The sequence below is a fragment of the Nuphar pumila genome, chromosome 17, assembly GCF_984573655.1.
Source record: "Nuphar pumila chromosome 17, dmNupPumi1.hap1.1, whole genome shotgun sequence".
Lineage (NCBI taxonomy): Eukaryota > Viridiplantae > Streptophyta > Magnoliopsida > Nymphaeales > Nymphaeaceae > Nuphar > Nuphar pumila.
Window position 1 is genome coordinate 67889254 of NC_143265.1, and position 72089 is coordinate 67961342.

Consider the following 72089-nt stretch of genomic DNA (forward strand, 5'->3'; position numbering starts at 1 on the left):
CCTATGTATGTAAACACAAAAACATGTATGGAATGCATAAACACTTAGGCTAACATATAACACATAACATTGGTATACTTGTGAACACTTTTAATACATTGGTATATTATTCATCTTTCCTTACCCGTGGATACACTCTCAAGACTTAACTATAACTCAACAATCATATGGGGTGTTTATTATACTATATAATTTAATTTCTTCAAGAATTTCAAGAGTATGTGAACTTTCACTAGAGCGGCCTATGACCATAAGAACCCATAGTGAATCATGCAGAATCATGGTTCCTACTCTACATAGTGATGGACTACCTACTTAGGTCTCTTGGGTAATCTGAGTACCTACGTTCAAGGATAGAAAACTCATGGAGACACCTCTCTGAGAGCATTTACTACACTTTCTTTGATTGTGTGTACCAACTACTCTCTCCAAGGTAGTTGTGGTCTGAATAAGCTACTAGGTGTTCTTTACTTACGGTTGTTTAAGTACTCTCAACACTAAGGCTCTCTTGGCTTAGTTTCAGTTTGAAAACTGCAACACAATATAGGTCGTTTATAGTTATTCAAGATCGAGCTCGCGATCATACCTCATATAGGTACCCTTGAGCTAACAGTGCCTCCTTGAGGCTTAAGTGTGTATGAGCATATTAAATATTTACATTTTTTGGTGTACACTAGCACCCATAGTTTCACTGAACCTGGCTCACTCACAAGCCCAATGTATGCATGTCATACTTGACTTACAATATATTACATGTTGCATATCACACCACATGATGCATGAGACTCATTTCAACATAGCATAAACCATAAATAATATAAATAACACATCTATGCCAATAGACACTATATGGTCTATCTATAATGCCCAAAATTCTAAGGCTAACATGCAGTCTCATATGTCATTATGTATAAATCATAAGCATGCTTGCAAATAGCAAAAACATATAACATCACTTGTTGTAAAACACATGTGTAACATTTCATATCATAAGCAAGCATAATTATTCAAAACAAGGCAAGTTCACAAGACATAACGTCTCAAATTAGGGACTGTATACAGCAAAATTTTGGTGTTGTTCTCAGCTCTATAAACTTTAACACATAGCACTTCCGAACCCACAAAAATTCAAAGTCAAACCCGAGGGTGTTAGCTTTCATATCCAAGTGACAACTTAGAAAAACCTATTTTCATTCATTTGTAGTAATTTATAGACTAGAAGCTACTTTTTGTTCTATCATAATAGGACAGAATTCTGTTTCGCAAAGAAACAGTCACCAGCTCAAATCTAGGAGTAATCTCAACCTCTTGAACTTTGTAGTGATAGCTATATCAATAGCTTTTAAATGAATCTATTTTCATTAAAAAAACTCCTTAATATGATTTTTTTGAATTTTCTGGACTGGACCCTATCTAAGACAGTCTAGATCCAGGTTCTCTATAGAACCCTGAATTTTACCCAACTTGTGTGAAATTTTGATATTCACAGGTAAGGAATATGACTTTTTTATTATTTCTCTTAGATTTATACACATGATAACCATGACACATCAAATAATAAGTGGCAAATATTAAATCTCTGATTTATTTAATTTTCTATATCAGCCCTACACTCGCAACAAAAATTCTCTCTGGTATTGCAGCAGCTATAACCATTCTTTAGAGGGTTTTCGGACCAAGATAAAATTATTGGGATACCATGTACATGTCTACATGGTCCACCTAAAAGGGTTTTGCCAAAAACTAACCCATTTGAGCAGTACAGTTCTTCTACCGAAATTGTTCAGTTAGGAAAAGTCAAGATAGCATGTATAACATAAACCAAAACATGCCTCAATGTGTAAAACCAATTTACAAACATGCATCAACCATATACACAATACCTACGCACCATGTATGCTCATAGCATGCATCGCATGATCATAAAATATGCGTTGGATCCAAAACAATCCATGTATCTTATGACTCGTACATAAGAATACGTAGCTTACAAGTCTAGCATGATAAATCATCATAAAACACATAAAATAAATTGCAGATCCACGGTCCATGCTATAAACACATAAAATATAGTAGATATTCATTTGATCATGCTTAACCAAAACAAAATCTAGTATCATACACAAAGATATAATTTACACTAGGCATGAAATATGCAGTTTGCATGAAAAACATGTAATTTTCAATCTTAATCATACAAGAACACCGTAAATCATGGAAGATAAATTTTCAGCCATAATACATGATAAATACATTGATGTTTATACAAATACCAATCTAGAATTGCATAGGAACACGAAACTACATTATGCGTTCTATAGTACCCAATTTCCCAATTTGGGCATTCGGGCATAGTCTTGCCAGAAACGTGTTTTCCAATCCTTTTTAGAGCATGATATCAATTAAAAACATTTTAAACACACTTTTGTAATTTGTTTTAGGTCTAATCCAACACGAACCATCCCGTAGAATTGGCAAGGTGCATGATCTATGTGCTTGCACTCGATCTACGACTGAGTAAGGAGTATCCTACCTTCATCGCTTTCCCAAATAGGTTCCCGCCTTCGTCAATCATCGCAAGTCCGTGTTGCAGCAACAAAGGTTGATATACACCCCCACCTAAGCGTGTGGGAAGAGTAAGCAGATACAAAAAGAAGGAGAAAGGGGTGTTGGGATAGGAGAGAGAAGAGAGAGATTAGAGGGAAGACCCCTCTTATCATCTCTCTCTAATATGGGCCCCACTTTGAAAATTTCCTCTCTAAAAATTTCTTAAAAACTTCTCTAATTAATTTTGTTTCTTAATTAATTTTATTTAGATAATTATCCATATTTTCAAGTATCATAAGTCTCACTTGTAGAATATCTACGCATTCTGAAACAACCACATGGCGTAGAGAAGGTGTGAATGACTAAAACATCCCTGGCCACCTCCACGCTCCTTGTGAGCGCCCCACACTGACACCTGTTGCCACAAAGGGTTGGGTGTGACCCTTTGAGTCCCAAATGTCAATAGTGGCATCCTACAGGAACTCTAGGTTGGGTCTCAAATATGTTTCGGCCCATTTTGAAAAATGCATTTTCTGATCCAACAAAACCCAAAATCACCAAATCAGATCTTCTACGAGATCTGTGGCCCATTTCGTACTAACAAGAGTCCTCGTTCAATCATAACTCTCGAATTTAACCTCAATTTTGCTTGAATTTAAAGGTTAAAAACACAAAAAAAAACTATAGGTATTATAGGAGGATTGTATCAACAACTTTGCAATCATGTGGCTGAATTTTCTTAGCCCACACCAAGTCCAAATTTGTTCTCTTGTAGCATCGACACTTTTGGGCGGGTCTAACCAACCCAAGTGTTTATACGTTGTTCTGCAATATGTCTTCCTTGAGTGTAGGAGCCCCATGCCTATCTAATTATGTACGTGTTCGACATGATAGGTATTGTTACCGCACATCTTTCTTGCATACCCATCGAGTTTGTGTTACCCTAGGATTGGTCCCAATGACTAGGCCAGCCTCCTTAATCCGAACCTAGACAACCAGGTTTCAAGCCCTTCTTGAATCGGTAAACCTGGAGACTTGCAAGATGACGAGTGCTCAGGAGATGGTGGGGGAACTACGTACCATGTTTGAGACCCAAACAAATAAAGTGGAATGCCAAATTACTGAATTGAGTCAAACTATGAGTGGTCTACAAGAGACTGTGGCAGCCCTCAACAAAAAACTAGATGAGTGTTTTTTACAGTTTGTCACAGCTGTAAATGGAATCCATAACCAGTTGGATGGATGACACAATCATCATGGGGAGTCCAACTCAGGCGGTCATTCTTCAGGTTCCTCAAACGGACCCTATCAGGGTCAGGAACCTAGGCTAGAGTTTTTGAATTTTGCTAGAGTAGACCCTGTGAGTTGGTTGTTCTGAGTCAAGCAGTACTTCTACATCGTAAAAATGGTCGACGAAGATCGGGTAGCCTTTCCCTCAATCTATTTAGAGTAAGGCTATCCAATGGTACAACTTTTTGGAGACCTAGTTGGGGACACCAACTTAGGAGGGTTTCTAGAGCCTTGGCGATTCATTTTGAATTGTCAACATATGTCAATCACCATGTTACATTGTCCAAGATACACCAATAGGGCAATGTCACTGAGTACCAAGCAAAACTCAAGAGGTTGAGTAACCTCGTTACCGAGTGGTCCCAGGGATCGTTGATTGGGATATTTGTTGTGGGCCTCAATTCAGACCTACAAGTCAAGGTTTATGCTGTGAGACTCATCACCCTGATATAGGGCTTCAAATTGGCACGTGTGGTCGAAGATAAGCTCTCCATAAGGAGCTCATGCTAGACTCACTCTAGTGGGACATACAACCAGTAGTTCATGCCCCAGGTGAACCCTTCCCTTAGTAGGGTAGTGTCCCATCCTTCTCGGGAAATTGTCCCTCAAAGGCCTGTGATCGGGCCACAGTTTCTCTTGTACAGTTAGGGCATGCACATGAGTCTCACCCTAAGATAGAAGTGAAGTGCCTCTATCGTGAGCACATGGAAAAGCATCACAAGAAGAGAATTTGTTATCATTGCGATAAGGTATGGACAAGGGACCACAAGTATAAGGTCTTGATTTGTACCTATGCAATAGTGAGGTCGAAGATGGTGAGACTAGCAATGTCGAGTTGACTAATACAGTCGATGATACTTCGGAGAAAGTTTTAGAGGTACCACGTAGGATTGGTCAGATGCCTATCTCAATGTTGATAGACAGGGGTTTGATGCACAACTTTATGTGTGTAGACGACTAAGCGAGCATGTGTGACTGTCCTTCAGTAGCCTTTTGAGGTAATGGTCGAGAACGATAACAAACTCAGATACACAACTCTCTGCCTTGAAGTTCAACTAGAGATCTAGAGGATAACATGTTTGTACTATCGATTAAGGGTACGAACATGGTATTAGGGATGTAGTGGCTTCAACCCTTGGGTTATGTTTGGTGGAACTTCAAGGATATGATTTTGGAGTTCGATTACGGAGGTCATTAGGTGACAATCTGAGCCCCTTCAAAGACCCCCACTTCTTTGATCGAGTCTAAACAACTCACTAATGTGGTTCAGAAGGGTGTGTCCCAGATGTTTTTGATAATGGTTGTAGGTGGGGTACCCACGAGCCCAACAGAGACGAGCGATGATTTGGAGGCTTTGCTCTAGGAGTTTGTCATGTTGTTTGATGAGCCAAAAGGCCTTTACCCTTCTGGTCGCACGATCATGTGATCTCTATTGAGCCGAGGGTCAAGTCGGCTAATGTTTCACCCTACAGATATGCACACACTCAGAAGTTAGATATTAAGCGGCTAGTGAGAAAGATGCTCCTGGATGGGATCATCAGAGCTAGCAAGAGTCTATAATCTTCTTCAGTTCTGTTGGTGAAGAAGCTGGATGAATCTTTGTGGTTCTGTATAAATTAACAAGCTCTTAATCATATCACAATTAAGGACAAGTACTTGATCCCAATAATCGATGAGATGCAGGATAAACTGCATGGGGTGTATTACTTTTCAAAGTTGGATATCTGATCTGGCTACTACGAGATCTGCATGGCCCTAGACATTATGCATAAGACCAAGTTTTGAACTCATAATGGTCACTACAAGTTTCTGGTGAGGCCTTTTAATCTCACCAATGCACCAACAAACTTCTAGGGCCTGATGAATAATGTGTTTTGACCATACTTTCGACAGTCTTGTTCTTTAACTACATCATGATCTAAAGTTCCTCTCGGAAAGACCATATGCGTCACTTGCATATTGCCCTAGAGACCCTCACTCCGCTTAGGTTGTATGCTAAGCAGACCAAATGTATCTTTGGTCAATCCTATGTCTACTATTTGGGATACATTATCTCAGCTCAACGTGTAGAAGAGGACCTCGAGAAAATTGAGGGGATGCAAAGCTGACCAATACCCAACTCACTTAAGAGAGTGTAGGGATTTCTTGACCTTATCGGGTACTATAAAAAAAAGGGACTATGCAAAGCTGACCAGTGTCCAAGCATTCAGGGTCTGAGGAAATGGAGAGAATGCCTCCTCATGTTTCCCTTCCTCTGTTAAAAAAAATTATAAAACACTTTCGACACAAGCTAGGTGGGGACAGGCCATCAGTGGCCGTTATGGTTTGGGTATTCAACGACTGTGGCATCCTGGTCTTACATATCGTCAACAAGGCGACCATCAAAGGAGGTAGGGCTTCCATCACCGACGAAGCTGTCAACTTCACCTTCACCGCTAATGGCTTCTGATCATTCGAGTCCTCAGGGTCGGTGGTGTTGAGGCCCTCTTGTTCTCCTCCAACAATAACCCGTTCAGTATCCCGCCCAACTTAAAGATCATCTACGTTTATCGGTTCGACGTCCCCACCTCCGATACGATCACCACGATTTAGAAGATGAGTGGCGATGGTGCCCCCAACCATCATCGTGAAAGCTTAGAGTGAGAGGTTTGTTGCCCAAATACTCAACTTGTTGTCTGAACATGACAAAAATTTAGAAACGAGAAAGTGTTTTAAAAAAAACAACGAGAGAAAGGAAAATAAGTAGGGATGGCAATAGACGGGGGAAATGGGGCCCTGTTATCATTGCAAAATTTTACTTTTGCAAGTCAAACTGACCTTTGAAAAAGTTTTGAAAATAATTCACCTTCATTTTTTAAAATGCAAAAAAATTCTGCAAAATGGGACTCGCTTGTCGGTACGAGGTTCAACAATTTCTAGCGCCATAACCAGGAGTAATTGAACCAAGGATCAAGCCTATTTTTTACTTTGCTCAAATGTCTAAATCGTTGTTCTATTCCTCAGTACACAAAGAAGCGGGCATGTGCTATGAACTTTGTAAAATGCAGGTTGAAAACATGATGTATGCTTTAAATTTAAAAAATACTTGGAAAAGGAGATGCTTTGAAAATCGTGAACCACACTTGGGAAATGTTTTTGAAGAAAAGGAAACTTGGAAAATTGTGATTTGGAGTTAGAAAATATTTGAAAAACTTCTTGAAAATTGAAGATTTTAAGAAAATCGATTTTGAGGAAAGAACTTAGAAAATGATGCTGACTAACCTATATGATGAATGAAATTTGGTTTTGTAAAATCATATTTGGAAAAAGGAAATTAAAAAATCTATGAGAAATCCTCTTTCTTTTAGAAATCGAATTTGTATAAGGTAAATGGGTTTTTATGTGCCTTATAGAATTTGAACGAAATAAATTCGCTACATATCCCTTACTATGGCCATGAATATGCTTTGAATATATCTCATTTGATTCTAAAAGGAGGGTTTTGAAAAACTTTTGAAAATATGCAATAATTTCTGAAGATAGCCTAAGAGTGTAGGTTGTTTGTAACTTAAAAGAAGATGATAAATCTGAGTTTCATTCGTATTCTAACTATGATCACAAATACGAACTCCATTGAGTTTATCAACTCCTTAGAAGCAGGTGCATGTGCAATTCATGTTAACCATTGTGAATTTAAAATATGCATAAGAATGACAAGCAATAGCAGTTATATATCAAAATTAAACAGTGTGAATGCATCCTAAGCTAAGTAAAAAAGTAAAATGTTCTTATTTCAATATTACAATTACAATTTACATCAATAATTGAAGAAAGAATTAAAAAAAATAAAAATAAAAAATGCAATCTTGAGCTTTTCTGCAAAATTAGCAAACTTGTTAGTAGACAAATGTCGGTTTTTCTGGATTTATCCAACAATATCTAGAAATTAAGAGATTTATCCAGATATAAGCCTTTTCTCATTATTTTATGAAATAAATAAATAAAGAATGATGCAAAACTAAATGAATAATAAAAGCAAACAACTTGAAAATTCAGAATTTAAGAGAAAATGACTAAAATACCCATAAAAATTGACATTATTTGCAAAATAGAGTTAAAATCATGGTTTTGAGAAAAAAATTTGTAATACGCTTAATTCGAAGATCCAACGGATTCAAAACAATGCGAAGTCGATTGAAGAGCACCCTGATATGAATATAAACATGATCAAGCTCAAAAATCACAAAAACAATGTATAAAAACAATAAAACATGCAAAAAAGATAAAATTTGTCAGTGTTTTGGTTGATTGAGAACTCTGTGGGCATCCTGTTTTTATGAAATAACTAAATAACATATTAAATGACTTCCAAAAATCATGAAAATCAACATTGACACTTTTAATAACCCTAAAAATAATATGCAATCAAAAAATAAAATTTTGGGATTATTTTGGATATACATATTTTAAAAAAAAAGAAAATATACTATTTTACCTATTATTTTGTACCTATCATGGTGTCAGACTAAAATGACATATCAAACAGCAATGAAAGTTTATGAAATTTAACAAGGAGAAACTAGACAGGTTATTAAAAAAAAAACTTTTTATAAATTAGGATTACAAACTCCAGTTAGGGAGAAATCATTCTGACAAGATGCACTTGATTCTGGCCAACATATAACGGTTCAAGAAAAGTAAGTTATGATTTTGGGTTAAAGAAAAACAACAAACAAACTTTAAAAATTACCAAAATCACATTGGAGAAACTAGACACACATACAAACATAACACTTTTTACGGATCAGAGAGATCATCTTCGGTTAGGGAGAAATCACTCCGGCAAAGTGACCCAAGGCTTGAACAGTGCTTAACGATTTCAGAGAAATAGGTTTTGATTTTAGATTAAATAAAAATAACAATAGACTATAGAAAATTATAAAAAAATCAAAGAATAAACTAGACACACTGACGAGCATGCTGCTTTTTACGTATCTGAAATACAATCTTTGACGAGGGAGATATGACCTCAGAAAGATGCTCTTAGATTTGCACAACATTTTTCCAGTTCAGAAAACAGATTCTGACTTGGATTTTTGAAAACAGGGTTACATAACTCAAAATTAATTTGATTTTTTTATTAAAAGCTGTAGACAGCTGCATGATTTTAGCATTAAAAAATCATATTTAATTAATAAAAAAATGCACATGAAATAATGCCGTTACCGCATAGCCAGAATCAAGATTAGCATAGGAATGTCAAAGAAGATAAAGAACCCTAACCTATGCATGCAAAAATCATAAAAATGTGGATCAAGGGTTCTTGATCGTGATTTGACATGTATATGATGAAAATAATGTAAATACAACATAAAAAAACAGCAAAATTCAATGGATCATGAATTTGCATTGATTTAGTCATTAAAAGTGGGATTCGACCCATAGAGGGATTGAATCGTGTTTTTTAGGCATTCATGAAATAAACATGATCTAAGCATTGTTAATGGATAAAAAACCTGTAAGGGTTATTAAACACGCAGCTGATCATCTTCTTGGAGCTCTCACATGGTTATTTGAATGAAAAAAAAAAAGAGAAAAGGCATGCACAGGGGGGCGGCAATGGTGGATTCAATGGGAAATAATAAAAGAATACAAAAAAATTAAAAAAAGAAGAAGAGGAGGAAGCTCACCTTGGGATTAATGGAGGTTGCTGGAGGTTGAAGAAGATTGAGAGAGAGAGAGGCAATGAAAGAGAGCATGGGTCGACCCCTCTATAGGTCCCTTATTTATAGATTTTCAAAGGAATTAATTAAGGTTAATTAGAGAGTTCCACTTTGGTTGGAACTTCTCTTAATTAAAAGGGATAAACAATAGAAAAGGGAGACGATTTTTCTTGGTGAGTTCTAACATAAAAAGACTCTAACTAATTAAACCTAATTGATTCCTAAATAAATTCTGAAAACTCTCAAATGTGGCGCCACCTGAGTGTGCCCCACATTTGGTTTTAAAAGAATTTTAAAGCAAAGTTAAAAACGTTAAAAATAAAAAACAAACTCAAAGATTAAAATTGATGTTCTAAACTGACTAAAAGGCCTAAATAAATTAAGAACTTTTCAAATATGTTGCCACCTAAGTGGGCCCCATTTGGTTTTTAAAAAAAATGATTTTAAAATGCTAAAATAAAGGGGTTAAAAACAAGATTTTCAAAAAGCTTGAAAAAGACACATAGATTTGTGGAATTTTTTGTATTTTGAAATAAGCAAAACATGGAAATGAGATGAAATTGAATAAAGATGGAAAAATTAGGGTTTGGCACCCCTGCAGGATGGACCCCACTTAAAAATATTTTGTAAAATTGGAAATCGATTTAGGAATCAGATTTAAAATAAATCCAGATCATTTTTATAGGAAAAATGCTTTGAAATGAGGAATGTAAAGCCCTAGAGGTTGGCCAAATGGTGCAAATATCGATTTAAAACCCAGGTTTTTGAAATTAATTTCGAAAGAAAGGTTTCAAATTCGAGTCTGGATTTGATATCTTGAAAACAAGAGTGTTGGATCTCGAAAATGATATGCAATGACATGGAATAAGATAAAATGATATGAAATAACATTCAATGACACGAAATGATATGAAATAACAAGAAATGACATGTGAACTACAAACCCTAGATGTGGGATTTGAAATCCCAAACCCCTGGCAGAGACAAGGAATTGAAAATTCATGTCTGAGGATGAAAATTGGTATTTGGATATCGGATATGATATTAGATCCGATCCAAATGTGGATTGGATCTTGGACATAGCCAAAATTTCAGAAAAGGAATTGATCTGAGCCTAGATTGGCAATGATACCTGCTTGAAAAATGATAGAATTGATGTTTTAAAGGAAAATTACCTAAGAAATGATTTTGCCCCTGCAGGGCAAAGAGTGACACTCGAAAGTAAGGTTTGAACTAGTTTAAACTGAATTGAACTGGGTTCAAGTGTTTCTAAATTCAGATGAACTAAAAAGACACTGACTCAACTAAACTCCTAAAATAGATGACTGAAAAATGACATATTTTTTAGTGAAATGGTGAGAAATGGACATTGGAGCGAAGTAAATTACGAAAATGTACTGAGGGTGAGCTGAAATGAAGGTCAGTTGTACTAAGGTGAACTAAATCTGGAGCTCAAACACTAGCTGGATTGACTGAACTTAGCTCAATTTCAGTTGAAATGAGCCAGAATAGGCTAAAATGAGCTAAAGTAAACTCTAACAGTAAGGGAAACGAATTTGAACTGGAACTGGACTACTTGAACCCTTGGTGAGCTCAAATTAAATACAAGAGAACATGATTGACTAAAATTAACTGGCTCGGGAACAATTGGCTAGAATTCGAGCTAGAAATGAGTTCATTTCTCAAGAAATAAACCAGATTCGGCCGAAATGGTCAGAAATGAATAGTATTCGCTCATTGTGAGCTCAAGGGAACTAGAAATGACTAGCATTCTAACTCTTCTGAACTTAAAAGAAGTTTGACTGGGTTTAACTGACGAGGATCTAGGCTGACCTATGGGTAAAATGATAATTTCACTGACAAAAGAGGCAAAATAATACCTAAACTGAGACCTAACGGTAGACTAACCTAAGAGGATTGGCATCTATTGAAAGGGGGTGTCTGAGAACGAATGAGAAAAATTTGGGGTGTTTATAGATGCCCTTCTTTGCTACTAAGTCGGTTGAAATCCGAGCTTAGTGGGGAAAAAATACACCAAATTTGGGCTATAAAAATGCCCCAGTTAGAAAGATCTGACTGGGCATGAAAGAATTTGCTCGGGTGATAATGGTAGATACGAAATAGAGAATGGAGAAAAAGATTCACCTCATCGGAATGAGGCACAGGCTTGACCCTTAACCTGAATAGAAAAATACCTCATAGAAGAACGAGGTTCAATCTTGACCCTTAACCTGAACGGGAAGGCAAATACCTCATAAAATGAGGCTCAAGTGTAACCCTTAACCTGAACAGGCATGAAAAATACCTCACAAAGTAAGGCTCAGGTGTAACCCTTAACCTGAACGGGTATGGATATATGGAATCCAAGAATGAAGAAATCATGATGGAACTTTCGAATTTCACATAATAAATCCGAGAGGGGTTTGCAAAAGGAATAAAACAGGGTGCCCTAAAGCTTCAAAAAGGGATTGACCTTCGGCATCTCATTACTGAGACTAAACAGCTTTTATGGTGACCTTTTATTGAAAATATAGATGTTGGCTCGACCTTGAACCAAAAATGAACTATCTATGGCGGGACAGTGGAGAACACTGAGAAGTGTGCAAATGTGAGACCCTAGGTGCTCATATTAAGAAGAAGGAAAGGATCTTGAAAACACATGTTATCAAGTACTAATGAGGGATAAAAACAATGCCAGCATATATCAAAGATGGACATCAAGCTCTCACTTCACGTCGGGTTAGCCAAAAAATATTGTCCAAATGATAAAAGTTGTTGATTCAAAATGATTGAAAATATGCATGCCTGTGCGAAAATATATTCCCTCTTTTACCTAGAGTATTACCTCCAACTGGGCCAACTCCGTAAAATCTAGAATCAAAATCAAATTATTGTTGTTAGGTTTCTTCAAGGAAGCTATCCATTTCTTTGATATGAAAATAAAGAAATTTGCTCTCAATAACATAAAAGCGATTTTTGAAAGAATATTGATAAATGAATTTTACATGAATAAAGGTAATTCTTGACAGATTTGGCAGTTTGATATCTCGGGTTTACCCATGATGATCTTTTTGCACTCTTTTGAGACATAGAGATTGAGCTTTCTTGGGGTTTGGCGAGAATTTCATCGCATCAGCCTTCAACTTGGTGATATTCTGATTTTCTTTAGAAGGACACGTCCCATACTCCTTCAACTTGGAGATGATCCGAGTCTTCTTTGGTCCCAGGAATTATATTAATAATATTGTCTCTTTGATTGAAATATCTTGATGATAATAGTGATCAAATATCTTTTAGGGATTGGCGGGCGGTTAATTGCATTGACCTTCAACTTCATGATGATTTGAATTTTCCCTGGAAGGACATGTCACATACTCCTTCAACTTGGAGATGATCTGAGTCTCCTTTGGCCCCGGGGGTCTAACTCATCCATCAGTCTTCAATTTGATGATGATTGAGAGATCCCTTTTGTAGATAGTTAATTATAGCTTGATTGATTGAGGAGATTGAGTGGATTCTTTTTATTGCGCGTGATATTTCTACTGCCTTATTACTAAAAGAATAGTCTTTAAAAATGTGTCATAGCTATGATCAATATCAATTCACTTATGGCTTTTCAACATCATTGAATTTTTTATCGCAAGAGCTTTGTCCTTTTGAAAAGAATACTGAAGGTAATTTGAGGTAAAAATTTATGCAATAAGAGTTCGAGATCAACAACTGTTTTTTATAACAAATTGGCAAAATCTTCTTGAAATCCTTGATGAAAAAAAGTGTTTGACATCTAATTGACATATCCGTGACTAGATTCTCCTCTCCTTTCCTGAAAGAAGAGACTCAGGCTTGACCCTTACCTGAACGGGTAATAAAAAGATACTCGCATCTTTCCTCAAGAGGAGGTGTTTACAAAATGAGACTTTCAAAGAGAAATTACGTTTTTGTCAAAACTCTCTAACTTTAGGCTTCTCTTATGGAAAGGCAATCAATTGGATAAGGTTGATAAATTATCATCGAGGAACGAGTCCTTCACACACTCCCTAGAAAAAGGGTCCTCAATGATGGGGGTGACCTAAAAAGACATTAGGGAGGGGGGGGGGGGGGCACAAGAAAAATGAGCTTTCATCAAAAGTCTTCCTATAGAAAGGGTTCCTTGTGTAACAATAAAGATTTTATCGCAAACTGTTCGCAAAAAAATGAGTCCCTTCAAACTCACCTTGTAAAAAAAAGGTTATTGCGAACAATAGTGAATTGCATGCAAAAGGAATGAGCTCCCTTGAACTCTCCCTGTAAGAAAGGGTCACTCGCAAAGAAGATGATTGATAATTGAGATAGTGAGCCAATTGAAAATGAGTTTGATGCAAAGGTTGAATCTTGAAAGACCATGATTGGCAAAATATGACCTGTAGGCTGGAAAATGATTGACTTTGGTAATATTGATGACCTGAAGGTTTGTTTGATAAATTGGCGTCAAAAATTGGCGTTGAGCATGAATCTTGATGCGAAATCAGTATAAAGACTGGATCTGAAAGTGCAACCAGTACGAGCACCAAATTTTGATGAAGCACCAACACAAACACTAGATTTTAAAAGAGCACGAGCACTGGATTTTAAAAGAGCACCAACACAAGCACTGGATTTTGATGAGACACCAGCATGAGCACTAGATTTGAAAAATCAACCAGTACGAGCACTGGTTTTGATAAAAAAACACCAGCACTGGATTTGAAAAGCACCAGTACGAGCACTGGTTTTGATAAAAAGCACTGGATTTGAAAAAATCCCCAGCACAAGCACTGGATTTTGATGAAATAACAGTCGAAACTTGATTTTTCAAAGGAAAACTAGACCAACTCGAAAGTTAGATTTTGAAAGAAAGTTCAAGTTAGAACTCAGATCTTTAAAGGAAAACTAGAGAGTTTGAGTCAGAACTCGAATCTTGAAAGGAAAATTAGAAAGTTTGAGTCTGAACTCGAATCTTCAAAGGAAATTTGGGCCAACTCGAAAGTTGGATTTGAAAGAAAGTTCGAGTCGGAACTCAAATCTTTAAAGAAAAATTAGAAAGTTCGAGTCGAAACTCAAATTTTTAAAGAAAAATTGGGTCAACTCGAAAGTTGGATTTGAAAAAAAGTTTGAGTTGAAACTCGAATCTTCAAAAAAAACTAGAGAGTTCAAGTCAGAACTCGAATCTTCAAAGGAAAATTAGAACATTCAAGTTAGAACTCGAATCTTCAAAGGAAAATTAGAAAGTTTGAGTCAGAACTCAAATCTTCAAAGAAAAACTAGAGAATTCGAGTTGAAACTTGAATCTTTAAAGAAAAATTAGAAAGTTCAAGCCAAAACTTGAATCTTTAGAGGAAAATTGGATCAACTCGGAAGTTGAATTTGAAAGAAAGTTCGAGTCGGAACTCGAAACTTCAAAGGAAAACTAGACCAACTCGAAAGTTGGATTTTTTGAGAAAGGGGTCAGTTTGAAAACTAGATTTTTTGAAAGGACTCAGTCCAAAATAGTCTTGAAAATAAAAGGATCCTAAGGATCGAACTTTGAAATAGAATTGCTTTTAATAAAATGATTGGTCCGGGAATTGAATTTTGAAAAGGAAATTACCTTGAAGGTTGAATTTTGAAAAAGGACCGATTGAAACAATTTTGGAAATAGGCTCAACTCGAAGGTTGATTGTGACCTGATTGGCAAAAATGGCTTCGATAAAAGACTTGACCCGAAGGTTGAATTTGAAAAGGACTTATGCTTTGAAAGCGCTTGATGATTGTGATGGAAAATTTTTAATCTTCGCCCTCATGATGACTTGGACAACTGTCAGGAGTTTCAAGATATTCCCTTATCCTGAATAGGTAATGAATCAATGCAAAATGATGCAAATCAATACAAATTGATGATAAAAGACAATAAAAGATAATGCTTGATGATAATTCTTGATGATGAAAGAGTTTGCTTGATCCTGCCTGCATACAGGACATTTAAAATAAAAGACAAGTTTTCATAACTAAAGATGCCTCAGTATAGCCTGGGTGAAAAATGTTAGATGAAAGAATAATTGATCATTATTGAAGAAAGCTCTTTTAAGAATACAAGAGATAGAATAGATGTTCCCAGGGTAGAATTTTTCAGATGTAGAACATTGATGGGATCAGGCAATTCTACCTCATCTGCATTGATCAGACGATATGAGTTACGTGATAATGCTTCTTTGACCACATAGGGACCTTCCCAATTTGGTGACTATTTGCCAGGCAAGCAGTGCCTGAGATGAGTCATTGATCTAAGGACCAGATTGTTAATTCGAAATCTTCTTTCAATAACCGAGTTGGCATATTGCCTGGCTATCTTCTCACGATAAGATTGAGCGTGCTCCACAGCTTTGAGTCTTTTCTCGTCAAGTAGATCAAATTGTACCAATCTCTGTTGCTGAAACTAATCGAGTGGTAGCTCTAGAAGTGATGCAAACTTGAGGGTGGGCTTTTGAACATGAAGAGGTAATACCTACTCGATTTCATAAACAAGTTCTGATAGAGTGGCATTGATTGGGGTTCGAATGGTAGTTTGATATGCTCAGAGTGTATCATGGATTTTCTCATGCCAATCACGACCCATCTTAACGGTTCTTTCCAAGATGCGAATCAAAATTTTGTTGGTGGCTTCCGCTTGGTCGTTCCCTTGAGGGTAATAGAGAGCTGAAAAATGATGATGAATCCTGAATCTTAAACAAAAAGTCTTCATTCTCTCATTCTTGAAATGACTGCCAATATCTCAAAACAATGTCGTGTAGTATGCCAAAATGATAAAGAATATTCTTGTGGATGAATAAGACCACATGTTGGCCTTCCATTATACGCAAAGTAACAACTTTAACCCATTTGGTAAAATATTTCATTGCGACAAGAAAATACTTATGGCCATTGAAAGCAGAAGGAGTAATTGGGCCTACAACGTCGAAAGCCCACATGAATAATGGCCATGGAGATATGATCGATTGAAAATACGTGGTTGACGCATGAATGGAAGGTGTGTGCATCTGACATTGGACGCATTTCTACGTAAAATGATAGCAGTGTTGTTGCATGGTTTTCCAATAGTATCCAGTTCGAATGATCTGCTTAACAAGGATCTGATTACCGATGTGGCCACCATAAATGCCTTCGTGCGCTTCTCGAACGACTTCTCTGGCTTCATCTTTGTCTAAGCATCTGAAATACTCAGCACTAAACCCACATCGATAAAGGACATCAGCGAGAATGAAATATCGGGCAGACATGCGCTGAATCGCTCATTGTTCACTCTTTGGAAATTCTGGTGGAATCTCGCCACTTTAAATGAAATTTTTGATATCTTGGTACTAAGGCTTCTTTTTTTGCTCCATCTGGTTGATTTGCATAACTGAAATGAAGGCAGGTTGATCGATTCTGTCAATTTTAAAAGAATGACAGGATTTGTTGTCTTTAAAGGGCATAATGGAGCCTAGGCTAGCTAAGCTGTCAGCTATTTGATTGAAATTTCTTTTGATATGATAAAGCTGGAATTCTTCGAAACTATCGATGAGAGCTAAAATAATCTTTTGATAAGCAAGTAGCTTATGATATTTCACCTATCATTCAGCCTTGACCTGGTTGATGACGAGCAATGAGTCGCCAAAGGCGTGCACTCTCTTAACGTTGAAGTCTTGCAGAATTCTTAGACCTCGTATTAAAGCTTCATACTCGACCCTGTTATGAGTACATTGAAAATCAAGTTTGAGGGGAAAATGGACCATCTCCTTCTCAGGCGTGATCAATAAGAACCCGATCCCTATGTCAGTCATATTCTTGGAGCCATCGAAAAATAAACTCCAAACTAGAGACTGCTGGACATTATGAATGCATTCATCAAGGAAATCCTCCTTGGCTTTCACATCTTTTGTCAAAGGAAAATCTACTAATTGGTCGGCTATGGCCTGGCCTTTGATTGACTTCTGAGAGACATACTCTAAGTCATACTACATCAACAAAACTTGTCACTTGGCAATCCGTCCACTGAGAAACAATTGTTCGAGAATATACTTGAGAGGATTAAGCTTTGATAGAATCTTGACTTATTATGCTAGTAAGTACTGTCTCAATTTTTGACACATTCAGACCAGAGCTATGCATGTATTCTCTAATTGAGAATATTTCTTCTCATAATCGATGAAGGTCTTGCTCACGTAGTAGAAGGCATGCTCCACTCGACTGCCTTCTTCATATTGTGCCAAGAATCTGCCACAAGCGGTTTGATTTACTAAGACATATAACAAAAGAGGATTTCCCAATTATGGCAGCTTCAAAATAGGTGCATTGAGAAGATATTTCTTGATGCGCTTGAACGACTGTTGACACTTTGGTTCTCATTCAAACTTCAGTTCTTTTCTGAGTAGATGATTGAAAGGTTCACATCTCATGGTCAAATTGGATATTAATCATTAAATTGACTGAATGCATCCCTAAAGACTACGCAACTCTATGCGATTGGTCGGAGGTAGCATATCAATAATGGCATTTGATTTAGTGGGATCTACTTTTATCCCCTTTTTACTGACCATGAATCCAAGAAGCTTACCTGACTCTACTCCGAAAACACAATTTTGAGGATTGAGTCTCAGCTTGTATAGAATGAGTCGCTTGAAGAATTAACCAAGAGCTTCAATATGGTCCGCTTCTTTCTTAGATTTGACCAGGATGTCATCGACATATGCATCCATAATTTTATGCATTTGGTCATGAAAAATAACAGTCATTGCATGCTGATAGGTTGCTCCAGCATTCTTAAACCCAAATAGCATGACTGTGTAACAAAATGTGCCTCAAGGCATGGTGAAGGATGTCTTGGACTAGTCACGAACTAGCTTGATCTGATTATATCTGGAATATCCATCCATAAAAGAGAACATGGCATGATCTACCATGTTGTCGATCAGGAGATCAATGTTGGGAAGTGGGTAATCATCCTTTGGAGTAGCTTTGTTGAGATCTTAAAAGTTGAAGCAAATTCAAACTTTGTCATTCTTCTTAGGAACCGTCATGATATTTGCTAGCCAGTCCGGATAGTCTATGGCTGGAACGAATCTGGCTTTGAGTAAATTCTCAAGTCCTTCTTTGACTTGTTGCTCAATTCGATGATCCATTTTTCTCAACTTCTGCTTGACCGACTTAATATTTGCCTTCAAAATAAGGCGATGCTCAACCAATTTGTGATCCAAACCTGGCATATCTTCATAAGTCCATGCAAACAATTCTTGGTGTTGCTTGAGAAAATCGATGAGTCTTTCCTTCTCATCTGTGCTCAGACTCGTGTCAATCTTGAGAATCTTTGAACTGCCCTCTGAACCAATATTAATATCTTTGATCAGTTTTTAAACTAGAGACGATGGCTTATTTTTCTTCTAAAATGACGTGAACTCCGACAATTTTTGGAGAGATGAGTCAAACTCTATAGACTCTTCTAACTGCTTCGCGACTTTACTGTCCTCTGCTCTTTCTTTGACCCAATGGATCTTTGTGGGCTTCAGAACGATTGAAGGAATATTCAAATTAGCGATGAGCTTCCTTATCGATTTGGAAGACATTCTAAAAATCTTGGAAAAGAATAGTATTCAGAGAAATCGACCATCATAAGACAGATTGCAAAAATAAAAGGAAATAACGGTGAATTACAGAGGCAAATTGTAAAGAGAGAAAGAAGGATGGCATCCAGACATATGAGATAAATTGATAACTTTATTGAAGACTTGAATAAAATGATGGCAATGAAGAAAAGAAATGAAATGGGACATCGTTCCTAAAGAGTGCAAAAAACAAAGGAATAAAGTGAAAAAGGGTGATGGTAGATGCTCTTAATGTGTCCCCTTTCCAAAGATGGTGCTTCTATGAGATCTTATGCCTGTGAATTCCAATCCTACTTTATGTGGATGAAGGATAGGAATTACTGGCTCTAGCCCACCATCTTCGCTCTTACCCAAGCCCCTAAAAGGCTGGTAGTCGTGCTTTAGTAAAAGATCAAATCTCTTTTTTAGTTTTGCGAACTGAAGGAATAAGGGGTGATCTTTAAAGGTATTTCAATCAAGATGACCTCCAATGTTGAATAAGTGTGGTCCTTGCCATCGAACCATTGTTGCAATATTCTTAATGGGTCAGGCCTTCTCTAGCTTCAGCAATTGCAAGCTTTTACTGAGAATGACTTCATCACTTTCTTTGATGCTAGGGACTTCTGTTATGAAAGTTGGTGGGGAATCATTGGTTGCGACAACTTTTCTTCTGGATCTTCACCCAAGATCATAGTGATCATGCCACCTTTGGACCACTTGATGCACTGGTGAAGGGTAGACGGTACTGCATTCACATTGTCAATCCATGTACATCCCAATAGAAGGTTGTATGTTGGTGGCACATTGACGGCGTAGAAGAGAACCATATGCACAGAGTAGTTGATAAAGATTTCGAGAAAAATCTTTCCCTTTGTTGTTTGTCCGTGGTTATAAAAACCATAGATGGTGATAGGGTCTAGCAAGTACTTTTCTTCCTTCAGTCCCAGGGCCTTCGCAGTTACTTCGGACAGATATTGAGGTTGTTGCCTCCATCAATGAGCACGTGGGGTACGGACATTCCTCTGGTCCGTACTACAATATATAAGGCATTATTGTGAAATGTATGAGGCTTTGGCAGATCTTCATCTGAGAAGGTGATAGGGGCATTGGTCATAACCTGATTGACGATTTGGGCCATGTTTTCAAGAGTTGCACATGGCTTTACCTTGATCTTCCATAGTAAATTGTCCGGGACTTGTTGGTGCTTGGGGGAGGCATGCGCCAACTCAAGAATTGAAACGTTTGAAAGGGCGGTAATTGGCCTTTGGACCAAATTGGCATTTTCATCAAGCGCCTTGTCCTTTTCTTGAGCAATCTTCTAAAACCGCTTAGGAAACCCAAGGATTTTTTCGTCAACTTCGGCGGATGCCTTTGCAGTCTCACTTGATAAATTTAACTTGCTGAGAGTTTAGATGAGGTTCATCTTTTAGGCGCTGGACTGGGCCTGATGCAGCACTAGGACCTGATGTTGGACACGGATGTCTTCACTGGAGCATGGTTGAATGTGATCCTGTGGCTAAAATGGATGGTCTGAGATTACTGTTGCTGAATGTGGATAAATGGTTGGTTGATTATGGTCATTTTCTCATCATTGCCACCTTCTACCAGAAGGTTTTTGTTAATATAGTCCTGGATGATATTTTTTAGAATAAAGCAGTTCTCTGTGTCATGTCTCACTGTCTGGTGGAACTTGCATAATCAGTTCTTCATCTTTTCCATGATGATAGGTGGATCAACCAACTTCGGGAGCTTCACCATATCTTTAGCAAGCATATACTCGAGCACAGTCTTGAGTGATTGGTCTAGGGGAGTGAACTTGCGGTCATAGCTCCACCCATCACGCTTTGGCCTTCCCTGTAGTCTCGGCTCCTGGTGGACAGCCTGTTGAGGTGGTTTGTCATTCTACTAGAACGACTTGCCTTTCTACTCATTTTTGTCGGAATTCGAGCTTCCTAAACCATAACTGTAAGCTTCTCTATTGCCCTTGCGATGGTTCTTGTTGTTATTGCTGCCTGAATTGGCAAAGTAAGTGAAATGGGATTTCTTCTTCGAATCCTACTGATTACTGCTTTTGGCGAGGGTGATGCCCTCGTAAACCCTGCTTTCCATACCTATCTCGAGTCATTCGGCTCATTTTGTTAGCTTAATGAAGGTTCTTGACGGTAAAGTTGAGATAAGACTTCTCAATGGTTGTGAAAAGTTGTTCAGGATAATCTGGAGTGTATGCTCCTCTGAGATGGGGTTGTTCATTTTATCGCAGATGCTCCTCCACCTGCAGATGAAGTCTCTGGATTTCTCATTATCCTTCTACTTTAGGTTGCAGAGGTGATTCAATGTTGGCAGTGCTTGGGTGTTGAACAGGAATCGCTCAATAAAAAGATTAATCACCTTATTGAATTCCTTTAATTCGATGGAGTTAATGTGTTCTGAGTACCATTTGGTTGTTATACCCTCCAAACTGTGCAGAAAGCACCTAAAAAGAGAGCAGTTGTCTCTTTTGAACTAAATGCATTCAACAAAAAACATGGTGAAATGTACTTTAGGGTCACCAGAACCATCGAATTTGATAAATTTTTGGGGGAGGTCTTCGAGACTGTCATCCCCTTCCAAGGCATCGTAGAAGTCCTCACTTATATAGACTTTTTTGCTCTTGTCACGGGCCTGCAGATCCTTGACCATCCTGGTCATCTCCTTGAGTTGTGCTTGAACTGGGTCTTTCATAGACTGATCCTTTAGCTTATTGGTTGACTCGTGCCCCTAAGTCAATTTCTGAAATGCCTGCTAAGTCCTGATCAAAGCTTTCCGCTCTTCATCGGAGTCACCCATTGATTCGGCTTCATCAGAGGTATCCTCGTACTGAACCTGCTTCTTTGAGATCTTTAGGTGCTTTTTCATGGTGCGACCCTTGACCGTCTTCTTAGTGGAGATTTTGCCTGGACTGGCCCCTGCTTGCTCAGTCATCATCTTACTCATCATTTTCTGGAACAATGAGTGCATGTGTAGATCAATGTCATCGTTAGCTTGCTGACTTTGGTCCCTGGCAGATCACGGAGAACCCATTGCTTGCTCAGATGCAGAAGAGTAACTGATATGCTGGATGGGTGTGGTCTTCTTGCTGGACCTTATCTGAACCATGCAGATGATTAGATTTGGATGAAAATGAATAGAGAGAAAATATTTGGTGAGAATCAGGTCGATAATTTGAAAGACATCCTATTACCAGAGATTTGGTCATTGCTGAAATTGCGATAATTGTGTTGCCATTCTTAATGAAAGAAGTGAGCAACTAAGATGTGCCTTGTTACCTAGGCGAGGTCGTCAAACCATGACAGAGTAAAAAATTTTGAAAGGAAATGATTTTATTGATAATAAACTTGACAAAGAGGGGGTGGACAAACAATCTGCCACCACTCAAGATAATCATGGGATACTCGAGGACCTGGGAAAACAGTAAGGATGACAAAAGACCCTAACTATATTTAGCAAAGTGGTATATTCTAGACCACTGAGCAGACTTTAGATTAAATTTTGGTACAATGTCCGATAATAATCGAGCATCCATACACTTTTGCCTCTGTGAGAACTGTGGGACGCATCGCTCTAGCTGGTAATAGATGGAGAAGAACGGTCTGAGTAACTTGAGTCACTCATCATGCGCATAAGTGTATCGAGGGGCTGACTCTCGACGATCGAAGTAGTCTCATATAATTTCTTCTCCATGGAGGTTCTCGATCAAGAATCTGTACCGAGGAGTGGGTAGTGGCTCCTTGTCGTTATATCTAAAAGAACTTATCTGAGTTGGTACATGCCTGAAGAACCATGACTGCAATGCGTAGATGCACCCTTCTACTAAGATCAAATCTCTAAGCATGAAGTGGGTCAATCCATGTTACAAGAAGGCAAGTACGACCATGGCGATCGAGAGATGATTGGTCTGCCAACTTCCCCACCTTCGCAAAAGCTGCACCATTTTGATGTCGACGTAGTTTGTCTGTCCTAAAAGAAGGTTAGTCCTATTGTGTAGAGAATTATGGCGTGTTGAATCCTTTCTTGCGTTGCTCGGGATAAGGAATCAACTTCTTCAAATGCCCCATACTGTCGGTATAGCTCAAACAAGTTGACACATTGACTCTCATAAGCTGCTATCAGTGGACAGGATTTGCATCCAGTCATCCGAGCTAAAGCATCTCGGAAGTCGAGTTCCTTGACGTTGATAAAAAATTGTTGCTCTAATGGATCTTCTGGTTGACCAGCTGGCTCAAGTAGACCCATAATCTCTGAAAATTCGTTAGTAGAGTCATTTCTCCCCACGAAACTAGAAGATACAAGTGTGCAGATTTCACTGCTCTGCCAGTGATTGAATCAAATTGCCATTGACAATCTGTTTGCCAATTTTCAATGTCCGCTCTAATTCGCAGTCGTTTAGATGGTCCGAGAACAAAAGAGAGAAGTTTCTGAGCCCGAAATAATACCATCGGGGAAGGAAAGGTTCGGTGTTCAAAGTTTGATGTTCAGAGAGACCTTGTCGCACCTTATAAGCGATATGGCCCTCAGGAAAGACAGAATCAAGGTGATTGAATGCCATTAAAATAGACTGAAAAAGAAATAAGAAATAAAGGCAAGACTATACACGATTTTTTTAAAAATTGCAGGCACGATAAAAAAAAGACTAGAAATTCAATATCTAGAGGAACGAAAGGAAAAGAAAAATTGCCTGGAGTTTTGAAGAAAAATAGAGAATTTTTTGAAAAATTGTTCAAGATTTTATAAAATCATTGAAAAATATAAGAAAAAAAAAAATAATTGAAAATGACTAAGATACACTCACATCACATCTTACACAAACAAGTATGCGCATACAACACTCTCTAAAAGGCTGACTCTAAATACACAAATTTTGAAATAGTTGTAGGACCCTAACTCTAACTCTAAGGCTCATATCATCTATGTTTAATCATGTTATGTTGATATACTTGAGCCTAAGCCAGATATACGGGGCATATAAATAATTTCTTTGGTTTTAGGTTCATGTTTTTTAACATCCTTGAGTGCATGCCGATATACTTTGGACTATGGCCCTCGGTACGTGGCAGGGGAGGTCGAGCCAAATAGGTGGCCCAGATGTGAGGCTTTGTCCCGAACTATGGTTCTAGAAGGAAGCCCAGCAACATGGTGGCAAGGTAAAAATAGGTCGGGTTATTTTTTTTTTTTGAAAAAATGATCATGCAAGAAAACAGAAGCCTCAAATGACCTAAAGAGATAGAGTTTTGAAAAATTATGAGAAGCGAAAAATTATGAGATAGATTGAGGAGGATTGTATGAGACCTAACTCTATGTGAGCATGAATAATCGAACCAAGGATCAATCTTGTGCTTTGCTTTGCTCAACTGTCTAAATCGTTGTTTTATTCTTAAATGCAAAAAGAAGTAGGCATGTGCTATGAACTTTGAAAATTGTAGGTTGAAAACATGATGTATGCTTCGAATTTGAAAAATACTTGGAAAGAAGATGCTTTGAAAATCATGAACCACACTTGGGAAATGATTTTAAAGAAAAGGAAACTTAGAAAAACGTGAATTGGACTTAGAAAATATTTGGTTAACTTCTTAAAATTTGAAGAATTTGAGAAAATCGATTTTGAAGAAAGAACTTAGAAAATGATGTTGACTAACCTATATGATGAATGAATTCTAGTTTTGTAAAATCATATTTGGAAAAAGAAAAATCAAAAATCTTTGAGAAATACTTTTTCTTTCAGAAATCGAATTTGTATAAGGTAAAGGGGTTTTTATGTACCTTATAAAATTTGAACAAAATAAATTCGCTACATATCCCTAGTTATCTTCGGGAATATGTTTTGAATATATCTCATTTGATTCTAAAAGGAGGGTTTTGAAAAGCTTTTGAAAATATGCAATAATTTATGGAGATAGCCTAAGAGTGTAGGTTGTTTGTAACTTAAAAGAAAATAATAAATCTGAGTTTCATTCGCATTCTAACTATGGTCACACATACAAACTTCACTGAGTTTATCAATATTATAATTACAAGTAAAATGTTCTTATTCCAATATTATAATTACAATTTACATTAATAATTGAAGAAAGAATTAATTAAATAAAAAGAAAGATACAATCTTATGCTTTCCTGCAAAATTAGCAAACTTGTTACTAGACAAATGTCAGCTTTTTGGATTTATTCAACAATATCTGGAAATTGAGGGATTTATCCAAATATAAGCTTTTTCTCATGCTTTTGTGAAATAAATAAAATAAAAGATGATGCAGATATAAATAAATAATAAAAATAAACAAATTAGAAATTTAGAATTGGGGTAAAATAACTAAAATGCCCTTAAAATTGACATTATTTGCAAAACAAGGTTAAAAACAGGGTTTTTGAGAAAAGATTTTTATAATACGTTTAATCTGAGAATCAAACGAATTCAAAATAATGCCAAATCGGATGCAAAGCACCCTGATATGATTATAAAAATGTTCAAACTCAAAAATCAAAAAAATAATGTCTGAAAATAATAAAATATACAAAAAAAAAAGAAATGTGCCTGTGTTTCTATTGAATTAGAACTCCGTAAGCATTCTGTTTTTTATGAAATAACTAAATAACATACCAAATGACTTAGAAAAATCATGAAAATTGCCATGAACATTTTTAATAACTCTAAAAATAATATGCAATTGAAAAATAAAATTTTGGGATTATTTTAGATATAAATAATAAATAAAAAAAGGGAAAATATAGTAGTTTACCTTCTGTTGCATACCTATCACGGTGTTAGACCAAAACAACATATCAAACAGTAATAAAAAATTATAAAATTTAATAGAAACAAACTAGAGAAATTAATGAAAATAACTCTTTTTACAGATTGAGAATATAATCTCCGGTTAGGAAAAAATCCTTTCGACAAGATGTGCTTGATTCTGACCAACATATAACAGTTCAAGAAAAGCAAGTTCTGAATGCTGGTTAAAGAAAAATAGCAAACAGACTTCAAAAATCACCAAAATCACTCTGGAGAAACTAAGCATGCAAACAAACATGACACTTTTTATGGATCAGAGAGATCATCTCCGGTTAGTGAGAAATTACTTCGGCAAAATAACCAAGGGCTTGAACAATGCTTAATTGTTCCAGAGAAATATATTTTAATTTTAAATTAAAGAAAAATAGCAATCAACTGTAGAAAATTATAAACATTTTACAGAATAAACTAGGCACACAGATGAGTATGCTCTTTTTTACGGATCTGAAATACGATCTTCAACGAGGGAGATATGACATCGGAAAGATGCTCCTAAAATTGCATAGCATTTTCTTGGTTCAAAAAATAGATTACGACTTAGATTTTTGAAAACAAAGTTACAGAACTAAAAAAAATCCTTTTTTTTACTGCAAATCATAGACAGCTGCATGATTACAGCATAAAAAATTCAGATTTAATCGATGAAAAAATGCACATAAAATAATGTCGTTACTGCGTGGCCAGAATAAAGATTTGCACAGGGATGTCAAAGCAGATAAAGGACACTAACCTATGCATGCAAAAATCATAAAAACGTGGGATCAAGGGTTCTTGATTGTGCTTGAACATGTAGATGATGAAAATAATGTAAATACAACATAAAGAAATAGAAAAGTTCAATGAAGCATGGATTCGCATCGATCTAACTGTTAAAAGAAGGATCGAATCTTGTTCTTTTTTTAGACATTCATGAAATAAACATGATCTAAGCATTGTTAATGGATCAAAAATGTGTAAGGGGCATTAAAGACTCAGCTGAACATCTTATTGAAGCTCTCACATGGTTTCTTGAATGGAAAAGAAAGAGAAAAGGCATGCACAGGGGGCGGCAATGGCAGATTCAATGAAAAATAATAAAATAATATAAAAAATTAATAAAAGAAGAAGAGGAAGCTCACCCTAGGTTTAATAGAGGTTATTGGAGGTTGAAGAAGCTTGAGAGAGATCATGGGTCAACCCCCCTATAGGTCCCCTATTTATAGATTTTCAAAGGCATTAATTAGGGCTAATTAGAGAGTTCCACCTTGGTTGGAACTTCTCTTAATTAAAAGGGATAAACAATAGAAAGGGGGGCGATTTGTCTTGAAGAGTTCTAACCTAAAAGGACTCTAACTAATTAAACCTAATTGAATCCTAAATAAATTCTAAAAACTCTCAAATGTGGTGCTACCTAAGTGGGCACCACATTTGGTTTTAAAAAAAAATTAAAGCAAATTTAAAAACGTCAAAAGTAAAAGACAAGCTCAAAGATTAAAATTGAAGTCCTAAACTGACTAAAAGACATAAATAAATTAAGAACTTTTCATATATGGCACTACCTAAGTGGGCCCCATTTGGTTTTTCAAAAAAATGATTTTAAAAGGGTAAAATAAAGGGGTTAAAAATTAAATTTTCAAAAAACTTGAAAAAGACACAGATTTATGAAATTTTTTGTATTTTGAGATAAGCAAAACATGGAAATGAGATGAAATTGAATAAAGATAGAAAAATTAGGGTTTGGCGCCCCTTGCAGGGTGAACCCACTTGAAAAAATTTGGTAAAATTGAAAATCGATTTAGGAATCAGATTTAAAACAAATCCAAATCATTTTAAAGGGGAAAATGCTTTGAAATAAGGAATGTAAAGCCCTAGGGGTTGGCCAAATGTTAAAAAGTATCGATTTAAACCTCAGATTTTTAAAATTAATTTTGAAAGAAAAGTTTCAAATTCGATTTTGGATTTGATATTTTGAAAACAAGACTATTGGATCTCAAAAATTATATGAAATGACATGCAATGACACGAAACAATATGAAATGATATGTGAACTGCAAACCCTGGATGAGGGATTTGAAATTCCAGACCCTTGGCAGAGATAAGGAATTGAAAATTCTTGACTGAGGATGAAAAATGGAAATTGGATATCAGATCTGATCCAAATATGAATTGGATCTCGGACATAGCTAAAATTTCAGAAATGGAATTGATCTAAGCCAAGATTGGCAATGGTACCAGATTGGAAAATGATAGAATTGATGTTTTAAAGGAAAATGACCTGAGAAATGATTTTTCCCCTGCAAGGCAAAGAGTGACACTGGAAAGTGAGGTTTGAAATGGTTTAAACTGAATTGCACTGGGTTCTAGTGTTTTTAAACTCAAATGAAGTAAAAAAACGCTGACTCAACTAAACTCCTAGACTGGATGATCGAGAAATGACACAATTTTCACTGAAATGGTGAGAAATAAACACTGGAGTGAAGTGAATTACGAAAATATACTGAGGGTGAGATGAAATGAAGGTCAATTATATTGAGATGAAATAAATATGGAGCTTAAACACTAGATGGGCTGACTGGACTTAGCTTAATTTCAGCTGAAATGAGCTGGAATGGGCTAAAATGGGTTAAAGTGAACTCCAACAGTATGAAAAACGGATTTGAACTAGAACTGAATGTCTGATGAGCTCAGGTTAAATACAGAAGAACATGTTTGACTGAAATTGACTGACTCGAGAACAATTGACTAGAATTCGAGCTAGAAATGAGCTCATTTCTCAAGAAATGAACCAGATTCAGTTGAAATGGTCAGAAATGAATAGGATTCGCTCATTGTGAGCTCATGGAAGCTAGAAATGACTGACATTTTAACTCTTCTAAACTTAAAAGGAGCTTGACTGGGTTTAACTGATGAGAATTTAGGCTGATTTATGAGTAAAATGATAATTTTACTGACAAAATGGATGAAATGACACCTAAACTGGGACCTAGGGATAGACTGACCTAAAAGGATTGGCATATGTTGAAAGGGGGTGTCTGAGAACAGAGAAAATTTAAGGTATTTACAGGCTCGTCTTACTCCGTTTGGACCAGGGATGGAGGACATGAAACGGGATGGAAGCAGAGTGGGAGGTTAAAATCAAAATCGGTGCGGTGATGAAAGCAGGGATGGACTTATGCTTTCCCCTGCCCTGCCCCACCCTCTTCATGTTTGTCTCATCTCCGACGAGAGAAAATAGAGTTTCACCCGGCCTTGTCCCGTATGGACCGACGATGAAAGACATAAAATAGGAATGAAGGTTAAAATCAAAACCCAAACAGGGATGGAGGGTAGGGTTTTGATAGAGGATGGAAACCTTGTCCCCCGCCCCTGTCCACAGCCATCCCTACAAATAAAAATGCATTCTTCTCTTTTTTATCGCACTGGATGCCTGGAGGCGTGGACTCCTTATTAACCCCGCTCGTCAAAATCATGTCCCAAGTGAAGCCTGATTTTCCCAAGACTCTACAACTCCCAAAAAAATATCTCATTCCCTTTTTCCCACCCTGAATGCTTGGAGACGCGGACTTCTTATTAACCCCGCTGGCCAAAATCGTGTACCAAGTGAAGCCTGATTTTCCCAAACTCTAAGACTCCTAAAAAAATTATCCCACTCTATTCTTGCTAATAACATCTTTTCAATGGCTTTTGGTATCACGGGTGGCCTCCATTGCTTGCTAGCCAAGTTAGTCGCCTCCATTATTTGCCCAAACAAAACAAAGACAAGCAAGGCTGCACCCGATACCCACTTCTTTGTACCCGCATCAATTGATAAAATCAATTGTCAATATCCAAGCTCCAGGAAATGCAAAAACGTACCAAACCTAGCTATTAAAAAAAAATTAAGTGTCTTTTTCTAGAATTGGATCAGGATGAAAATAGTATTTAACGTTATTGATGCATCCAAGCATCAATTTCTAATAAGTTAAAATTTAAAAATTGACGGTCCCAAGCAATCGGTGGTACCATCTGGTAGGATGCAGTCGGGTAGTTTTCCACACTACCCTCCAATCCTCAATGGCCTCGCATTCTCCCTATTTGTAGTTGACAAAAATCGTATACCCTCACTATCAACTCAGAGAGAGAGAAAGAGAAATGGGTGTGGTGGTTCTGGACGGCTCGACGGTGCGGGATTTCGTGGAGGAAGAAGAGGCCTTCAACAAGAGCGTGGAGGAGGCGTTCGCGAAGCTCGACGTGAACGGCGACGGCGTGCTCTCCCGCTCGGAGCTCCGCAAGGCCTTCGAGTCCCTCCGCCTCATCGAGACCCACTTCGGCATCGACGTCAAGACCCCGCCCGACGAGCTCACCGGCCTCTACAACTCCATCTTCGATAAGTTCGACGCCGACAGCAGCGGCACCGTCGATCGGCCCGAGTTCCGGGCCGAGATGAAGCTCATCATGCTCGCCCTTGCCGATGGACTCGGCAACTCCCCCATCCAGATGGCCATCGACGACACCGACAGCCTCCTCCAGAAGGCAGTCGATCTCGAGGCCTCGAAGAATGCGACCTAGATCTTGAGGCCTCACTCAACCGCCATCCAGTCTTTTTTTTTTCTTGAAGGCCGCCCACAAAACCTTTTCCTTTCTCCCAGTTTGAATATCTAGAAAATGCTGCTTTACTTTCTGTAATGTGATGCTTCTGTCATAAATAATCAAGAGTTCTGCTTGTATGTATAGCTGTATCGCTTCATCATATCATAGTATCTTTTGCTGTTTCTCTAAAAAAGGTGTTCTGAATCTGATTAACCATATGAAACCTTCTGTGGACTACTAAAGGCATATCAGGAATGCCGTTTGGATCACACCAATCAACGACAAATTGGGTTCTGTTTGGGATCCTTGCATTGGGATGGAAACACCATTTCCATGTGTTGGCAAAATATGGTTTTGCCAAAATTGTAGTGTTGAGGACAGAGTTGCTGAAAGCATCCCCTTGATAATGGTGATAAAATGTGGTGATGGGGCTGCCAAACGCAATCTCAATGCAGCGTTTTTTGCTACACCTGCTCCCCAACAGCAGAGGGCATGAGAGCACTGGGGGAAAACAGCAACACCTCCGATTCAAGGCTCGCAAACAGAGCCTTGTTGACAATGAGTGTCCTGAAGATACGACAGGGAAGCATGTAAACTAACCAAAAACAAGGAGCATAACTAATATGGAAAGGAAAGAAACCCAATTGAAGAGGAAAAGAATCAACCTGTAAAATAAGTTCCACATGTGGAAATGGACCACATAAAAAAGAATCAATAAGTCTCATTTGAAGGAAATCATTGTGCTACCGACCTAAAATGAAGATTGGAACGAAATAATGTTTGTTTGATAGATACAAAACATCATTTCCACAGCAGCAATGCCTGCCCATGTTGGTCATGCGAGACATGAAAAACAGAGCCCCATCTGTAATTGGCCTGCTTTCTGAAACTGAAATATTTAAAAGGTGATTTTGACAATATCAGCCGTTATATCCCAGCCAAAGTATATTCTTTACATTGATGAATTTTCAACAACTCTACAAATACAATAATGTTTTACACTTCACCTCTCTCAATGGAGGAAATATGAAACCATTCAACCTCGGGAGTAAATTAAAAGCTATAATAAAAGGCCGGATACTCCTTTCAGAAGATCATCCAATTGTTGCTACTAAATTAGCACAATACACCATCCAAGGGAATCATAAAGTATGGATAGCTGGAATTAGTTATCTTCATTGAGCTCTTCAATTTCAATTGTTGCAGAAGATGCTCTTTGCAAGGAATGAGGAAATTTCTGAGGGAGGATCATGACAGGTTGGCCACTGGTTATCTTTTGGGCAGACATTCCCAAAGCATATCCTAATGCCCTAGCCACTGGGACTGCAACCGCATTTCCCACTTGGATATACCTGGACAGAGGCATTAAAGTAGAAATTAAAAGAAAATGAGTTACTCTGCAAAACATATCGGAAACGTACTAGATTCAACAACAAAAAGGAAACAATTGATAAATTGTAAACCAAATTTCAGATTATTGTCATTCACAAGCAGGATAAAATGCATTACAACTGTGTTAGAGCATTTGTTGTTTTTCAAAAGGTGTGGCTGTGTTATCTGTAATGCACATGCACTTTACATACATATATACATAAATACCTACATATAAATGTGATGTGTGTTTTTCCATAAAAAGAGCTCTCCACTACAAATACATAGAGATGTAAATATCTCTATCAGCCACTTAACATCAGCAATAATCTTTTCAATATTCAAGTGTTCATTAGTCATGTAGGACTGGTATGCAATTCCCATAAAAGAGCATTCCGTTGTTACTGTTATTACAGAACATAAGCTACAGAAAAATCAAGAAATATTTGACAGGTAACTTGTTGAGCACTCAAACTCCATCAAAATAGTTTTTCAGTTTATCAGTATCTTATTTATTTAGAGGAACAGTCATTTTTCTTAATTATTTTCAAATGGTATATTAATTTAGCAACACACCATTTTTATATGTTATACATAAACAAAATCTGCTTTAAGCCCTTTCCTATTTGTTATAGTGATGGATGAGCTTACGAGATCAATTCAAGAAAATGTGTCGTGATGTATGTTGTTTGCTGGTGATATTGTTTTGATTGATGAGTCTAGAGCTGGGGTTAATTCTAAGTTAGAATTATGGAGACAAACATTGGAAGCAAGAGGTTTTAAGTTGAGTAAGAGTAAGACAGAATACATGGAATGTCGGTTATGGGAGTGTAGTGAAGCTTGGTGAGCAAGAAATAATGGTGGATGATTGTTTCAAATATTTGGGATCTATCATTCAAAAGTATGGAAAAATTGATGGAGATGTAAATCATAGGATAAAGGTTGGGTGGATGAAATGAAAAAGTGCAATTGGAGTGTTGTGAGATCGTAGAATGCCATTGTGGTTGAAGGAAAAGTTTTATAGGACGACTATTAAGCGTGTTTTACTATATGGTACGGAATGTTGGGCTGCCAAGAGACATCATATTCAAAAAATGAGTCTAGTTGAGATGAGTATGGTGAGATGGATGTGTGAAAATACAATAAAAGATAAGATTTGGAACGAGGAGATACGTAAGAAGGTAGGCGTTTCACCAATTGAAAATAAGATGAGAGAGAATCATTTACGGTGGTTTGGACATATTCGACCAAAGCCTAATGATGCTCCAATTAGAAGGATGGAAAATGGGAAAATATATTAATTAAAAGAGGTCGGGGTAGGACTAGGAAGACATGGATGGAGGTGATAGGAAAGGAGATGAATGCTTTGAACCTCACCGAGGACATGGCATTGGATAGAAATGATTGGAGGAGAAGGATTCATGTGGAAGACCCAAAATGATTTTCTTTTTTGGTTCATATCGCCGACCCCAATTGTTTTGGGATGAAGGCGTAGTTTTTGTTGTTGTTGTTGGTGTTGTATACATAAACAATCTAGTTAATAATTTACTTTTAGCTTGGCATTAAAGCAAATTATGAGCCAACATGATTTAAATGCTAAACAAAAACAGTGTCAAACAAAATAAACCAACTGTTGCACAGGCAGGATGAGATCACCTTTCTTTAACTGGCCCACAAAGCTTGTAGTAGTCTGGAAATCCTTGCAGTCTTGCATTTTCACGTATTGTCAATACTCTGTCTTGCTCAGGGTGCATGATGGCCTAACAAAACATAAAATTCTTTCATGAGCCATTATATTCAATCTCCGTAAAGTTATAATGTAAGTAGATGTACAAAGAGGAAAACCTGGTTATGTGGCTCTGCCCTTGTCACCACAGTTGGAACAGTTTCATCCCACCATAGTCGAGCAAACGGCCTGCATCCCAATGTCAAATTGATCAGGTGAATTCCTTCTATAATTGATAGTAACAACTATGTGAAACTTACTTTGAGGAACGTCCTTTTACAAACGACATGGCATAATCTGGTACCTGTTATAGGTAAACAATCATTAAGAAATACATTGGGATAGGGTAGACTGCAAATATGGGAAAGGACATACCAATGGCTTCCCAGAAGGTAATAGAACTCGTTCGACATTAGGGTCCCATTGAACAATGTTATCAGGACCAACCATTACACCAGGGAGGTCTCTAAAGTTGGCTCCCTAGAAAAGACGGCATACAAAATGATTAGTGAGTGACAAAAGAAATTATGATATGTATTAAATGGTACATGTTCTACTGGAATGCACCTTTCTCTTGGGGACCTCCTTCACCCGAAGATGATCGTCCGTGTTCAGTTGAAGGGGCTGATGATCAAACAGCATTCCCTTTGTAGGCATCTTTTTTCCGATTGGGGTGCACCCAGTCAAATCTATAAAATCCAAAAAAATCAACAATGTTAATTCCATGTCCAACAACGTCCAACTGTTCACAGTTTATCTCATGCTCAAAATACTTTCTTAGCAGTTACCAATAAGAGCTTTTTCAATTCATTAATCCAAGTCATGCATTTTACTCAACTCCAGTAATTATGCACTTACTGAAAACCACAACTTTAACAGCTGAAGTAAAAATAACATAACAATGCTATCAAAAATTCAAGCATCTTCGCAGGCATGACCAAAATAACAATTCGTCATTACATCCACTACAAACCAATCATTATTACTATGAACAAGGACCCACCCTGTCGGCTTGTTCTTATGTATCTTTGGAACTCTGTCTTCGGTGCTTTTCCGTATGGCATTACTTCATGTGTTTCATCATTAGAAACCTGACCGCCCCAACATCAGGTACACAAATTACTTAAATGAAAGAGTGGAATCAATCATTATTAAATCAAAGAAATAAACTTACAGCTGGCAAGTCAGATATGGCATCTCCAAGAAGAAGTGCTTTCTCCAAATTCCGTGGCTGATTTTCATCATATGCAACAACATTTTGCTGAAATTTTATTGCAATAGCAATATCATATTAGTGATTGTGAGTTTTTTTTATTCAACAAATTCTGAGATACAAGAACATATAAGATTGAGGGTACATAAACTCTTTGGAATACAATCCAGCTCAAATGCATGTTTGCAAAAAGGATTATGTAATGCTTTAGAGTGCTTGTTCACATGCAGAATACTAATGAAGGAAAACAATGTTAATGGCCTCTTCAAGTTGAGTTGGACAGCAATTCCATCATCATAAATATCATGCTCCAATGGAAAACAAAGCAAGAAGAAAGTATCCATAGGCAACACATCGCAGGATATACACTAGGCACCGAGCTAGGGAACTTGTTCCATGCATGAGAGATCACCTTGTCCACGAACAACAGAAAAGTCATGAAAACCTAATTCATGTAGACAGACATCAGTATAAGACAACATGAACATGCTTGATAAGATAAGAGACTTTAGGAAATTTGTGAAGAAGCACACAGCTGCATATGCGCCTACACACGCATGCATGCTGTTAGATCAGAACGGGAGAAGCCTCTTACCGTTCCGCCTGCCGGGGTTGATGAAGAGCTCAAGGGAGGAGTAGAACATGCTTGTAAGGCCTAGATACCCTCCTCTATTGCCTAATGTAGAGCAGCAAAGGATTCTCAACTACTAATGCAAGAGAGCAGCCCTAATGGACACGCACTTGGCACGACAAGGCATGCTGGGGATCTCGCGTACAAGGGATCTCTAATGGAAAAGGATTTTTGGAAATTCGGATTCACTCAAATGGATTTGAAGAAATTTGGATAATTGTGATCATTCAATAAAAATGAATTTTTGGAAATTCAGATTCACACAAATAGATTTGAAGAAATTAAGATAATTGTGATCATTCAATAAAAATAGTTTTTTGAAAATTCAGATTCACTCAATGATAATAGATTTGAAAAATTCAAATGAATAATGCTTCTCCCAAGGAAGAATAAAACTTGAAAATTTGATGAATATAGAGAAGTGATTTCTTGAAAAATAATTACTCAAATTCCAAATTCCCGCACAATTCAGCCACTTAAGGGCACACAACACACATAAAAATAAAAGATTGTATTGAGAAAAATGCTCTAAGAAAAAGCATACAAGAGGGGTTTCAACCCTTTTATATAGAAGAGGAAGACCAAGTGTAGCCATTAGGGAGATCCCAACCACTCTATGGTCAAATGACCAAAAATCTCTAACTTGATTGAAGATATACATAAATAAAATAAAAAAGAAAAGAAGACAGAAAAATGCATGTACAATTATCACAATACCCCTATATGAACAAAAAGACTAAAATACCCATGTATGTATGTGTACATACATTGACACCCCCCTCAAACTTACGATGACATTACCAAATTTTGCCTGACAAAAAATGAAACCTAAGAGAAGAAAGGGCTTTAGTGAAGAAGCTTGCAAGCTGATATTCAAATATAACATATGACAATGAAATAGTCTTCTTTAGAAATTCTTCTCTAACATAATGGCAGTCCATCTCGATGTGTTTAGTGTATTCATGAAAAGTATAATTCCCAACAATGTATATAGCACTTTTGTTATCACAACGCAATCTTAATGGAGTTATTGATGGTACTCCCATGTCTTTTAGTAAACTCATCAACCAAACAATCTTTGATGTTGCAGTGGTCATAGTACAATATTCGACTTATGTGGATGAAAGAGACACATTTTGTTACTTTTTGCATTTTCAGGACACCAGTGAGTATCCTACAAAAACACAAAACTAACGATTGAGCATATATCATTGGGATCACCTCCTCAATCAGAGTCAAAATATGCAATTAACTCAAGAAGGGAGGAGGACGACAATATCAATCCTCTATTAATAAAATTTCTAAAATATCTAAAAATACACATAAGAGTACTCATATGAAATAAGGTTGGAATGTGCTAAAATTGACTAGCAGTGTAAACTACAAGAGAGATGTTTGGTCTAGTTATGGTGAAGTATGTCAATGACTCATCATTTGTCGATATGGAGTGGGATTGTCCAATGGAGCTTCATCATCAATCTTATCTTTGAGTTGATAACTACGAGTGTATCTACTCTCTTCTCGAGAATTAGTTAAGACTTGTCAATAATCTAAATAGTAAATTTAGAATCAATTAACAAATATCCTCGAGGAGAATAAGTTACTTCAATCCCTAGGAAAAATCTAAAAAAACCAAAATGATTCATTTCAAAATTCTTTTTGAGTACATGCTTAATATGATTTACTCCTTGTTTATCTCCTCCTATTATGATTATGTCATCAACATAAAGGAACAAAATTACAATACCTGCAGCAAATTTCTGAACAAATAAAGCAATGCTAGTATAACTTGAAAAATATCCAAGACTAGTCATAACACAACTAAAGCAATCATACCAAGCCTTCGGACCTTCGATGCTTGTTTGAAACCATAAAAAGCCTTTTTAAGATGAATAACCTTTTCATTTGAAATATCATACCCAGATGGTGGATCTGTATAAACTTCTTCTAATTCTCCATTAAGGAAGGTATTTTTTACATCCATTTGGTAGATATGTCATTTCCTAATAGCAATCATGGCTATAAGTGTTCTAGTAGTAGTAATTCTAGCTACTAGGCAAAAGACTCCTCATATTCTATCCCATATTCCTCTAAGTAGCCTTTGGCTATCAATTTGGCTTAATATCTTTCTAATGTTCCGTCACACTCTTAGTTTTATCCTTGAAGCGAAGAGCGCTTTTTGCGCCTTGAGGTGCATTTTTAATAACACTGCTCACGAGTCTTTTGAATGCCTCAATAACACCAATATAGCACCAAAGCTTTGATACCATGTAATGAAATACAAAAAAGATTCAAATGTCACTTATGGGTCAATTACATATACACAAATCAGCCACTCAAGGGCACACAACACACATAAAAATATAAGATTTTATAAAAAAAATGATCTAAAAAACCATACAAGTGGAGAGGTTTCAACCACTTTGTATACAAGACAAAGACCAAGTATAGTCGGTGAGACCTCCCCAACGGCTAGAAATGTAGCCATTGGGGAGATCCCAACGGCCTTATGGTCAAATGACCAAAAATCCCTAACCTAATTGAAGATGTGCAATAATAAAATAAAAGAGAAAATAAAACAGAAAAATGTATGTGTAATGACCACAATACAGCTATATGAACAAAAAGACTATAATACCCCTATATGTATGTGTACATACATTGACAAGTACCATGCATTGAGTGGGTTGTCCTCCAACACGCAACTAGAGATGCATGATACCCCACACGCTAAAGACAAAGGGAGGAAAGGAGTGTGTGGTGAGAGCTCTCTCCTTAGAGATGGAGAAAGTGTGCAGCAAAAACCAAATTCTCTTCTAACTAGGATAGGAACCTTAATGGATCCTCCACCATGTCAGACCCACCTATGGACACCATCCAATTAAACCCATCCACTAACAACCCCTTCACACTCATGCAAAATGGCTTCTTACAATACACAAATACACACACAGAAATGTATGCACCCACCCGCCCAAGTCCTTCAGTCAAGTTATGTACCTCTATGAACTGATTCAGAAAGTCACTTGCTAGCTTTTTCTCTTTGCTTAACTTGAACAGATAGTTAAATTCACAATCACTTGTTTACTAGAAAACATGCATTCATCAAAATATTAGTTTTGTAACATGGTTGATATTTTGGGGGGGGAAATTGCATATATAGTACAGGCCTTTTATTAATGGTACAAATATTATGTTTCCTGCCACCAGTAATATTAACATTTGGATTGGTACCACTTATGAGTGGATTATTGTAAATAGATTGTACAATGCCATTGGTTAGGGAGTCACACAATGATCACAAGTCAGTTTCACATCTTCCCCTTCTTTCTTTGCTCCTTTTTCTTTGTAATTTCTTTATGGATTGCTAGCTATGTCACATGGGTGCGGGGGTGCAGGGGTGCGGCACTTTCAAAAAACTTGTGTGTGTGTGTGTGTGTGTGTGTGTGTGTGTGTGTGTGTGTGTGTGTATATATATATAGTCCAAAAGTTGGACATAAATGACCCTGGATGCAGTCAATGCACCCAGGGTCAGGTTGACCGCATCGGATGCAGGTGCGACGCAGGTGCAACACCTAGTTGAAGAGTCTCTGTGACATAGATTGCCAGTTATTTTATTAATCAAAAGGCCATGACTTATTTGAAGATAGTCACTTTTTATTTAGTGTCAAGCTCAATTTAATTTCAAACTCATTTTAACCTTGAATGCACTTGCAACTCGGAAAAAATGAGGTGTTTGGAAATAAACTTTTTTTAGGGTGTATAAGTTTATGGTTAGATAGGTATAAACGAACTCTCAACAATGTTAGCATTTCTTTGTCATTGCTTAGGGAAAATAAAAGATATGAGCCCTATAAATTCCAAGAGCTGCAAAAACTACCAGTACAGATCTGTCACATGGTTGCAGCAGGACATGATGCAGATAGGCTTGGTATGATTCAATAATTTTCACAAATTAAGACGCAAATGTATGTATATGTGTATGCCTATAAAACAACAATTTTAAATCACTATAATTAGTAACATCACATAATGAAACTAAGCTAAAATAAAATGTAATGTAATTGATGACAAATTTAAACAAAAAAGTGAATACAAAAAAGTAAATAAGATCATAAAAGAAAATAAATAAAGTTAATCACAATGTTAATTGTGCAAGAAACTGGTTTGAGTGTTGCCCATGAATTGTCCAAGTGTTGCATCCACAAGAGATAAGCATGCTAAGTGAAGTCTCTGCATGACATGGGTACAGGTACAAATGCAAAAAAGGTCTTGACTTATCCTTGTCTAAGGAAAGAAGAAAATCATAGAGAGCATAGTTCTCATTACGCAACCACGGAACAAAGAAGCTATGCAGTGCAAGGATAATTCTCAATCATGGAAATTCTCACTTCCACAGCCAAACACAAAATAGATCCCCAAAGCAGATCTTTTTCAGATTATACAAAAGACAATCATAAGGATATGTAAGATATTTCTAGTACCATCCATTTATCAATTGCATAATTTTGATACTGAATCAAATGGCAAATAAAGTCTAGTTCAGGCAATGCTATAAGGGTGTGCTCTTGTGTCCTTATAGATCATGATCATAAACATACCTCAAATTCATTAGGAACACCACCTCTAACCACCACATCATGAGTCGGTAAGGGATAGGGAGGAAGCTTCTGCAAAATCAAAACCAAAATGAAATTCAAAAGATATTTATGCCTAAAATTTTCCGCTGAACAATTGAAAAAAGCATGCTTACCTCATTTGGATGAGCTCCCCACAAGAAAGCACGCATACGAAATTGAGGAAGTCCATAGGATCCTGCCGCCATCAAGCCAAGCCTTGCTTGGTAATTCATATGAACTAATCGAGCCAATGCATATCTTCCAAGAAAGCCACCAGCAAACTTCAAGATATCTACAACATTCTCCATCAAAACATACTTCGGCCTTAGGTAATTAACGATATCCATGAAAACAACCATTTGATGATTTTTTGGATCCTCAAGAGGCGCCTCTGCATTTCTAAAGCGATTGAACCCACTAATTCCTTGGCAAGGCGGTCCTCCACAAATGACATCAACATCACCCTAAAATATGTTAAGATGTAACATAAGTATGTATATGTATGTATATGTATATATACATATAAATATGTATGCACATATCATTGTAATAGGTAACAGCATTAGGGGTATTCTGGTCATTTCAATGGCATGTAATAGATTGTGTCCATTAGGGGCACATATGTCATTTCATGTTTTATGTTTCCTTTATTTTTCTATTTTGTAAAATATGTTTTTGTAATGAGCAATAATGTCATCCCAACAGCTCTATAGAGCCTCTCTTGTATATATAAAGGGACACTTCCCTTTAGTTGGGTATGCATGTCTCAAGCACCCTCACTCTCAATCTATGTCACAGGGATTCGGCTAGCAAGGTGCCGCACCCACGTCGACGCGACTCGACGCGGGTGCATGTGCGGGTGCAGCACCGGGTGCGGTCAACCCTATCCTGGGTGCGTTGACCGCACCCAGGATCATTAAGTCCATTCTTGTTTTGGATTTTTTTTAAAAAAAAATTTTTGCCCAATGGGCTGCGAAATTTTTTTTAAAAAAAGTAATGCTGACAGCAGCTGTCTGTCAGCTGCTGACCCCCTTTTTATATAAATATAAATATATATATATATATTTATATATATATATTTTTTACATTTTTGCCCCTGCCGCACCCCCGCACCCGGGTTTTTTGGAAGTGCCGAATCCCCGCACCCATGTGGCATAGCTCTCAATAATATTGATATTTTTACATGTGTTTTTGCCACTTTAGTGGGTTGTGTTTACGTGTTTATGTATTGACACATAAGTAGCCCTTGTTCTTGAGTGATTGTAAGTCCATAAGAGGCATTCTATTGTTTTGTTATTAACTCTTTCATTACATAATATAAATAATGAACCATAGAAGAAAGTACTTATTTCAAAAATCACATGATCCTGGAGATGGAAAATAAACTGGATTTTCAATAGGCAAGACAAAATATTAAGGCACTTACAGGGAGTGGCAAGATGCTCATTTTATAACCATTTGTCACAAAGTCTTTTATCCGCTCCTGACATTTACTGCATAGTAAACCAACCAGAAAGTAAGAATAATGTACCTTTAAGAAAATAAAAAGGAAATGGATGAAACTAGCAAACTGCAAGCCATAAAATACTTTTTGAAAAATGAAGTACCTTAAGCCTTCAATTGGTTCCCAAGTATCATCACTAGGACCATATCCTTTCCAGCGTACCTGCATAAACCCCACATTACGGCGTGTTATTGAGCAACATTTCATTAAAAAAACACTTAGACACTATTAAAGTATAAAAATGCAACTCCTACGCATTACTGGGAACATGTCCAACATTTTACCCAAACAGATTTTTGCAGGAAAGCCCTTTCATAAGTTCATTTCTTGCAAGATAACGTGGGGCCCGTGTGAGGCCCAGTTGTTTCTCAACAGGTGTGTCGTTCAGAGTTGAGATCAAAGGAGCGGCTAAGTGCCATGAATATGTGACACTAGCCAACCACATGACAGCATTGCGTGGGGCCCACAGCTACATAGTGCAGGCTCAACATGAAATGCTGTCATGTGATTGCCTGTGTCAAACAGGCATGGCACTTAGCCGCTCTCTGGATCTCTGTCGCGTCTTTCATGCAAAAGGCACTTCCGTCACTTCCCTTTGAAACAAACAGGTCATTATTTAACATGTTTCATGTTGGCAACAAAGCAGTTATGTTTGCTTACACTGAACGTGTTGCATGACCACTAAAAAGGTGGGATCATAGGAACATATATCAACTACTGCAAGATGAACACAATGGCAGAGAAATGCAAACCAATATAGATGCAACTATGGTAGCAAACAACAAAAAGTATAACATAAATACTTGGCTAAGTCAAACAACATGAAAATTTGAGTATAAAACAACGCTGTCGCATTGCAAAAAAACAAATTCTAGAAACGAATTACCTTGAATTTCAGTCCACGTCTTCCACATTCACTTGGATCTCCGTAGCAGATGCCAACAAGTTTTGCAACCTCAAACTCACCAGGTACATGTTTTCCATTATCCTCAACATCTTCAATGTCTTCACTCTCATTCAAGATTGAGCCTCGCATTCGTGACTTTGCAGTCCCCAACAAATGATACCGCTTACAAAGCTTCTCCCATTCCTGAATCAGCAACAAGAAATCATCTGCTGATTCGTTTCTTACCTGCAATCAAAAGATAACTCCAGTTCATACGAAAGACTAACATCCAAAGTATGAGCCTGAAAAATATTTGAGAAAAAGATATTTTAGATAGAGAGCACGGTTCTTTCTGTTTGAACCCAAGCTAAGATATGTCCGGCCTAAGCCAATAGGCCCAATATCATTCAAAACCAAACCTGGATGGTGTCGGCCAACGCATGAATCAGTTTATTCGCAGTAACGATATTTCAGATAGGTGTGGGTGCGACGAAAGCGACAGCAATTTTAACAAACATGGGTGCAAGAGCAAAGGCACAAGAGTGTGGCCCTTTAACCCCCAACCCTCTTTCAGGAGATCAAGCAAATTAGTATGCAAAAAGTTCGTCATTGAGCGGGATCTGACGTCTCTGACATTGTCCAGGCTTGCCATGTGGAACATGAGAACGATGAAACTAGAGAGCCTATTTCAAGAGTATCATGCTGCTAACGATGTCCAACACAATTCGGAGACTAGGAAGACTGTCAAACATGAGTAAACTGCCAGTTTGGTAGGCATGGCGTTTGGCGCTAGTTCTCTACATGAGGAAACTTCAGATAGGGTCATGAATAAGAATGTTGTTTTGGCAAGCTTAGAGGAAGGTGAATCATAGTCCAAATCTCTTCATGAGGGTTCAAGATTCGAAACGACTTCTGAATCTTCTGTTAAGGACATGATTGGAATAATATTCGAATCAACTTATGCAGTTGCATATTAAGCACACCAATACCAAATACCAGTACAAAACTTATCTCGAATGACAAATAAAAACACCAAATGTTTAAGAAATTCAAACATACTACTTGACAAACACTTACCATCATATAGAAACTAGTTTCTATTAAACTATAAATGAGTATCAAGCTCGTTTCTGTTAACATCACAAGATTCACAACACACAATAATTTCATTTTCTAAAAGCACACCTTTCATAACTCATAAGGCTTTTAAATATTATGATTTAATATCTCAAAAAATATAAAAAAAATAAGGAAAATTTCTGAAAGGCACCTAAAGTTTAGGCATTAATAAAAAGGCACCTAAGTTTTGAAATATTTTAAAAACACACATAAAATATCCTAATTAATTAAAAAGGTCCACGAGTTTACTGTCGTAAAATTTGCTGTTAAATGTGATGAAGAATTACCATTTTACCCTCAACATCGTATTTCAAAAAATGTGCCTAAAAAAAGGCAATGAGTCTTTAAAGGCTTAGCTAGTAAATTAATGTGTTAGTGATAGACTAGATTAAATGGATGGAGGTTTGTTTTTTAATAAAGGAGCAAGAATTTAGGTGCCGTTTTAAAATTTTCAAAACTTAATTGCACTTTTGGACAATGCCCAAACTTTAGGTGTTTTTTAATTATATAATAATGATTGTTTACATTTATATGTTTAGCTATTTTAATTTGAAGTTATATTTTGCATTAACTCTTCAGGAACTCATGCCAAATCTTGTAAAGACTGTATCAATGTTTATAACAAAAAACTTGCACATCAATATTTTTTGTAGTAGGTACGCGGTTTAAACGAAAATGTATTTAAAACTTTTTAGGCTTTCTAGTACCGACACTGTACATTATACCCATACCAATACATGTACATTTCAGGCAGCTACGGTTAGGAGTCCCAATGAGATCTCTAATAAAAAGAGATTCCTAATAAGAAGTCTCCTAAAACTGGAAAGAGGGTCATTCATAAAAAAACATTCGGTTCTCCGATAGATATTGTTTTAATGGAATCTCTAGTAAAAAGCAAGCAGTCTTGAAAGTGGGTCTGCCTAAAAACATTGGCTTTGTTGGAGTGAGCGAAAAGAACATTTGAAAACAGCAAGCTGATGCTGATGAGCCAAGTAGCATTCTTAAAGATATTGAATCCGAATCTCAGGAATTAAGATCTAGAATGATTCTCAAGAGGCAGAAAGAAGGAAACTCCAAAATTCTTTTTGGTTTAAGTAGCTGGATCTGCAATGGGCTTACAAAAGATACAAATGAATGCGACACAAATACTAGATTTTGACTGTTGTTCCGTATGCCGCCTCCAAAAAAAAGGGGACTCCTGTTCCATACGCCTTTATATACAAATCATGTTAAAAACCTCATAATGGGTGCATCCTCGTATCCAGTCATGTCCAAGTGACAGGTGGGCGCGATCAAAGGTGGAATGGACGATCAAAATCAAGTCCAAGCCATCAAAAAGTTTTCTGTGATGTTGTGAATGGGATGCACTACATAGTTTTGATTTTCCTGATTGTTAGAATTAGGCATTAAGTGTATTGGAAAGATAATAGTAGCAAACTATAAATGTGTGCAATATGTATCATTTTCCGTAGTATCATGTGAAAGATGTCTACGTGACCATGTATCATTTCACTGTGTTAGCATGTCTGGGCCATTTTCAAAGCAACCTCATCATCAAGAACTGTCAGCCATTGATTTTTTTTATTACCGCAAAAAAACAACCTTATGGAAAACAAGGGATGCTTAAACCCACTAACATATTAAATCATCACAATAAACATGTGAACAGTTAGATATGTGTATACATTCTTATTTATAAAAACAGATGTACGTATGTATGTACGTATACATGTATTGCATTATATGTATTTTTCAGTCACAAATATCGGTATGGGCAATATATGGGCAGGATATTTCTCACGATATTATAGGTTTGGTGACAAATCTCAGGGCTTAAAAAATATAAAAATAACAAAAATAAGTAAGAGAATATCATGTTTAGACAAAAAATACATAAATAATAAACAAAATAAGTAAAAATGTAAAAGAAATAAGAAAAACACATTTAAAATGTAAAAATAAAGTAAAAACAGTAAAACTAATCCATATCGTGATAATATCAATAGAATATCAGATATTACCAAATTAGCAATATTTTCAAAATATCGCAATATTTTAGCGATATAATTGTTTGCTGAATTCACAGCGATGATATCGCAATATTTTCAAAATATCTCCGATATCTGTGACTACGGTAGTTTCTTATATATGTATGATGTCTGTATATAATATCACAATCGGATTCACAAAGCTACCTTTGGGAAAATCATGAAGTACCAGCAAGTCCCAACATCAAATCAACAACAATAAAACGCCACTTTGACTTCGTGATTCAAATGAAAGAAGAAGGAAATAATAAGCAATTAATAAATATTGTGTAACATTTAAAATTGCAAAGCATTTGAAAAGCACTGTACAAAAAACAATACACAATAATGAGAATTCTAATTTTTCACAATTCAGAAATGTATATTGTAGAAGATATTATGCAACTTAATGTGTGTACATCGCACTGGCACATTTTGACATGAAAATTATAATTTCTTTATCATATTAGAAAAAAGAATATATAACATACCAATGATAATATATGTTGCGCCTTGAGTATGCATTTTGTATTGGTACATTTTGAGATGAAAAAAAAATCATTTTACTTTCATGTTCTATCATCTCTTTATCACCATTTCACTTATTTAGAACGAATAAAAAAAATTCCATCTTAGAAAATGATTTAGCTCAATATATATTTTACTCCAATAAAGCATCAAATTTAATTAGACAAAAGATTACAAAGATTCTAGAACCGTCTAGGTATCTGCTCTTGTCAACTCAAAGGAAAAGATTTTAGTGCAATAGTAAGATATTCTAGATAGAGGTCGATTCTTATAAAGAAACAACAGTTGTAGTTAACCCATGAAAAATAATTTAGTTACATGTTTTGACAACTCTACAGTGAATCAATCTTTCAATGGGTTTTGAAAGCAATTTCCAATCAATTTCAAATGGCAAGCCAAATGGTTTCATGGCTTGAAAGGAATCACCCCTCAATTTCAAATGGCAAGCAACTAAAGCAATCCGTCAAAGAATCTATTTTTTAAGAGACTTGTAAATAAGTCCTTTCCTATCTCTCCATTTCTAGGTGGGAAGAAGCCCACCCCTCCAAATTCCTGTTTAAAATGTTCCAACAATAGCTAAAAGGGTTTGCATTGTACTAAAACAACAGGTAGGGAAAAAAGACATAAAGCAGATATCATGTGACAAATCAGAACTTTACATCAGGCTCGCTACCACGACTAGGGAAGACTAGGAAAGGCGCACGCACGCACACACACAGAGATGGATTTCTCAAAGAGACCCGCATCTGAGGGGCTTCACCTATATTGGCCATGATAACAAAGAAGCATGCTTCACAAGAGGTGTCAGCTCAACTCAACCCATGAATCTTACCGGGACTTCAGCTTCACCATACATCTTGAGGCATAAGGTATCCGGTTTGCCTTACTTTAAAATGCACACTTCAAACCATAAAGCATAATTGCATGCAACCACTGATGTGAGAAAGGTCATACTGTGTGATGAACGAACAATACAGACCAACTCATAGAAATACATTGTTATTGACCCTTGTATGAATTTCTTAACGGGAAAACTGAGCAAAACTAGAGCAGTCATGTCCTTTAGCTGTGTTCATGTGACACCTAATGATAAATTGCAAACTTACCTGTGTCTCAGGATGATTTAATTGAAGACTCTGACAAGCATATTCATTAATATCGAGAGCCCACCGCTACACGAAAATTTGAAAAGCTACGTTGGTTAGGAAAAGTCAAGCTAAACAGCAATTCAAACTTCTTGAAGGTTTAGCATGAAGATAGAGAAGTTACCGTGACAAGGTTCACACTGGATAGCCTAGCTCCTAGACAAAGTCCAGTCGACATTCCTCCACAACCCGAATACAAGTCTAGCAAAGCTAGTTCAGGCTTCTCAGTCTTGGAATCAACTGATGGTTCATCAGAATCCGACTTGGTTTCACAAGATAGTGTTGAACATGAACCACTGCTCGAATCGGGATTAACTGGAAAACAAATAGTGTGACATTAGATATGAATGACTGGTAATAATGAAATTCAATAAAATATATTAACGCATGTCTCATCTTAAATTTAATTAAAACCCCAAACAATGATGGACTGATCCCGAATCGGGAAAGAAGTAACTTAACAAGGATTAGAGGTGTGTTACAAGGGTGAGGGAGTTACCAGGAACTATTTTGGAAAATGTAGAATATGGCAAGGAATAGGACATATCATAATAAAAGTCGCAAGGAGGCAGTTTCATCTCTTTTGCATGTAAATCCACCTGTGAATAACTCAGAACAAAGTGGGAAAGGGTGTATAAACTAATTTTCTTTGCCATTAAAAATCACCAACCAAAATGACAAAAGAATTGGTAAATTGATCATATAAGATAAATTCAGGAGGCATTATGCTTCCCAAAAACATTCAGTGGACTGACTTACGTTCGGGGTTACTTGTACAATTTTGACTTTGGAAACAATGCAATCAAGCAAATTTTCATCTTTGATTTCAGACAAGAAAATTCGCTTCTTATCTATAAGGCCAGCATGGTCTTTTATCACCTGAAAAATTAGCGAAGGCGCATATTTAAAAGCAAGACAAAACTAAAAGATGAAATCAAAATCCTGCAACAGAAAATAGCCTCACAGTATCCTGTGCCCTGTAAAACCATTGTGCAGCAAAGTACTGTGCTCCATCGGTTCCTTGAAAGAATTCAACTATTCTGCCAATAAAGTCAGGCCCATTCTCATTTCCCTGGGAAGCAAAATAGACAAGTTAAGCAGTGTTTTTGGCAGTAGAGGCGTGCACCTTTGATGGCATTAATTATGACATGATTGTTAATCTTCAAAAGGATAGATAATTCAATGGACATACAGGAAGATAACTTTGTTTTAAATTAAGAAGGCTTTGCAAAAAGCTAAATATATTTCTGGTAAGAAAACAAACGGCATATTGGATCTAAGAAAGGTGGCAGGATAAACAATCGTTAACTGACTATGTTATGCAAAAAATAATATAGGTTAACTCCATTAGATAAGCACATTCAAGTTCAAACATATGCAACATTATCAGAAATGTACGGCAGCATTACAATGCAGTCAAAAAACTAGCAACCCGAGTTGCGGCCCAGATAAGCCAGCCCAATTCACAAAAGCCACCTTCGCATTCAACATGACTAGTTGCTCAACAGACAACATTTACTTGACTAGTTGAGAGACATGTGTCCAGCTATGCCATGCCCATACATCAAATTCATGGAGAAGGCCCCATCAACCAGCCTCTGTTTAGGAGCTGGTCACTGGAAAGAAACTAGTCTAAGGAAGGGTTAAGGGCATCCTATGCGGCTGATTAAAAGGAGAGAGTGGTTGACCAGGAGACCCACTTTCCTAACTTCCGCAAAGATAGAAACTGAATCCTGCCAAGAGTGTAAGGGAATATATTGTTCTGAAATCTCTTCTTCTCCTTGAGTATGTAACAAAAACGCTGGTTGATCCCTAATCAACAAAACCCTTAAAAATACTAGACAGAGATCAGGTGGAACTCTCAATTGATACCCAATAAAAAAATTAAAAAAAAAACACTTTAACAAAAGAATTGCTAAAATTAATAACAAGTTTGTATGGAACATAAAATTAATCAATAATAAGCAGAAATTAAATAATACATAAAAACCTCAATAACTCCGCCTGTGTAGTTATACACTGCCGGTCCCAAGCCCGGATAAAGGAGGAGAGTTGCGGTAGGCCTGTGACAGCCAGCATAAAAACTTTGTCATATCCTATGAAAATGAACCAATATGAGAATTTCGTTGGGCCGTTCCCTACTGAGCGACGCGCTGTACTCTCTAGGCCCGGAGGCAGTGATAAATGTGCAAGGGTTGCTAGGTCATCGCCCAGAAGCGACGCGTCACACCGGCGCCCGGGTGTGGTGTCAAATAGGCAAGGGTTCCCTCACTTTGTTGGACGGGTGGGGGTAAAGAAGTTAGTCCAAGACCATAAAATTAGGTTAGCCAAATGGAATATAGGGTCTTTAACTGGTAAGTTGGTAGAGTTAGTAGATGTTATGTGTAGGAGAAATATTGATATTTTATGTCTTCAAGAGACCAAATGGGTAGGTGAGAAAGCTAAAGTGATAGAACCTTGGGGATATAAGATTTGGTATACAGGAATAAATAGGAATAGGAATGGAATAGGGATTGTTATGAGTCGTCAGTTTATAGATAATGTAGTTGAGGTCCGTAGGAAGGGTGATAGATTTTTACTTATTAAATTAGTATTAGGTACGGATATTATTAATATTATTAGTGTTTATGCACCTCAAGTAGGTTTAGATGATTCCATTAAGCATCAATTTTGGGAAGATTTAGATGGAGTAGTACAAGAGACATCTTATGGAGAAAAGCTTTTCATCGGCGGTGACCTTAATGGACATGTAGGCATTAGTAGGGATGGATTTGAGAATATCCATGGAGGCTATGGTATAGGAGAAAGAAATGAAAGTGGAGAAAGGATTTTAGATTTTTGTTTGTCCTATGATATGATCTTAGCAAACACTTGGTTTAGGAAGAGGGAGTCTCACCTAGTAACATTTAAAAGTGGGGTTAATACGAGTCATATAGATTTTTTCCTACTTAGAAAGAGAGATAGGGGTTGTTGCATCGATTGTAAGGTTATACCAGGAGAAAGTGTAGCTACACAACATAGAGTCTTAATTTTAGATCTTAGAATTAGACAATGCCGCAAAAGGGATAGACATAGGATAGATCCTAGAATTAAGTGGTGGGCACTGAAAGGAGCTAAACAAGGAATGTTTGTAGAGCAGGTAGTTAAGGAAGTTGATTGGTGTCTCGAGGAGGATTCAGAATCAATGTGGAATAAGATAGCGAGTGGTATGAGAAAAGTAGTGAAGGAGGTATTGGGTGAGTCTAAAGGCGGTGCACCACTAGATAAGGATACATCATGGTGGAACGAGGATGTCAAATTAGCTATTAAGGTTAAAAGAGAGTGTTATAGAAATCTAAGTAAGAGTCGTGATAATGAGAATTTGGAGAAGTATATGATAGCAAAGAAGGAAGCTAAAAAAGTTGTTCGAAACGCGAGGGCTAAGGTATATAAGGAGGTTTATGACAAGTTGGATACCAAAGAAGGCGAGAAGGATATTTATAGGCTTGCAAAGATGAGAGATAGGAAATCGAAGGATTTGGGTATGGTTAGATGTATCAAAGATGAAACGCAAAGGGTTTTAGTCAAAGATGAGGAGATTAAGGAGAGATGGAAAGATTATTTTGATAAGCTATTTAATGATAGTCATGCTCAAGATCTTGGAGACTTCTCCATTCCTTTTCATGAGATAAATCGTGACTTCATGCGCAAGATTCAAAAGAAAGAAATTGAAGAGGCTTTGAAGAAAATGAAGTCAAGAAGGGCAGTTGGCCCAGATGGTATACCTATCGAGGCTTGGAAATGCTTGGGAGAGAAAGGTTTAGAATGGTTGACAAATCATTTTAACTTGATTTGGCGAACAAATAAGATGCCTAATGAGTGGAGGAAGAGTACTTTGGTGCCTTTATATAAGAATAAAGGTGATATACAAGATTGCACAAACTATCGTGGTATAAAACCCATGAGTCATACTATGAAACTTTGGGAGAGGGTGATTGAGTCTAGGTTGAGGAAGGTTGTCATGATATCGAAGAATCTATTTGGTTTTATGCCTGGAAGATCAACTATGGAAGTTATACATCTTCTTAGACAACTTATTGAGAGAAATAGAGAGAGGAACAAAGATTTGGATATGGTTTTTATTGATTTAGAGAAGGCATACGATAGAGTACCTAGGGACGTTCTCTGGTGGACAATGATGAAGAAAGATGTTTCTCTCAAGTACATTAGTATAATTAAGGATATGTATGAAGGAGTAGTAATCAATGTCCGTACTTGTGGAGGGGTGACAACCAATTTTCCTATAACGGTTGGGTTACATCAAGGATATGCTTTAAGCCCTTTCCTATTTGCTATAGTGATGGATGAGCATACGAGATCAATTCAAGAAAATGTGTCGTGGTGTATGTTGTTTGCTAATGATATTGTTTTGATTGATGAGTCAAGAGCTGAGGTTAATGCTAAGTTAGAATTATGGAGACAGACATTGGAAGCAAGAGGTTTTAAGTTGAGTAAGAGTAAGACAAAATATATAGAATGTCGGTTTAGTAAGCAACGAAGTAGTGATGGGAGTGTAGTGAAGCTTGGTGAGCAAGAAATACCGGTGGATGATTGTTTCAAATATTTAGGATCTATTATTCAAAAGTATGGAGAAATTGATGGAGATGTAAATCATAGGATAAAGGTTGGGTGGATGAAATGAAAAAGTACAACTAGAGTGTTGTGCGATCGTAGAATGCCATTGCGGTTGAAGGGAAAGTTTTATAGGACGACTATTAGACCCGCTTTACTATATGGTACGGAATGTTGGGCTGCCAAGAGACATCATATTCAAAAAATGAGTGTAGCTGAGATGCGGATGCTTAGATGGATGTGTGGAAATACAATAAAAGATAAGATTCGGAACAAAGAGATACGTAAGAAGGTAGGTGTTGCACCCATTGAGAATAAGATGCGAGAGAATCGTTTACGGTGGTTTGGACATATTCGGCGAAGGCCTAATGATGCTCCAGTTAGAAGGTTGGAGAAATGGGAAAATATATTAGTTAAAAGAGGTAGGGGTAGGCCTAGGAAGACTTGGATGGAGATGATAGGAAAGGATATGAATGCTTTGAACCTCACCGAGGACATGGCGTTGGATAGAAGTGATTGGAGGAAAAGGATTCATGTGGAAGACCCAAAATGAATTTCTTTTTTGGTTCATATCGCTGACCCCAATTGTTTTGGGATGAAGGCGTAGTTGTTGTGTTGTTGTATAAAAACCTCAAAAATATTATATATATATATATATATATATATATCAACAGAAATTTTACAATATATTATAGTCACATGTATCATTAAAGGTAATTTATCGGTGAGGGTATTTCTCACAGAGATTTTCAAAAGTTGACAAATATCGGGAATATCTCTGGAAAATATCAAAAGTTTAAAAAATTGAAAAAATGTAAATAACAACAAAAAAGCTAAGAAAATAACAATTTTTGCATTATTTTTCTTTCAAAATTATAGAGAAACTTGTTTTAAAGGTTTTAAAATATAAAAAACAAAAATAGGAAATGCAAACTTAAAATTTAAAAAAATCGCAAACAACATTGTGATATATTATCACGATAATATCACAATATTATCACAAATTAATATTTTGTTTGTGGTGATATTTTGAAATTAGCCTCATATATTCCCAATATTTTCAGCTACCTTGAAATAGCCGATAATATCATAATATTTTTAAAATATCAAATATATCAGTGACAGTGATATTAACAAAAAAAATCAGAAACATGAGAGAATAGAAAATATATTAACAGCAGTGTTATTAAAAATGTGCCTCAAGGCGCAAAAAGCTTGCCTCACCTCAAGGTGAGGGCCTTTGTGCCTTGAGGGGCAGGTATAAAGTGCAACACCCATGAGGCGTGCACCTCATAGGCCTTGAGGCACACGCCTTGAGGCGAGGCACGCCTCGGACTGAGGCGTACACGCCTCTTTTTGCTGTAGTTCATGCACAGAAAATGCATTCAACTATTCTAATTTATTCTTTTTGTTTTCAGTTAATGTGGAAAACCATAAGCCCCTTAGTAGAGGTGCTGCATCGCCCAAATTTATACCCTCCCACAACCACGCACCCCAATTTTTTTAAAGTGCCGCAACCACGCACTCACACCTATGTGGCATAGATGATCAACATGGGAACCTGTGGAATTTCTGTTTAGGTCTGTCAACATGGGCCAGGTGACATGTTGACAGGCCTAGAAGAATGAGATAGCTGGATTGTAAAGTAGCACTGTCACAACAAAGAGTCTCATGTTCAAGACCTGAGAGGCTAACCCCAGTCTGCATATCATAAAAAATAGGAAAATTAAAAAGAAAGGGCTGGCTGACATTTTGCCTTCCTTCAATGTCTTTTGGATTATCAGCTTTTAACAGTGTGAAGGACTTTGTTCATTTTAGAGCCTCTGCTACTTAAGGGCATAGTCACCAATCAGTCATGATGATGATTGTGGAGTGCCACAGCTCTTCTGCTTCTGATGAGCCTTTTGACATGATTGACTGCAGTCACCTTGGTTGAGGTGCTATTGTTGATCTTGTAGCATGTTTATGCTAAACTTTAACATTTAAGTTAAGGGGATACATAACCTACTGACTAAGATATAATTTTTGAGCTAGTCATGATATCACTATCAATGTTCAGTGAGTCGATTAGATGAGATAACTCAAGCACACCTATTTTCCATGAGAAAAGCTTAGCAATTGTGGATAGAGAGAAAAAATGGAAAAGTCAGGAAAGAGAATAGAAATAGGTTGTCTTTCATGCCAAACTATGGAAAATAGAAAAAAGATAATAGATAGAAATAATATGAAATTGAGAAAAAGATGTTAAATCAGAAATCTAGGAAGGGGAAATATCACAATGTTTCATGATAATATCATTGCATAATTCAAATTTTCATTATTTTGAAAAAATGATGACAAAATACTTTAACAATGTTTCATGAAAATACTGCTAAAACATTGTGATAGTTTGAAAATATTGGAGATATGTGTGTTGTATTTTCAAGCTTATGAAGAAAATTCCTAAGGCTTAAAGTTTTATTTTTGATGAACTCACTATTCTTGTTTGGGCTTAAATATTGGAGATATGGGTGTTGTATTTTCAAGCTTATGAAGAAAAATCCTAAGGCTTAAAGTTTTATTTTTGATGAACTCACTCACTATTATTTTTTATGAGCTCACTATTTTTCGAGATTTTTTATTTCATGTTGGTTGTTGCTTCATCAATAAAGATTTTTTAATTTATTTATAATTTTAGATATTTTTATAGTTTTTTAAGTTTTTTTAAGTTTTTTTAAGTTTTTAAAAAAAAAACTTTGAGGCTTACGCTTTACAGCTCGAGGCTTACGCCTCGCCTCAGATTTTGGTGGAGCACCTCGCTACGCCTCAACGCTTTTCACAACACTGATTAACAGAAATGGTCTTGTCCCCATATCCACAGCAGAATCCATGTGACATATCTTGAAGGAATGGACATTAGGAACTCCTTTCCCAATATATTCAAGCACCATTAATGTTGGGAACATAACAGATTTTTATTTGTGTTACAAATAAACTATCCAATAGCAGTTTAGCAATCAAAAGCGCTAGGCAACACATAGGCATTGGCCGCCCTAGCTGCCAAGAGGCAGCTAGGGATCACTTAAAGGCCCACAAAAAATATAATTGTGTGAAATAGCAACATAAGAAATAAATATAAAAATAAGAAAATATGTTTCAAAATACACAGCCAAAATATAATATAAAGTTTCAAACGTTAGAAAACATAAATACAAAATACCAAGCATAGTTCTCCCATATTTAGGTCTCCAAGGCACCTCGCCTACTAGGCAGTAGGCTTGCACGCAGGTAGCAAAGGCGGGCACCTAGGCTCCTAGGCAATAGATTTGAGAGTAGGCAGACAAGACAATATCTTAACTACAAAGAAAACCAGTTGGAATACTTAAATGGTGTGCAACTAAAATCACTGTAAGGTCCTTGCAGTCACATGCCCATATAATAAAGACATAATCATAATTCTATGGTGTAACAAAATAATGATCATCACAATAGGAACTACAAATGCAATTATACAATGCAACAACTTATTACGCCAAAAAATATTCATCAGATCTGCATCCCAAACATTAAATTATGGTTTAAATTGTTCTACGGCATTTTATAAATTCACAGCTCATTGACATTAGTTCACATGACCTAATAGCATGTTATATTCAATACTGAAACCTATTTTATTAAGGAATAGTTCATTGAAATTAGTTCACATGACCTAATAGCATGTTATACTAAATACTGAAACCTATTTAAGCTGGCGACTTGTACTGTACTCCGTAATGCAGCTTCCTAATTTATCCTACTTTTAGTATGAGTCCACAGAAATAACGCTAAAGTATTACTCTTAGGGTTGGGTAGCTCCACATCAGGTCTCTGAGCTGTGTTACTAAATCCACGGTATATTATTGTAGAATGTATATTGTTTTTCTTAAAGGGATGATCAAGCAGGCAGCATGTCGCCCTATGCTTCATTTATAGGAGTAATCCGTGATGATTGTGCGAAAAAATTACTTATAGTTTTTCCATGTATCAGAAAATTTGCAATGTTTGCCACCAAAGTGGATCTCAAATGCTCAGACAGAAACATACAATAATGACCAACATGTCTTTTAAATTTTATGCTTTTTTTTTTTGAAAGTCACAAAATCTGTTTCCTCCCATATTATGGCATGTGAGCTTTTTCCAGCTCTTCCGTCTTAGGAAATCCCCTTCAGTCATTAGATTTACCCCTTCATTACCGTTCCAAGCAAGTGAAAATCAAAAATCAACTTTGAGCATTAAATGCTTATGAGGCCAAAGTTGTTAATTATAGAGGCAGTAAACACTTTACAGAATTTACATTTACTTTGTAACCAAGGTTGGGGTGTTAGTATATGATAACATATATCCGCATTCTTCAATAACATGTCCTATAATTAGAGCGCAGGCTATTTCACCATCTATGTTAAGACAAAATCAGCTGCCCCCAGACTATCATTTTGGTCAAATTGATTGCCCTAAGAATTATTTAAGCCTGATTCACCATTCCCAATTTCACAGTACCGAATGCAACGACCTCCATTTTCGTAACCCAACCGTGTGTAGATAGTCCAAAAGGTTATCAGCCGCACGTGCTTGCTATAAGCCGGTCAAAATAGAAATGTGCACCAAGCATCATCAACAAATTGTCTCTACTGAAGCAGCATTATTATTTGTTCAAAACAGCGAAGGAGTACCTTTACAAAAGCGTCATCATAAAGATTGAATACAACTCCATCGACCTCGCACTGAGAATAATGGCGCCGAGCATAGTAAACCGGTTCATCCCCGTCGCTGCTGTGCATGTTTATTTAAGGAAATAGGAGAAGAAAGTTCAGCTGGAATGCACACTGTGTTAGAAAGATTAGTTATTTGCTATAACTCTTTCGTACCTTCCCTGCTTTAATTGTCCACCTTTTGCTCCAGATTTCTGCACAACGAGGAAGAAACATCAAGGGAAATCAGGGACAGAACAAAATAAAGATCAGGCGAGGAAATGTAAAATATTTCGAGCCAATCCACACCTTATATCTGTGAGGCCACCTCCTCTGAGCCTCTTCCAACGGAATCGACTCTCCAATCAGGTAGCTCCCGGAAGAACCAGTCTTCTTGTTCGTCTGCTTCTTAGGAACAGAGGCCTTCCGCTTCTCCACCACTCTCTGTTTTTTTTTCAGACACTGCGCCTCCTCCTCCTCTTCCACTTCCTCTACATCAAGATCCGCCACCTGTGACTCCGGACACTCAAGATCCACCGGATCGGCTACTTCCGGCGCATCCACGCCATCTCGGCTCCGCTTTCGCGCAGAAGACGACTGTCGGGGGAGGATCTTCTCCGCAGAGGCGGCACTCCTGGGACGCCGGACGGAGTGTACACGCGTCATCCTCCAAAACTTCTCCGGAGAAAGCGATGAACCCACCGGAGAAAGGACGGAGGAGGAAGAGTCGCAGGCGGTCGGGAGGAACAGGAGAGGAAGAAAGCGGAGGGATGCAGAGATGAAAAGGAAGAGAGGGAAGGACGCTTTAAAATGTTGCCCGTTTTGTTCTCATCGAATTGACAAATAATGGGCGGGAACGTCTTCTCAAAAATAAAAAGACAAATAATGGGAGGGAAAACGAAATTTTTTAGGGAGAGCAATTCGACTCGTTTTAAGAACGGTTTGAAGTCCGTCGACTCGAGAATCCCCTATACATCGACTCGACTCGCGCCTGCATCTCGGTCTGGTCAGACTCAACCTGGTCTCTTTCTGTCCTTCCAAACCTCGGCCAAGTTGCGTGAACGGACTCAAGCAAATCGGCCTAGCCCTAGTCCATGATTGTGCTGACTTACTTGATTCAGGTCTTCCACCAGAGAAAAGTTGGAAGTCCTAGGCAGCCTTGGTTCGGGTCTAGACCCTAAATGCTTATAAAAATGGATGTGGCATTAAGATTTTCTTTAGACTTAGCATGTTTAACATTCTCACTAATAAGATGCTCTCGCATTATGTGTAAGAGAACCTATGTCACATGGACACAACCAAAAAGGGTGCGAGACACGCCATTTTTGTGTGGTTTTCCATTAGGGCGTATAAGGAGACAAGATACAGGCGCAAGTTGAAGTGTCCCTGTGACAGAGGTGAGTGCATATCTAAGCAAACACTTACTCTAAACTTAAGTCTGCGACCAGCTCTTCGTTGACTGTGTCCTGACTGACCCGAGGGTTGAAGCAACTAGGGTAGGTCTTACTTCACATTTGAAGACGGGGTTGGAACTTGGAAGAACGGGTTTCAGCCTCTTCTTCTTACGGGGAGTTCATGGGAACGGGACGAGTCTATTACTGACTCGGGTTCTGTCTCGGCCCCCAGGTAGGCTCCGTTCTATGCCCCTCTTCCATGAATTTAAATTTTGAAATTGCTGCCCGTTTGGCCTTCGGAGGACAGTAGTTCCGTCTGCATCGAAAGCCGCGCAGAAGGTTGTCTGCTCCAACTACTGGGAAAGAAAAATGGGTTTTCGTGGATTTTAAGGGTGACTTTCCACGAAAAATCATTCCCATGTTTGGAGTTTGGACCTCTGAAAGAAACTGACCAATCCCTACGCAACACGAATGTGCACTAAAAATGATGACCAGTAGTCACCGTCATCAACGGTTTCTTTTGTTTTTCTCAAGAAATTTTTAGGCGGCGTTTGGCTGCCGTCTAAACCATTGTTGGCAGAGGGATTCGATCCTGGGCCTTCAGCTTGACACATGACCCCTTACCACATGGGGATACCACCTCGGTAGTAATTCTGAAGTGCTTTTGCTGACAAATGACATAATTTTGTTTCGGTCCTTCTTCAAATGACGTTTTCAAAATAGGTGTTTGTTTTCAAGAAGTCGTTTTCGAAACAACTTTTACCGGGGTTGGGGTTGGGCATATCCACGATTTGGAAGGGTATTAAATTTTTTTTTCTACAGAGACAGCTAGGGTTAGGCAGACCCCTACCAGTTGTAGGGGCATACAATTTGGGGTTTGAACTTACAACGTCCCAACACAAGGTGTCGTGCACTAGCTACTCCTGCCACACAAGCGGAACTCCCACTAGTGAAGGTATGGAATTTTGTTTTTTTAAAGGCAAGCTGAGTTCGCCCGACCCTTACCAGATATACAACTATACCATTGGGTTTTGAACCAGCAACATCCCAACACAAGGCTGCTCCTACCAGACAAGCTGAGCCCCTGTTGGTAGTGAAGGTCTGGAATTTTGCCAAAAGATGATATGAAATGTTCTCTACGTCACAAAGACACCTTGACATGAGGACACGTGATCGCAAGTTCAAGAATTTTTTGAAAAAATAGGACACAATGACATAAAATGTTAAAAAAATCTGTGAAAAACTAATTTTTTGAGATTTTACCTTTAAAAATATATTCTTATTAATATAAAACCTTGATACATTAAAAAAAATATTAAAATATCATATTTACCCTTTTTCACACGGGCACTCCGTTTTGACTGCATGTCCCTAGTGACACCAGCAAACATGCCCACTCAAATCCTCACATGTACAATATTATTTTAATATTTTATTGTATTTTAATTGTATGTCAATATAAAACTATTTTTTAATTTTAAAATATTAAATAATAGTTTTTATTGATTGAAAATAGGGATGCACACTGAACCCAGCTGCCTCAGTTAAAGCTCAACTCGGTCCGTCTGCTTCATAAATGAGTCAAGCTTGAACCGGTGTATGAAGCTTGGACGAGCTATTAAGCTTAGCTTGAATGCCCTGTCGAGCCCAATAAAGCTTGGTTCATTGCAAACCCAATATATATATAATATATTTGCAAAAAAAATCAAAAATGCATTAAGGAGTTGGTCTTTATTAAGAACACGTTGGGTTTGAATCCTACCTTTTACGCCTTTTTTTAACTAGAATTTTTTAGTATGTATAAAATTTTTAATAATAATCAAAAGACATGTTTTGGCTTAATGGTAAGTCTCTTGGTTAATGTTAATTAGGTCGGGAGATCAAATCCCACCACAAAAATAAAATTAATAAATCTTGTTTAAGCTCAGCTCGAACTTGAAACCTAGCCGACTTACAAGCTTTGCTCGAGCCGACCTTGGACAAAGTGATTTTGAACTGAGACATGTTTGAACAGCCCAAGCTCAGATTGTGTGCATCCTTAATTGAAAATATATATATATATATATATAACTTCTGCTGTCGTCCCATTTAAAAAAACAAAACTATCTATTTGAATCTTATTCCCGCGTCTTTGAGTCTAGAGAATCATTGTGACATTGATGGTATCGTATGTGTCAGTTTCTACGGCCACCTGTTTGAGAGTGTTTGGCTCATGTCACCTAAGAGACCAGAAAAAAAGGTTTGAGAGCCAACAGTTGGGGTTGGCATCTCCCAACGAGCTCTCAAATTGCCAAATTCAAATCAATAATAAGAATAACCAACACTAAACGATAAAGAGAACACAAATCTTAATAGCCCAAAATCCAAATTCATTTAAAATTACTCAAACCTCAAACAAAATCATTTAGGAAGAAACCATGTTATTTATTAAAACCCAAAAAAGAAAAAAATCTAAACTACGCCACTTGTCAAACCTGGCTTGTCGCTATTGTAATGAAACACTAGGTTGTCAAAGCAATACACCATCATTTCCCGTTTTGTAAAACCATGATCAAAGGGAAAAATGATCTTATAAGTCAGAAATTTTCAAGATGAAAAGAGGGGCATTGTTATTTAAAACCCACACCTTCTTAATATTAAATACACAAAAACAATATTATTTTAAATGTTAAATAATGTAAATATATATAACATGTGTATTTCAACTATTTCATTGAAAAAAAATTATCCAAGGAAAATGCGTGAAATAAAAATATGCTCAACATGGTTCCCAAATAAGGAAAACACGGATTCCATATAAACAAGTTTTTAAAAGGAAACGACTTCAAAGTAGGACGTGCACATTTGGAAGTGGGAAGGATGTAAGAAAAGTGATACAAGCCAAAGAAAATTAGTTCGACCATTCCAAACAATAGAAAATTTATCTCTCGACGCTTTTTTGTAAAGGCCCTTTTTTGATAGAAAAGATTCTGACAGGTTTTGGGAAAAAGATCAATATACCCAAAATACAGTAAATAAAATACTTCAGTTTTAGGGGTAGACTTAGGACACACAAAAGTTGATCATGGTAAAAAATCAAGGTCAAACTCCACTGGGTTCAGGATTTATGAGCTCGGGATCAGGCTGCAGGAAAGTGATTTTAGATTGGGTTTGAATTGAATTTTTTGTCTAGTAGGGTTTAGTAAAAAATTAGGTTCTCTCTAACGGTATGGGTTCTGAGGCTGGTTTTTTTTAGAGTTGGTTGAGGACACATGGGAGCATCTATGGTTAAAATTTGAGACTTAGATTAGGTCAAGTTAGGAAGATATGACTCAGGGAAGTCGATGAGATTCTGCACTTCACAACATACATAATATATTAGGTTTCTTCGAACTGGTTTGGGCCAAGTGAGTGCAGTCATGGGTTTGAATAAGGTGAGGGTTGGTTTGACTTACAAAGACCTAGTAGACACTCTCAGGCAGGTTGGTGCAACAAACGTTCGACCATCATCGAGCTTGAGTCCACCACACTTGGCTTGGGCTAAGGTTCCAAAGTCTAAACCTACTAGAGGTTTGAGCTTCACCTAAGCACATAGTGCAGTGGGAGATGCGCGAGTGGGCTTAGAGGCCAAGAGAGAGAGCAGGCAGCATGTGGCTTAGAGAGGGGGGAGAGACTATTTTGAGAGAGAAAGATTAAAACTTTATTTTATTTCCTTTCTCAAAGCACATTACATGGAGGTTTATATAAAGTATAGAGGGGGTGTTTACACCTCTAGACAAGTTACATACTCTTATAAAAGAAATTGTAAACCGAGGAAAAGACTTCTTGATTAAAACATAAAACTAGGTAAGCTTTGCCAATCTTAGAAAACGCTTCCCAAGCATTTACCCAAGAATAGTTAAGACCTCTCAAACTTAGGAACCATCTTCTTTGACTTAGCTAAAATTAGAGACATTAATTCTAACCCTCTTTACTTCCTTCACACTTTCTCCTAGGCTCCCACTAAGGGGAGGTAGACCTCCACGTGGGCTCCATTAGGGCTATTTGTCCCTTCCAAGCCCTCATTGGATCTAGGTCATTCTTGCTCTGCTTTGTCCAATGCCTCTTCAAATCCGGGTTCAACTAGATATGTAGTATCAATTGGATCCATACAAGTCTCTTAGCATAATGCATATGGATCTGGATTTGAGTATTATGGTGATGGCCCCAGTTGGGTCTTGCTCTATGGATTTGGAAATGGTTCCAAAATGATTTCTATCAATGTGCAACTCAAGGCCACTGCCACCAACACCACCCTCATCAATGGCCCCAGCTTCAATGGCTTCGGCCTCCTCTCCCTCTCTACTGTCTCTCCGCTATGGTTTGGTTTTCTGGCCTTCACTTCTCACCTCACCCTCTCTACCATTTACGTGGAAGTCTTCTTTGTGAAGCAATTCGACGGTATGTCTCTCTCTCTCTCTCTTGAGTTATTGTTGAAAAGTGAAATTAGATTGTCTTATGAGTCTTTTTTGTGCTAAATGATTTGATGTTTTTTGACATTTAACTTCATATAAAATGTCACTTCATTTGTTGAACTCTATATTTCTCTTCTCTCTCTTGATCTTGAGTTTTTTGTTGAAATTATGTCATTGTTATGAGTCTGTTTTCCCCCTTTTCTGGATTGAATTGTTTTGACAAATTTCTTTTCTTCTTGATTTTTGCTTTCATTTCAAGTTCTTTGTATGCACATATTTTTTGATGCTTTTGCTAATTCGATCCACTCTCTACATAGATATTAATCTTAAATCATACCTTAGGATAGAAAACAAAAAAAAGTTACTTTTCTCTTTTTAGGACAAGTTTTTTATCGCGGTAGTTCCAAATCAACCTGGCAATGCAATTGTTGAAGTTTCATAATTGAACTGTTCTTTTACATTTACCTTTCAAATGTAAGAAATATATTAGCAGATAGAGTTGCGTAATGGATTTCTTGATTGTGTGTTGATCATGCTCTGTAGAGATCAATCAAATCATGCTTAATATTTGAAAAAAAATCATATGCTTAGCATAAGCATGAAAAATCTACTTTGTTGAAGACAAGAAAGGCATGTACTTCATGTCCATCTTTTGCCTAAAAACCATGTCAACGGTTTAGATGTATGAAGCAAAAAAAGGAACTTTGTAAAACCTAAATCCCATGAGAAATATGAGTACAATCTTTCTCAGCATTGGAAAGACCTAACCTATGAATTTATTGTAACAAAAAGATTCACAAAAGGCCAAGAAAAAAGGTAAAAGTAAAAGCATATCTTGACAAGTTGTAAGTGGAGCTAAGTAAAGGTGTGCATCTTTTACATTTTGAAAAGAATTAGTAATCTACATTCAAGATATTCATGGAGACCACCTTTGTGTTTTAAGACCTCCTTGAATTTTATTTTTTCAATTGGAATTAAAGCTTTTCCTTTCAATTAAGCTCCAATTGTTGCAACACCCCCATTAGAAGCCTTTGCCAACAAAGTTGGAGTGGGTGGTTATTATGTACTGCGGTTGTGACCTAAAACTACTAACATTGACGTATAAACTTGGATTCTTATTTGCTTGATGCATTTTATGTGTTGCATGTATCAGAGAATAACATATATTCCTTGCATAATCTTGGTTTAAGAGTTTTAACTGTAGTGCATATTTTGTTTTCTTAGCAATATTATAGGAGAAGAACTACCATTTGTTAGCACTTGATATATGAGTAAATTTTTTCATTCATAAATAAACAAGCAATAAAATTTTTAGTGTTGTTTTTCCCATTCTACACAAACAAGCAAAAAAAAATGAAAAATTATCATATCAAAACTTCTCATAGGCATTTTTTTATGAGAATTTTTCTTGCTTCTAAACATGCCCTAAAAGTTATCATCATTTTTGCATAAATTTTTTTATTAGCAAGTTTGGGTTGGGCAAACCTTGACTGGTTTACAACATACAAATATATAAACTTTACATCTCAATTGTCTAAGGAAACCACTCAGAAGGATTGCCCTTCTAAACATAACCGTTTAGAACTTCTAAGGGCACATTTCAATGAATGGGGCCAAAAACCTCAATTGTGAGAAACCCAAGTTTTGCCTAAAATCAAGCTTTTGACGAACTTGGTTTGTTAAAAACCATAATTTTGGCTGAGCAAAAAATTGGTTTTAGAAGTTTTCAATTAAAAAAACTAAAAAAAAAAAACTACCAATTTTTTCATTTCCCATTAGTTGAAAATAGTTGGGATGCTACCGTCTATCATTTTGTGGCTTGAGGTACACATGAGATCCACATGTCACATTATGTATAGAGTCTTGATGAGACACTATTTTGTTTTTTGTTGGCTTTTCTATTAGATTAAGGTAAGTGTGAGAGAGAGGGAGACTCTTTCATGTGGTATATGATGGTGGTATTGTGAGGGTAGTGGTGGTGTATGTTGAAAAAGAGGGTTGTGAGAGGGAATAAAGAAGGGTTATTGGTGAGAGTAGTCTTATATTGAAAACAATCAAGAAGGTGTTTGGGAATGTTCTATCTTGGTGGTAGAAAGATGGAGGTTTGGTTGCACGCACTTGTTTACTTGGTAAGCCAATCAATATATGCTTTTGTATATTTCTCTTATACGGTGATTATTTTTTCATTAATAAGATCTTCTCGAACTCTCTCCGTGGATGTAGGCACATCACCAAACCACATAAATCTTCATGTCTTGTAGTTGATTGTTTTGTTGCTTTTGTTTGAGTAATTTGTGTTCCCTCTTTGAGGCCTTATCAAATCCGAACCTCTTTTTGATTTTGTGTTTGAACTCTAAAACAACAAACTGGTATATCAGAGTCATGGGTTTTTCTTAGAAGGATTTGGTATAGTCCCAAAGATATCGAGTGTCAAGTTTGAGGTGAAAAAATTTTGATAGCAAAGGGAACTTTGGCCTATGGCAAAGAAGGGTGAATGATCTTTTGATTTAACAAAGTTTATACAAAGCCCTACCGAGTAGACTGATGAAACCTATGGTGGTAGCCGATGGGCAACAAACCACCACTTTAATTCACAATAAGTGATTAAGATTGTGAGGAGTTCAATATTATTGTTGTTGTCTTTCCGATGATTTCATGCATAATATGTTCAAAATTAATTCAGTTAAAAAGTTATAAAAAAGTTAAAGAGTTTGTATATGACCAAGTCCTTACCTAATAAGTTGTATTGGAAGCAACAACTTTATGAGTTTGAGATGAAGGAAGTCACTAGGGTTTTGAATTAATTTAATGTCTTTAATAAGATGTGAGTCATCATATAAGTATGGATAGAAAGCTCGATGAAGATGACAAGTCTCTAATTCTTTTGAAGTTTTTGTCTCCTAAATATGCGAGCTTGAAGACTACACTTTTGTATTAGAAATAAAATATCAATTTTGATTAGGTATTTTTAAATTATAAAAAAAATAAATGCTTAATTACAAAGACATCAAATAAAAGTAGGGGTCGGCCTAAGGAGTGTGCACAATCATCATATCGTAGTAGGTCTAAATTGAGATGTCATTATTGGAAGAAGTTGGACACTTTATGAAAGGGGGTAACAAACTCAAAGAAAAAGCCAAAAAAGTAAAAGCAAAAGATTTTGATCAAGCAAGTGTAGCGTCAGAAACAAAGATTTGGGAAATAATCTCTCTATTTCTTCAAGTATAAATTTATTTCTTAATTCATGGATTTTAGACTAGATGTTATTGTCGTATGCTCCATAATAAAAGTGCATTTGATTTCTACACCTCATATAATGGTGGTACCATTCTCATGGAAAATAATATTGCAAGCAAGACCATAGAAATTGGTAGTGTAAAGATAAAGATGTTTGATGAGGCTATTCTTATTTTTTTTTGAAGTGAGGCATATGCCAGAGTAATGAAAGAATCTCTTATCTTTGGGTGCATTGGATTCCAAAGGTTGCACATTTAATGCAGCCAATGAGATTTTAAAAGTTACAAGAGGTGCACTTGTATTGATGAAGGGAGAAAAGTTGAGTAATCTATACCGACTTATTGGCAAAACCATAGTTGGGGTTATTGCTATGTCATCTTCCATGGAGAAAGACAATACTAATCTTTGGCATATAAGACTCGATCACATGACTGAGAAAGGTATGTTTCAATTGCATAAAAAAAATTATTGCATGGCATAAAATAATGCAAGTTAGATTTTTACAAGTATTGTATTTTTGGAAAGCAATACCGGGCAAAGTTTCAGATAGGTGTGAATAAGAGCAAGTATCCTCTTGAGTACATACATTCAGATGTATAAAGAACAACCCTAGTAAATTCAAAAGGTGGTGCAAAGTACTTTGTGTCATTCACAAATGACTACTCTTGTAAGGTTTGGGTGTACTTTTTGAAGAAAAAATTAGAGGTATTTGTGAAGTTTAAAGAATTAAAGGTTGAGGTATAAAAGTAAATTGAGAAATACATCAAGTACTTGAGGATGAATAAGGGGAGTGAGTTTATTTATGACGAGTTTGAGAGCTTATGCGGAAAATAAGGGATCACATGTCACTTTACTACTCTTGAGAGTCCTCAGTATGATGAAGTATAAAAAAGGATGAACATAACACTGCTATAGAGGGTCAGATGCATGAGATTGTGTGTAGATCTTGGCAAAGAGTTTTGGTACGAGACAATTAATATGACAACATACTTGAATAATAGACCACATATTATAACTCATGAAGATTTGAAGATTTTAGAAGAGGTATGGAGTGGCAAGCTTGCAGATTACTCAAATTTGAAGATTTTTAAGTTTCTTGCATATGTTCATGTGCAGGATGCATAACGCACCAAGTTAGATCCCAAGTCTCATTAGTGTATTTTTATAGGATGTGATAAATGTGTTAAGGGCAAAAAACTTTGTGATCTTTTTTCCAAAATTATCATTCTTATCATGATGTGGCCTTCGATAAGAACTCCATGTTAAAGGCAAATAGAAGTGAAGCTTAAAATAAGAAGAATGGTGATAAAGCTTTAGTGCAGGTTAAGCTAGAGGGACAAAATATATATTTAGATCTGAGCCTTTACAAGTATATTCATGAGATTATATTTTACATCAAGAGGTGTCGCCATATACAATCGCAAAAGACAAACCAAGAAGAAATATTTAGCTACATTTTCGCTACAAAGAGGATGACATAGTTGCTTATATACTTTCAATTAGATCTGGGGATTCATACACTTATCAAGAGGCAATTAAAACTAAAAACAATTACAAGTTGTTGAATGCAATGAAGTATAGGATGTATTTTTTGCATAAGAATTACACATGAGACTTGGTGAAACTTTCAAAGGGTAAAAGTGTCATTGAGTGCAAATGGGTGTTCCAAAAGAAAGAAGCACCTCATGAAAGAGAGCCACCTAAATATAAAGAAGTTTGTTGCAAAGAGATTTTTCAAAAAGAAGGTATTGATTATAATGAGGTATTTTCTCCCGTTGTAAAACATACCTTTATTTGTTTGTTACTAGCTTTGGTGGCTATGTTTGATTTGAAGTTAGAACAAATAGACGTCAAAATAACTTTCTTCCATAATGACTTAGAGGAGGACATTTACATTAACCAATTATAGGGTTTGAGAACAAGGGACATGAGAACCATGTTTGCATATTAAATAAGTCACTTTATGAGCTTAAGTAGTCTCCTAAACAATAGTATAAAATGTTTGATACTTGCATGATTATGTTCATAGAAATTATGATTCTTGTATTTATTATCTTGATTCTTTATAGTGTTGTCTTTATATGTTGATGGTGTTGATTGCAGCAAAAAATATTTATGATATTAATGCTTTAAAAAATATGTTGAGTTTTGAATTTGAAATGAAGGATCTAGTGCTGCAAAAGGGATCCTTGGTATGGAGATTATAAAATATAGAAGGCTTGGCAAGTTATGGCTCTCAAAAGGCAAATATGTTTAAAAGGTGTTGGAGAGGTTTAATATGAATGGTGTTTGAAACAAATGCACTTAATACTTAAAAATTTGTGCCCTTTTTTTTCAAGATTTCCTTAAAAGGTTTAACACAATAGAAAAAACTTATTAAAAGGTTTCTTTTTAAAACACATCGAAAGACAAATCTTTTAAATTCTTTTTTTTTAATCCAAATGATAGAAAGGAAATACCTCATAACTAGGATCTCATTAGCACAATAGAGTCCAAAACCATTCCATTTATATAAATCCAAACTCTATATGAAATTAGAGTGAACTAAATGTACCATTTACAAAATCAATCTACATAGGATAACAATAGTAATAGTTTCAAAATACAAGAATATCAAAACCTGAAACAGACAACTAAGCACACAACAATGATCCCAAGAATAGAAGAGTCCAAGTCCAGCTCCGGTAGTGTATGAAGTCCTCTTGCGTCCATTGCCACTGTCGTCGCCAACCTCTATGTACATGAAAAAAGTCAAATTGTAAGGGGGGGAGATCAACAACCGTCTCACCAAAAACTCAATCACCCATCTCGCAATAGCGAATGGATAGGTCATAGCCTAATCATACTCCAACCAAGTCTGTAGATCAACACAAGTCCCAACACCTGACTCTCTGCAGGATCTAAATCAGCCCCACCTCTATCCAAGAAGGAGAACAACACACACATGCATATCCCAAATATTAGAACAAATATCTATCTTTTTTTATTAAGCTTTTCTCTTTTGCTCAACATAAAGTACTTACAATTACTTTCTTTTATCGATGCACTATTGCCTGGGGTACTACTATAGCCTCATCGGTTAACATGGGGGTAATTTCAAACACTTGTATATTTCTCTTTTATTAACCCCATGCATTCGGATCCATCATCACCAAAAAATACAAAACCCTTCTTCAAGGTGTTTATTTTCTTGAAAAGACGTAGTGCACTACTGCTAGCATACACAACTGGATCTCTTCCATAAGGGGTTCTCGCCTCCCAAGTTCTCACGATTGCAGACTAGTCCACCCTCAGTGACCGAGACAGGTTCCAAAAACTACCATTTATGAGAAGCATTTTGACGACAATTCAGTCACTGAGAGTGTATCCATCTACAACTCAGCATGCCCCAAAATTGTCACTGAGAGCGTAATCGATGATAACTCAAATTTTACCATACTATTACTTAGAGCATAATCGACAATAACTTAGCCTTTACCAAACTATTATTGAGCGTGTAAGTGTCAACAACTTAGCTTTTAACATACCGTTGTTGAGAGCATAAACGATGATAACTCAGCTTTTACCATACTACTGCTAAGAACATAATCGATGACAACTCAACCTTTACCATATCATTGCTGAGAGTGTAACCAACAACAACTAAGCCTTTACCATACCATTGTTGAGAGTGTAACTGACGACAACTCAGCTACTAAGAACATAACCATCGACAACTCAGCATTTTTGCACCATCATTAAGAGCATATCCATCGACAACTCAGTGTTTCTACACCATCATTGAGAGTGTATCCATCGATAACTCAGTGTTCCACGGGGTTGGTACTAACTCACTTAATGACTTTAGTCTAAAATAGGTTATCACATCTCTTAGGGTGTAACCTTCATACTTTGTGTAGCTTGTTTCGTCATGCATTAATAATGTAATTTTCATTGTATACCTCAAGTACACAGGGCCTTACCCAACAAGTTACACCTAATTCTAAAACTTATGAGATTAACAATTACTTGTGCAAACACTTAGTTGCATACCTAGGGTCACCTTCCTGCCCCAACAACAACATATTCAACCAAGTCATACTATCAACCAGAACAGGATCAGCCTCACTACCATCCACAGTAGGCTCACACTTGGGCAAATTTATTTTCTCAAAGTCAAAATCTAACTACTAGGGTAATTTCATAAAATTAACCTTTTCACGAATCCTCAACATAATGCGTAGTCTATACAGACCAACACATCTACAAGCATCTATAATGTGAATATTTTCACTCAATCTAGTGCCCTATTCAGCATATGTTTACAACTCAAACAAAGGTGCTATATTTCTATAATACATGAAAACATGATGTTCTAACCAACATTTCAATTATATATATTCTTATACATATATACATATATTGAAAAAACATGTTCAAATGTACACTACTGCATTCCATGCTCAAGCATACAAGAGTTATACAATATACTAACTAAAAAACAATTTATACATTCTTTTATATACATTAAAATATGCATCTCAAATTGATTGAGGTCCCTACATGGACCACCGAACTCAAACTGATGCAATCAACTTTTAGATATATCAACACAAGTTCTTCAACCCATTCTAGGGTTGAGCCATCCAAAACCCCGGCTAAATGACCTTTACTCAAGCTCAAAACACCATAAACACACATACAGGTGTGAAAGAGTCAACTTTCCCTAACCATGGGTCGACTCACAGAGCTCGAGGGTTGACTCTTTCTGAAGAGAAGTCCATTATGTTCAGCAGGGGTTGACTCTCACATCACAAGGGTCGACTCTCACCTTACAGGGGTCGACTCTATATTCTCAATGGTCGACCCATTGGAAGCAAAGGTCGACCCTATAAAACACAACGTCAACCCAGGACTACGAAGAGTCCAACCACCTATGAAGCAAACAAGGGTCGACCATAAAATATAGGAGTCGATTCCTATGCTTCACAGTTTCGGGTACCACAATAAAAACAGAAAAAATGCAGCATAAACAAAACTTCAAAACAAAATTTCATCAATCATGAAATCTTTCTCAAATCTTTGGCTATACAGGAATCTTCTCAAATCTGAAATTTTCATCACAAGAAAAACATAATTCGATAAAATATAACCTTTCAGCCCAACACCTCAAGAAATACGTAAAACATATTTGAGCAACAATTAGATCTGTAAATGTTTCAGATCTCAGAAAACTTTTATAAAATGTATACATTTCTGTAAATGTTTCAAATTTTCAGAAACATTCTCAAAGAATATACCAATCTATAAGTATACAAGAACTCTAAAAGCATTTCCAAGGTGTTTATAATCTGACACTTTCAAGCATACAGAAATCGTTTAAAAAAATCATAAGTTTAGCAAAGCATTAAGTGAATTAGTAATTTTTCAACAACAAATTGCCCAGCTGAAAACAAAATGCTTTTATTTTAAATAAACTCCAACAAAAACATTGAATAACACTCATTGAATACACAAGAGTTGACTCCCTAGCAACCAGAAGTCGACTCTCCCTGGGCAGGAGTCGAATATGCCCAACAAGGATCAACCCAAGACTCATCAAGAGTCGACCCCTAGGAAATAAGGGTCGACCCTCGTGGGTCAAGGGTTTAAGCAATGCATAGCAAGAGTCGACCCTCAGAGAAGAAGGGTCGACCCTCATGGTCTCCTCAAACAACATCTAAAACAATCGAAGGTCTTTCCTCCAGAAGCAAGGGTTGATCCTCACTGTCAAGGGTTTATTCAACACACCATGAGAGTCGACTCTCCAAAACTGGGGTTGACCCTTGATTCTCTTGCAATCAACACACGAAACAACAGGGGTCGACCCTCACTGAAACATGGTCATATCAGTCAACCCGAGTGTTGACCTACCAGAACCAAGGGTCGACCCTCGGGTCTTCCCCACACTGGTTGTGAGTATAGAGGGGTCAACTCTATATAGCAAGGGTCGACTCCTGTGTCTCACCAAACTCAATAACACCCAGAAAGTGTGATCTTTTGACAAGCTTACTACACAAGAATCCACATCAACATGCTTACAGATTACACAAACATCTATTCTACACGCAAAACATGCAAACATACCCATTTTCTTAGCATGAACAAAAACCCACAACAGTTCTTCTAAAGGACCCACCACAATCCATCTTTCTGAAATCATTACATGCACATTTATGAGGAAATCGACTCTCTTATGGAGATCATTCCCCAAAACTCATACATTTACAGAAAGCCAACTAACATGATGCACTTAACATATTCTCTAACATAATCAAAACAATCAGAGAAGCATATATCTAGACAAACAAGTGTACCTATACATACCACAATCATAAGAAGAGGGATCAAGTCTCCTACCTTGGCTTGCTATTCTGATAGATAAAGTCTATACACA

At 36.8% G+C, this 72089-nt stretch overlaps 2 protein-coding genes across 2 annotated transcripts; one reads left to right on the forward strand and one right to left on the reverse strand.

Annotated features, from left to right (window-relative positions):
- The first annotated feature begins 30045 nt into the window (after window positions 1–30045).
- On the forward strand, window positions 30046–30665 carry LOC149812105 (Calcium-binding EF-hand family protein). Its single transcript, XM_089993101.1, has one exon. The coding sequence runs from the start codon at window positions 30087–30089 to the stop codon at window positions 30501–30503; it is 417 nt and encodes a 138-aa protein (XP_089849227.1). The 5' UTR covers window positions 30046–30086; the 3' UTR covers window positions 30504–30665.
- A 768-nt stretch (window positions 30666–31433) lies between these two features.
- LOC149812106 (DNA (cytosine-5)-methyltransferase CMT3-like) lies at window positions 31434–57276 on the reverse strand. The gene is made up of 21 exons (XM_089992978.1): window positions 56920–57276; window positions 56788–56825; window positions 56593–56692; window positions 48258–48365; window positions 48053–48172; window positions 47793–47892; window positions 47418–47608; window positions 47255–47320; window positions 42475–42720; window positions 41692–41750; window positions 41511–41577; window positions 40219–40548; window positions 40067–40135; window positions 34796–34882; window positions 34625–34712; window positions 34189–34310; window positions 33997–34101; window positions 33882–33925; window positions 33741–33810; window positions 33552–33655; window positions 31434–31876 (listed from the first exon to the last, which is right to left on the reverse strand). Exons 1-21 carry the CDS (start codon window positions 57274–57276, stop codon window positions 31690–31692), a joined length of 2658 nt encoding a protein of 885 aa, XP_089849104.1. The 3' UTR covers window positions 31434–31689.
- Window positions 57277–72089: the final 14813 nt, after the last annotated feature.

Bases quoted from the DNA above. Each gene is read 5' to 3' on its own strand.
- LOC149812105 (XM_089993101.1), top strand. From the start codon at position 30,087: ATGGGTGTGGTGGTTCTGGACGGCTCGACGGTGCGGGATTTCGTGGAG.
- LOC149812106 (XM_089992978.1), bottom strand. From the start codon at position 57,276: ATGACGCGTGTACACTCCGTCCGGCGTCCCAGGAGTGCCGCCTCTGCG. The intron at 42,721-47,254 runs GTAAGTTTGCAA...TTTTGATTGCAG, and splicing joins TAAATCATCCTGAGACACAG to GTAAGAAACGAATCAGCAGA. The intron at 41,751-42,474 runs GTAATTCGTTTC...GGGTTTATGCAG, and splicing joins GACGTGGACTGAAATTCAAG to GTACGCTGGAAAGGATATGG.